This window comes from Xenopus tropicalis, chromosome 3 (genome assembly GCF_000004195.4).
Source record: "Xenopus tropicalis strain Nigerian chromosome 3, UCB_Xtro_10.0, whole genome shotgun sequence".
Classification (NCBI taxonomy): Eukaryota; Metazoa; Chordata; class Amphibia; order Anura; family Pipidae; genus Xenopus; species Xenopus tropicalis.
Window position 1 is genome coordinate 110,213,810 of NC_030679.2, and position 72,089 is coordinate 110,285,898.

The following is a 72,089-nucleotide window of genomic DNA, read 5'->3' on the forward strand; positions in this document are numbered from 1 at the left end:
GGCAACTGACTGCACTCAGACCAAAGGGGGCTGAATAATTACGCACACCCCACTTTGCAGTTATTTATTTGTAAAAAATGTTTGGAATCATGTATGATTTTCCTTCCACTTCTCACGTGTACACCACTTTGTATTGGTCTTTCACGTGGAATTCCAATAAAATTGATTCATGTTTGTGGCTGTAATGTGACAAAATGTGGAAAAGTTCAAGGGGGCCGAATACTTTTGCAAGCCACTGTATGAGGATATTAAAAGTAGGAATGCACCAAATCCACTATTTTTGGATTCAGACAAACCCCGAATCCTTCGTAAATAATACCGAATCCTAATTGACAAAAATTTTCAACTTCTGTGTTTATGTGACCAAAAGTCACGTGATTTTAAGAAATTGGATTTGATTCGGCCAGGAACATGGATTTGGCCAAATTCAAATCCTGCTGAAAAGGCTGAATCCCGAACCGAATCCTGGATTCGGTGCCTTCCTAATTAGAAGTCATCTCAGAGTTCTATGACCTGTATAAAATTGAACTCCTCATTTAGGAGCTATCTAATGTATCAGCCAGTACGACTGATTCAGGGAGGGAATTCCATAACTTCTTAGCTTTCACAATAAAAACTCTTTCCCAATATTCACACAAAACCGCTTTTCTTCTAATCAGAATGGGTGCCCTTGTGTCTTCTGGAAGGATCTTCTGGTAAATAAAGTATTAGAGAAATTATTAAATGACCCCCTTGTATATTGTATACATAGTTATCCTATCTGTGGCATCTAGGGACCCGAACAGCTGCAACACACTGCCTGCGTGTGGTAAAAGCCTATATTGGCAGGTTGACCACCCCTGAATTTTTGGAACGTACCCATTCTGTATCAAAAAGAATCTTTAAGAAACAGGTAAGTATGTATCTCTACTTCAAACTATAATACTAAACTACAATTCTTTGCAAAAGTTCTTTGTTTTTATAAAATGTCATGAAAAGTATGAATTATGAAATATTATTTGATGAATGATGAAACAGGGTTTATGCGCTTTTTTATGCAGTATATTTTTATAGAGCCCTACATTGTTCAGGGGTTTAGTTTTCCATTAATGCCTGCAAAAGTGACAGAAAGTTGCCTCCCTCAATTTTTTTTTTTTTTGTGAAAGTACATATTATTCTAAAATCAGATAGTAAAAGATGTATTTTTAGAGTGCCTTGTGAAATGCATACTCATGCATTTTGTCACTCTATGGCAGTTAAGCAGTTAAGGCTGAAGACACACGGAACTACTTAGTAGCAGCTACTTGTCACAGCTACTAAACTCCAGAGAAGACCCTGCCATAGATAATACTGAGAATTGTCTCTGCTAAAATGAATAGCATCATGCCATAATTTCAACTTCTTTCAACATATCAATTTACTTGTTTAATCATACTTTTTTTTTTTTTTTTTAAAGATATGGTATGTATCTTAAAACCGCTGAGGTTTTGTTCTCTTCTTAGCCTTTTATCTCAGCATCTCAACAATTAAGAGCTCTAAGGACTGCAGTGCTACAAACAATGGGTTCTGGAAAGGATTCACTGCCACTGTGACAGGCATTTCAGAACAAAGGAAGATGATGCAGCCACATGAGTTAAGAAAACTGCCAGATTCCAGCAAAAACTTTACGTATTTAAGCTAATCACTTTCTCCCCCACTTTCAGCATTGCTATATTTTGTTGCTTGTGCCCCTTGAATATGTAAATATGTCATATGTAAAACTTTAAATGGAAGAATAGGGGGTAAAATCTGCCAAACAAGGATTCATTTATTTTAGAAAAACTTTTCCCCCCGAACAATGTAGATTTCTATAAAAATATATAGCATAAAATGGCTCAAATGTAAAACCCTGCTTCATCTGGATAAACCATTTTCTAGTAGTATGTGCCTCTGTATAGAGATGTAGCGAACCTGACAAAAAAAGTTCGCGAACCCGTTTGCGAACTTCTGCCAAAAAGTGCGAACTTTGCGAACCCCATAGACTTCAATGAGAAGGCGAACTTTAAAACCTAGAAAAGCCATTTCTGGCCAGAAAACTGATTTTAAAGTTGTTTAAAGGGTGCCACGACCTGGACAGTGACATGCAGGAGGGGGATCAAGGGCAAAAACTTCTCTGAAAAATATGTTGTTGACACAGCGTTGCGTTTTGTGCTGTAAAGGGCAGAAATCTCACTACATTTCTAAACTTGTGTAATAAACTGCTTTAAAACGTCCGGTGTCTACATGCCAATCAAGTCGTGTAAAGGTTACAGCCGGTTCACACGCAAAGACAAAACGCCGCAGTAGTGGATACGGAATATATTATTGCTGGTAGAAAAACATCGCTCAGGTGATTTTATTGCAATGCAATGTCACTACTATGTGTAACGTGTTTGGCAGAATGTAAAATGGCTGCTGGGCTTCAGTTTATATATGGAAGGGAGTGGTCCGGGGGTGGTCCAGGAGGGAGAGCTGCCTGATTGGCTGCCATGTATCTGCTGGCTCTGGGGTGAGAGGTCAAAATTTGGCTCCATCTAAGGCGAACCCAAAATTGCGAACATCGATAAAAGTTCGCGAACTTGCGAACACCCGATTTTCGTGCGAATTAGTTCGCCGGCGAACAGTTCGCTACATCTCTACCTCTGTATAATCCTAAATAGAAAATTGCCATTTTACATTCTAAGTGCACACAAACAAACCAAGGGCACATACATGTTAGGGCACATCAGCCATTATTGGAAAAAGTTCTGTCTTAACACTACTTCCTGTTAGAGCTGCATTATTTCCTGTCAGGTGATCTCTGAGGGAGCACACAGACAATAACAAAATGGTGGCTTAAGGTTATAGATATAAAAGGGCATTATTTAGTTGGTTAAGTATATATACTGTATATCCTTGTACTATCCTTGAAAAAGGTCCTGTTGAGGACCGAAACATTGGACTACTTTTGTGCAATATGTTTGCAATATAGTTGTGATTTTTTACTTAGGGTATGCCGGTCGTGAAATAATATTTGGTATACATGCAATTTGACTGTGCACCCCGCCATATGATGTTTTTTGGCACAGACATTCCAAGAACAGATTATATATATATATATATATATATACATATACACAGCGTCACTGTTCCAGATGTGTTTAATCATTATCTGCCAAGAGATGAGCCGTAGTGAGCATAAGCATGTATGTAGAAAAAGCAACGTGCGGTATAGTATGATGCGACTCATGAGATAACCCTACAGATTCACATTACTGCTGTATAGTTCTTGCGTTGGGCTCAGAAGACAAAAGAAATGTCTGTGATACTGTGTGGTGCAGTTCGGTAAGGATGTGCCCCGATGGAAATTGGGTAATTGTATCCTTGGCAATCAAGTTGCACATGATTGCTAAGTGCCATTATTAGTCTGAATTAGAGATGTAACATAATGTTATCCTGATCAGTTTCTGTCATGTGCAGCAGCGGCGGAAGCGGAGGCCTCTAATGGGCACAAAATTTAGCAGGATGCCTCGGCAAAATTGGGAAAAGTGGAGATATTATGCTTGCATTCTTATCTGATGAAGACAATTAAAGATACTACATTTTAGAAGGGCTGATTTTAAGGTCCAGAAAAAGGCACTTACAGAAAATAGGGGCTTGATATTCAAGGGAACTAAGCATGTAGTAGGGGTACTTCAAGCAGATAGCCTGTTAAATTAGCCCTTAGATTAAACCCTTCATATGGAGTAAAATGGTAGTGAAATGATTTTAGAGCCAGAGCAGAGTTGAATAAAAACTTGAAGTCTAAAGTAAAATTATGCAACAGAAGAAGCCACGCTTTGTACCCCAGGGCTGGGAAACCAATGCACGGATGTCATGTTCTTTGGGCTAATTATAACCTATTGCAAAATGGCAGAAATTCTGGATAACGTGTCACTCCCACATTTTAATTTCAATGCAGTACCCTATAGGGTGAAGGCTCGCCGATTCCCAACTATAGACTGGATTAACCCTACATGTGGTTCATCAGTGTAGGGCAAGGTTTTCTACACAGCTTGGGAAGTGCTTCTACATGAACAGAACAGTGCATTTAGCTGTGCATCAGAGAACCTTAAACATGACGATCCCCCAGAATACAGTGACATGAGTTCACAACTGGTTCTACACCGATGCTTGGGTCACAAAGCAAATTCCCCAGGTTCATTTGGTCCCTTGAGAAAGAGAGTAAAGAAACTCTGCTGAATGTTTGTGTGACCCAGGATAATGATAGTTACGTAGGCACTGAGAGTATCTGAATCCTGATAAAAAGATGATGAATTATATTTTTTAGAATGTGTATGAATTGGTAGACTGGAGTCACCTATTGATTGTCACATTTGTTTTATATTGAATAAACAGTATTTTAATTCTACACAATCTATTTAAAGAAGAAAAAAAACAATCTTTATAACTTTCTCCCTAAATGATCATTATGTGCCCCCTCCCTGAAATGCCAGATCTGGAAATCGTTTTTCATTGTACAGGTATGGGATCCCTTATCCAGAAACCTGTTATCCAGAAAGTTCCAAATTATGGAAAGACCATCTCCCATAGATTCCATTATAAGCAAATTATTCTAATTTTTAAAAATGATTTCCAATTTTTGGCCAGATATTGGTTGGGTAGACTGATACACAGATAAGCTGCTGAATCTGTTCGAAGGACTCAAATCGGTAGCTTAAATCTGCTCGTGTATAGTTCCCTTTACTGTCCCTCTGTAACAGATAAGACAGTTGCCTTCATATGTAATAAAAGGCAATAAGTTTGCCCAGCAGCAGTAACCCATAGCAACCAATAAGATGTTTGCTTTTAAACATGTGACCAGTAAATTCTACCTGCTGATTGGTTGCTATGGGTTATTGCTCCTGGGCAAACATAGTGACTTTTCTTACATAACCCCTTTGGTCCCTTGGCAAATTTGCAGTACTGCAGTAACCCATGGTTGCTAAACAAAGCTAATCACTGATTGGTTGCTATGGGTTACTACCCAGGTACCAATATGCCCAATATTAAAAATTTGAGGTCCCTATACATGGGATGATTCTAGCTGCCGATATCGGTCCCTTAGACCAATTCGGCAGCTAATCGGCCCGTGTATGGGCACTACCGATGGGCCTGCCTGACCGATATCTGGCCTGAAATCGGCCAGATCTCAATCGGGCAGGTTAAAAAATCTAGTCGGATCGGACCGACTTTGCCTATACCCGCCATAATAATTTGATAATTTGGCTCCAGGGCCAAATGATCGAATTAGCCTGGATTCTCCCGATATCGCCCTCCCGTAGGTGGGGGATATCGGGAGAAGATCTGCTCGCTTGGCAACATCGCCAAGCGAGCAGATCTTAAGGTGTATGGGCACCTTTACCCGAAATCCTTGTAACTTTAACATTCATTATTTTTCATTATTTAACCGAAGCTAATAATGATGATTGATTTGTTGCTATGGATAACTGCTCAGGTTCAAATATACCCAGTGTTCATATATGAGCTCCAATTGTTCCAATCAATACTATTTTTTCTAATACACATTTATACATGTGACTAGTAGATTTTAAATGCATGTATAAATTTGTTGCTTGTCTGCCCCTCACATGTAGCATGTAAACATCTGTTCACATCAACAGGGATTCACATGACAACACAGGTTCCCCATCATAGATAAGGGGCAGAAAGGGTCACAGCACACTTATTAACAAGGCAATTGATCGGGGGGAGGGGGGTATTCCCAACATATGCCTCTGTGCACTAGGTTTGTGTGATGGACTTCCACCAAACAGAAGCAACTGCTTGGGCAAGAGAAATAGTGAAGATGTTAATGGAACCTAGATACAATAAACAGGTTTATAAAGTAAAGCCAACAATCACTCTGTTTTATTATTTTTTTATCAACAAGAACAAATCTGTTGTTCTGTTGGGTATCACGATATAACCCCAGCAGGAGCAGACAGTTATCCCAAAGTGATACCACAGGCTATCTCAGATAGTAATCCCTGCAGCTGTTTATTGTTTCATTCATGTTTAAATAAAATGAGATGGCTTAAGGTAACTGGACTTTGTTGTTGTATAACATGTTGCATCTATTCATGAAATGCTGTCAACATGCTGTCAGGTTATTTAATTTCATATAGCTGCTTCTAATATTGCCAGAGTATTAAGGGTATGGGGTACAGGCATTTGTCAATGCCAGGGTGCAATCACAGAACAGAGTAGTGACCATGGGCGCTACTGATTCAATTGTATGGGAACTGTTCTGCCTATGCCAGATACATGCCGGTATGTTGAGCGATATTGCTCTACCAGTCAGAATGATCTATTCCTACGCACTACCAACCTGGCAGTGCTAGCATCACTGGTTGGTGGTGCCGTGGGTAGCACTAGTGCCTGGCATCATTGGGGCCCAAGGCTGACTCTAGCCATGGCTTTTTCTTGCCACCTTTTTTGTGAAGTAATGCCGGCCTTCATGTGAGGGAGTAGGAAGTGATGTCAAACGGGGGCAGGGAAATGGGAGGGCTGGGTGGAAAAATGGGTGGGGCAAATGCAGGACTGTCCTTATAAGCGGGAATCTAGCAGTGAAGAAGGTCAGGGAAGGGAGGGGTTTATAGAGTATTACCAATTTACTGGCAACTAAATTGCCAGTAAATTTGTAATTCCAGCCCTGTCCCTAGCTGAAAATTTACTGGCTGGGCCAGACAAATCCCGGCCGTGTGGCAACCCTAAGTGACGACAATTGCCTGTATACCACAGCCATAAAGAAGATTTATTTAGTTTAACGTCATAAATAAACTTAGAAATATGCGATCCGCAAACAAGGGATACTTTTGGCAAACTTGGATGCTCAAGGAATCCAAGAACTGGAAAGAAGAGAGGCACATATATATATGGAAAGGTATTTTTTAAAACCTGATTATATAGTAGTTCTACAGTTTGTTAAATTAAATATTGTATTCGGAACTGTCTGCCCACCCTTCCCTTACTGAAGAGGAAGGCACCCACCCCCATTACCATCAGCTCTATCAACAGATTTAGGCTTCTATATAGAAATATGGCCCTGGTTCAAATTTAGCACTTTGTATCTAATTAGAATGTTATTATTATTAAATATAGATAATTTGATATCACTCCTATGAGTTACCACTTCCATAGTAGCAGTAGCGTTTTATCCCGCTAATCAGCCCTTGTTAATAATGGTCAATAATATCAGCCTGTAGCATGTCAGAAACAGCAACATCTCTCTGGCAGCCACGGGGTCAATTTTCCTATTGTGTGACATGAAGTCATCTCAGTGACATGAAGGCACACGTACACACTGGCAGCATAAGATCCCTGCATGGAGTCCATCCTAGGAGCAGCAGATGATAAGGGCTACAGAAACAAAGGGAAGGGAAGGCTGAATAAAGAGGGGGAAAAGCCCGGCTTTTACAAAACAATCACTTGCTTAGGCTGAAAAGATCCTGAGAGCACTTTGCTCTATGGATAAATTGATGCTCAGCCCTATCTCGCATCCTGTTTTCAGCTGCATGGAGGAACTGAAGTGGTGGTGGTCAGAGAAAAGAAAAATAAAAAGGCAAAAAAAAAAAAAAAGAAAGAAAGAAAAAAAAAGTGCTCTCAGAAGTACTGTGCTAAGCAAGCCCTTGTACCTCTGCAGCCAGCTATTAGTGCGCTCAATAGGAGAGACAGCAAGCGAGTCTTCCAGCCACTGAGTGCCAATTAAGGTCTCCGAGGCATGCAGGAATGGAGAGCTTTATGCAAGAGGAAGGGGTGGCTAGAAAACAATCATATGAGTGGCCTTTACCTTACTCTGACCCTTTGGACCGTGCGTAAGTCATTTAAAGATGTTTGTATCAAAAACAAAGAATCCGGGGTCATACAGTCAAGACTCTGATTCATCCACAGAATCAGAACTGCTAAACCAATGGCAATGGAGGCACTACTTTTACATATGCATTACAGTGTTGAGATTATGGAGAGCTGTGCTTTATTCCCAACCCAATGTTCTACACAATGGCACTTAAACAAGGGGGGGGGGGGGGGGGGGCTTTTGATTCTAACAGGATAATATATGTTAGTGTTTGCATTAAGCCCAACAAATGCAGTAGGCTTCACATAGAACTACATGGGAGACTTTGGGCCGAAGGACTTATCTCTTTCACTAATCTTGTCATGCAGCTCCAGCAACATCACAAGGTCTCATCCTTCATGCTGTAATGTTAAGAGTGATCCCAAAAAGTCAGGGGTTTCTTGTTTTAATCCATCAGTATCCACCAGTATATGAATTTCAATGCAAAACAGAAGTCTACCAGCTTGTATCATTTATGAAATGAAGCACAGTGTTGCCTTCCAGCAGGCGTGACTGATGGCAAATCTTTCATGTCATTTATAGACCAGATTTAAAAGGGGTTGTTCACTTTTAAATTAACTTTTAGTATGATGCAGAGAGTACTATTCTGAAACAGTTTGCAATTGGTCTTTCCCTAGCAACCAGGCAGTGATTTGAAAAAGAGACAGGAATATGAATTGAGAAGTGGCAAAAAGTAACAATAACCATAAGGTTGTAGCCTATTGTAGAGCAATAGTTTTTTGGCTGCTGGGGTCAGGGACCACCATTTTATAGCTGGAAAGATTCAGAAAAGAAGGGAGGCAAATACTTCAAAAACAATAAATAAAGACCAATTGAAAAGTTGCATAATGAAAGTTAACCTGAAGGTGAACCTCCCCTTTAAATATCAGTCCCATTGTTTTTAGACATGTGAAACTATATCCGACTTGAATGATGAGATCTGTCAATGGGAGAACATCCAGCAAAATCTTCATAGCTCACATGGCCTTGTATTGGATGTTTCACTGCACCAGATCCATAACTAAAATGTGCTGCATGTCTATAAATATAGGAAAAATCATAAAGCCCCGACATCCTGTATGGCCAATAACTGAGTCTTATAGATATATGGGATGTGAGAGCTTCATTGTAGGTATTCATCATGTCTGATACAGGGATGTGAGTCCTGAAATATCATAGATTTTTATTAGTTGCTTTTCTACTCAATTACAGAGGGGTTTCTATATATGCAATTGGTGGTGCTGTGGCCTCCCTTTTGCTTTGTGTATACAGTATGAATGCACAAGATGTTTCGATGAGATGACTGATATCACAAAGCTGTTGGATGTCGGTCGTCTCGTCGATTAGGAGGGACAAATGATTTTCATTGGGTGCCGTTGAAGGCGTCTGAGCAAAATCTGCGTTTAGGGCTGAATCATCAGGTAGAGGTACGTATAATCCCTCTTGTTTCTACCTCCATATCTACCTCCAGATTCAACCCTGAACATTAATGGAGGGAACGAAATTGGTACATGTATGGCCACCTTAAGTGCAATTTCAGGGTCTCCATGTCTGCAATCACCAGGTGGAGATGAACCTGGAACAATTATGGCCAATGCATCAAAATCAAAGTGCTTACCCTTTGCACAAATAGGACGGAATTACGCTGAATATTTTTAAGTCTGGTTGGTGTCATTCTTGATGTGAGAGTCACGTGTGTTCCGACAGTTGGACCACTTAATTGGTCTCCCAAGGCAATCACCCACCTCCCCCCCATTCAACTTTTTCCTTGCCTTGCCCACTCTTTAACCCCTGCTCTGCTCTGTGGTAATTGACATGAGGGGCTGCTGTAAGATGCCATAGACAGTCACTATTTATTGGGCTGGGCCTCTATACTTGACATTCCAGGGACTATTTTGACTCCCAGACATAGTGGGAACTCTGGAGCTACTGCTTGGTTTGGAGGTGGCAGTAGTTATAGGATTCCCCTATGTCAATAGGTGGAACCGCAAAAAATATGGAGCAGGAGACAGGCAGTGGTGCCAAGAAAGGAGCTAAATTAATCCCACCATTTAAAAAAAAATAAAAATGTGGTAATAAATAGCAGTTCTAGGCGTGTACATAGGGGCCCATTTATCAAAGTCCGAATTTCGGACATTTAAAAGTACGATTGGAAAAATTTGTATTCAATCCGATAATTTCTGATGTGCGTTAAAAGTGCGAAAATTTAGCATTGTGGTTGTACGAAAATATTGTGGTACGGTCTAAACTTTCTGTAATTTTCATATCTGAACGATTGTAAAAAGCGCGAAAACCTTTCTGACTTTGATCCTTCTGTGCATGATTTTGGAAGCCTCCCATAGGGCTCAATGGCACTCTGCAGCTCCAACCCGGCCCAAGGAAAGTCTCCCATAGGGCTCAATGGCACTCTGCAGCTCCAACCTGGCCCAAGGAAAGTCTCCCATAGAGCTCAATGGCACTCTGCAGCTCCAACCCGGCCCAAGGAAAGTCTCCCATAGGGCTCAATGGCACTCTGCAGCTCCAACCCGGCCCAAGGAAAGTCTCCCATAGGGCTCAATGGCACTCTGCAGCTCCAACCTGGCCCAAGGAAAGTCTCCCATAGGGCTCAATGGCACTCTGCAGCTCCAACCTGGCCCAAGGAAAGTCTCCCATAGGGCTCAATGGCACTCTGCAGCTCCAACCTGGCCCAAGGAAAGTCTCCCATAGGGCTCAATGGCACTCTGCAGCTCCAACCTGACCCAAGGGAAGCCTCCCATAGGACTCAATGGCACTCTGCAGCTCCAACCTGGCCCAAGGAAAGTCTCCCATAGGGCTCAATGGCACTCTGCAGCTCCAACCTGACCCAAGGAAAGTCTCCCATAGGAATCAATGGCACTCTGCAGCTCCAACCCGGACCAAGGAATGTCTCCCATAGGGCTCAATGGCACTCTGCAGCTCCAACCTGACCCAAGGAAAGTCTCCCATAGGAATCAATGGCACTCTGCAGCTCCAACCCGGCCCAAGGAAAGTCTCCCATAGGGCTCAATGGCACTCTGCAGCTCCAACCTTGCCCAAGGAATGTCTCCCATAGGGCTCAATGGCACTCTGCAGCTCCAACCTGGCCCAAGGAAAGTCTCCCATAGGGCTCAATGGCACTCTGCAGCTCCAACCTGGCCCAAGGAAAGTCTCCCATAGGGCTCAATGGCACTCTGCAGCTCCAACCTGGCCCAAGGAAAGTCTCCCATAGGACTCAATGGCACTCTGCAGCTCCAACCTGGCCCAAGGAAAGTCTCCCATAGGGTTCAATGGCACTCTGCAGCTCCAACCCGGCCCAAGGAAAGTCTCCCATAGGGCTCAATGGCACTCTGCAGCTCCAACCTGGCCCAAGGAGAGTCTCCCATAGGGCTCAATGGCACTCTGCAGCTCCAACCTGGCCCAAGGAAAGTCTCCCATAGGGCTCAATGGCACTCTGCAGCTCCAACCTGGCCCAAGGAAAGTCTCCCATAGGGCTCAATGGCACTCTGCAGCTCCAACCCGGCCCAAGGAAAGTCTCCCATAGGGCTCAATGGCACTCTGCAGCTCCAACCCGGCCCAAGGAAAGTCTCCCATAGGGCTCAATGGCACTCTGCAGCTCCAACCCGGCCCAAGGAAAGTCTCCCATAGGGCTCAATGGCACTCTGCAGCTCCAACCTGGCCCAAGGAAAGTCTCCCATAGGGCTCAATGGCACTCTGCAGCTCCAACCCGGCCCAAGGAAAGCCTACCATAGGGCTCAATGGCACTCTGCAGCTCCAACCTGGCCCAAGGAGAGCCTCCCATAGGGCTCAATGGCACTCTGCAGCTCCAACCCGGCCCAAGGAAAGTCTACCATAGGGCTCAATGGCACTCTACACCCACCTCCCCCTCATTTAACTTTTTCCTTGCCTTGCCCACTCTTTAACCCCTACTCTGCTCTGTGGTAATTGACATGAGGGGCTGCTGTAAGATGCCATAGACAGTCACTATTTATTGGGCTGGGCCTCTATACTTGACATTCCAGGGACTATTTTGACTCCCAGACATGGTGGGAACTCTGGAGCTACTGCTTGGTTTGGAGGTGGCAGTAGTTATAGGATTCCCCTATGTCAATAGGTGGAACCGCAAAAAATATGGAGCAGGAGACAGGCAGTGGTGCCAAGAAAGGAGCTAAATTAATCCCACCATTTAAAAAAAAATAAAAATGTGGTAATAAATAGCAGTTCTAGGCGTGTACATAGGGGCCCATTTATCAAAGTCCGAATTTCGGACATTTAAAAGTACGATTGGAAAAATTTGTATTCAATCCGATAATTTCTGATGTGCGTTAAAAGTGCGAAAATTTAGCATTGTGGTTGTACGAAAATATTGTGGTACGGTCTAAACTTTCTGTAATTTTCATATCTGAACGATTGTAAAAAGCGCGAAAACCTTTCTGACTTTGATCCTTCTGTGCATGATTTTGGAAGCCTCCCATAGGACTCAATGGCACTCTGCAGCTCCAACCTGGCCCAAGGAAAGTCTCCCATAGAGCTCAATGGCACTCTGCAGCTCCAACCTGGCCCAAGGAATGTCTCCCATAGGGCTCAATGGCACTCTGCAGCTCCAACCTGGCCCAAGGAAAGTCTCCCATAGGGCTCAATGGCACTCTGCAGCTCCAACCTGGCCCAAGGAAAGTCTCCCATAGGGCTCAATGGCACTCTGCAGCTCCAACCTGGCCCAAGGAAAGTCTCCCATAGGGCTCAATGGCACTCTGCAGCTCCAACCTGGCCCAAGGAAAGTCTCCCATAGGGTTCAATGGCACTCTGCAGCTCCAACCCGGCCCAAGGAAAGTCTCCCATAGGGCTCAATGGCACTCTGCAGCTCCAACCTGGCCCAAGGAGAGTCTCCCATAGGGCTCAATGGCACTCTGCAGCTCCAACCTGGCCCAAGGAAAGTCTCCCATAGGGCTCAATGGCACTCTGCAGCTCCAACCCGGCCCAAGGAAAGTCTCCCATAGGGCTCAATGGCACTCTGCAGCTCCAACCCGGCCCAAGGAAAGTCTCCCATAGGGCTCAATGGCACTCTGCAACTCCAACCCGGCCCAAGGAAAGTCTCCCATAGGGCTCAATGGCACTCTGCAGCTCCAACCCGGCCCAAGGAAAGTCTACCATAGGGCTCAATGGCACTCTGCAGCTCCAACCTGGCCCAAGGAGAGCCTCCCATAGGGCTCAATGGCACTCTGCAGCTCCAACCCGGCCCAAGGAAAGTCTACCATAGGGCTCAATGGCACTCTGCAGCTCCAACCTGGCCCAAGGAAAGTCTCCCATAGGGCTCAATGGCACTCTGCAGCTCCAACCTGACCCAAGGGAAGCCTCCCATAGGACTCAATGGCACTCTGCAGCTCCAACCTGGCCCAAGGAAAGTCTCCCATAGGGCTCAATGGCACTCTGCAGCTCCAACCTGACCCAAGGAAAGTCTCCCATAGGAATCAATGGCACTCTGCAGCTCCAACCCGGACCAAGGAATGTCTCCCATAGGGCTCAATGGCACTCTGCAGCTCCAACCTGACCCAAGGAAAGTCTCCCATAGGAATCAATGGCACTCTGCAGCTCCAACCCGGCCCAAGGAAAGTCTCCCATAGGGCTCAATGGCACTCTGCAGCTCCAACCTTGCCCAAGGAATGTCTCCCATAGGGCTCAATGGCACTCTGCAGCTCCAACCTGGCCCAAGGAAAGTCTCCCATAGGGCTCAATGGCACTCTGCAGCTCCAACCTGGCCCAAGGAAAGTCTCCCATAGGGCTCAATGGCACTCTGCAGCTCCAACCTGGCCCAAGGAAAGTCTCCCATAGGACTCAATGGCACTCTGCAGCTCCAACCTGGCCCAAGGAAAGTCTCCCATAGGGTTCAATGGCACTCTGCAGCTCCAACCCGGCCCAAGGAAAGTCTCCCATAGGGCTCAATGGCACTCTGCAGCTCCAACCTGGCCCAAGGAGAGTCTCCCATAGGGCTCAATGGCACTCTGCAGCTCCAACCTGGCCCAAGGAAAGTCTCCCATAGGGCTCAATGGCACTCTGCAGCTCCAACCTGGCCCAAGGAAAGTCTCCCATAGGGCTCAATGGCACTCTGCAGCTCCAACCCGGCCCAAGGAAAGTCTCCCATAGGGCTCAATGGCACTCTGCAGCTCCAACCCGGCCCAAGGAAAGTCTCCCATAGGGCTCAATGGCACTCTGCAGCTCCAACCCGGCCCAAGGAAAGTCTCCCATAGGGCTCAATGGCACTCTGCAGCTCCAACCTGGCCCAAGGAAAGTCTCCCATAGGGCTCAATGGCACTCTGCAGCTCCAACCCGGCCCAAGGAAAGCCTACCATAGGGCTCAATGGCACTCTGCAGCTCCAACCTGGCCCAAGGAGAGCCTCCCATAGGGCTCAATGGCACTCTGCAGCTCCAACCCGGCCCAAGGAAAGTCTACCATAGGGCTCAATGGCACTCTGCAGCTCCAACCTGGCCCAAGGAGAGCCTCCCATAGGGCTCAATGGCACTCTGCAGCTCCAACCCGGCCCAAGGAAAGTCTACCATAGGGCTCAATGGCACTCTACACCCACCTCCCCCTCATTTAACTTTTTCCTTGCCTTGCCCACTCTTTAACCCCTACTCTGCTCTGTGGTAATTGACATGAGGGGCTGCTGTAAGATGCCATAGACAGTCACTATTTATTGGGCTGGGCCTCTATACTTGACATTCCAGGGACTATTTTGACTCCCAGACATGGTGGGAACTCTGGAGCTACTGCTTGGTTTGGAGGTGGCAGTAGTTATAGGATTCCCCTATGTCAATAGGTGGAACCGCAAAAAATATGGAGCAGGAGACAGGCAGTGGTGCCAAGAAAGGAGCTAAATTAATCCCACCATTTAAAAAAAAATAAAAATGTGGTAATAAATAGCAGTTCTAGGCGTGTACATAGGGGCCCATTTATCAAAGTCCGAATTTCGGACATTTAAAAGTACGATTGGAAAAATTTGTATTCAATCCGATAATTTCTGATGTGCGTTAAAAGTGCGAAAATTTAGCATTGTGGTTGTACGAAAATATTGTGGTACGGTCTAAACTTTCTGTAATTTTCATATCTGAACGATTGTAAAAAGCGCGAAAACCTTTCTGACTTTGATCCTTCTGTGCATGATTTTGGAAGCCTCCCATAGGACTCAATGGCACTCTGCAGCTCCAACCTGGCCCAAGGAAAGTCTCCCATAGAGCTCAATGGCACTCTGCAGCTCCAACCTGGCCCAAGGAATGTCTCCCATAGGGCTCAATGGCACTCTGCAGCTCCAACCTGGCCCAAGGAAAGTCTCCCATAGGGCTCAATGGCACTCTGCAGCTCCAACCTGGCCCAAGGAAAGTCTCCCATAGGGCTCAATGGCACTCTGCAGCTCCAACCTGGCCCAAGGAAAGTCTCCCATAGGGCTCAATGGCACTCTGCAGCTCCAACCTGGCCCAAGGAAAGTCTCCCATAGGGTTCAATGGCACTCTGCAGCTCCAACCCGGCCCAAGGAAAGTCTCCCATAGGGCTCAATGGCACTCTGCAGCTCCAACCTGGCCCAAGGAGAGTCTCCCATAGGGCTCAATGGCACTCTGCAGCTCCAACCTGGCCCAAGGAAAGTCTCCCATAGGGCTCAATGGCACTCTGCAGCTCCAACCCGGCCCAAGGAAAGTCTCCCATAGGGCTCAATGGCACTCTGCAGCTCCAACCCGGCCCAAGGAAAGTCTCCCATAGGGCTCAATGGCACTCTGCAGCTCCAACCCGGCCCAAGGAAAGTCTCCCATAGGGCTCAATGGCACTCTGCAGCTCCAACCCGGCCCAAGGAAAGTCTACCATAGGGCTCAATGGCACTCTGCAGCTCCAACCTGGCCCAAGGAGAGCCTCCCATAGGGCTCAATGGCACTCTGCAGCTCCAACCCGGCCCAAGGAAAGTCTACCATAGGGCTCAATGGCACTCTGCAGCTCCAACCTGGCCCAAGGAGAGCCTCCCATAGGGCTCAATGGCACTCTGCAGCTCCAACCCGGCCCAAGGAAAATCTACCATAGGGCTCAATGGCACTCTACAGCTCCAACCTGGCCCAAGGAAAGTCTCCCATAGGGCTCAATGGCACTCTGCAGCTCCAACCTGGCCCAAGGAAAGTCACGATACCGAAGCTTGAATGAATCCGAAACTTTTGTACTCGTTGCAATAAATACGATTTTGTTGCACAAATTATCGCAAAGTACGAAAAAGTAGTGGAAAAATATGCACAGTTCTACAATTTTTTTGTAGTTGTACTAATTCGTACATTGTTGCTTTAGCCAATGCACAAAGTGTAAACCTTCTTGCCAACTCCGAGCCATGTGCTCGCTCCCAGCCTATGGGCAGTGTATCTTTGTAAATAAACAGATGAAAAAAAAATTCCATTTCAATGCGGACTGTAATGAGGCTTTGAGTGAGTTAAACCCAAAGTGGTTTCCATGGCACCTCATCTCTCTCTCTCTCTTAAAGAGGAAAGTACCATTAGGTAATTATTAATACGAGTAAATTGGACTTAAGCTCATGACAGCTTATGTAGGTAGCTAAGAACACATGCGCCAGGGTTCTCTTGCGTAAAGCTGCTTTTATCTACGCATGGAATATAATCCATGGTACCAATAAAAATAAAATAAAACCATTCTTCATACAAAGACAAGTGTTACTTGCTTTAATAAGAAAATGCTGCCGAGCAGCCACAAATATATATTCTGCCCACAGCTGTTACATTATGGGATGTTCTTCCCCCCACGGTTGTTAATTATCCAATACATGTAGAATCCCCTTCACTGCTGAGGTTTTTGTTCATCCGAGGAAGCCTCGATCACCTGCCTTTGCTGTTAAACACAATGCTGGGTGACCTTTACCAAGAACCTTAATCTACAATCACAATATAACAGCACTTAGAGGTAAAATATCAAGGCAAAAAAAACACAATTCCAACCCAAAGGTTACTAATCTTAAGCTTCTTTATTTGCTCCTCACTGTGGGGCAAGGGAGGCAGCTGCTCTCCAGCATTTGGCTTTAGGGAGAATTGCTTTTTAATTAAAAGATCCAAAAATGACTCAGAATTATCTGCTAATAATGCTAATTGGAAAGAGTATAAAAGTATTAGATGAACAAATAGGGTATGTGCAGGTCTGTATGTGCTGATGTGCTGCATGGTCAGTAAATGCTGTGTGCGGCTCAGGCAGATTTGATGCTACATTTACTAATAGCTGGACTGGCATGGGATGGCACTGCCGATTCAAGGTTAGATCTTGTTTATCTTGTAGCTGCAGCTGTTCCCTGGGAATTAAATGTACAATACTATGAAATCACAGATCTAACCTTTGCTTGAAAGGCAACTACAGGTATGGGATCTGTTATCCAGAAACCCTTTAGAAAGTTATACATTACAAAAGGTCATCGCCCTTAGAGTCCACTTTAATCAAATAATATGATTTCCTTATTTCTGTAATAATAAAACAGTACCTTGTACTTGATCCCAAAAAAGATATAATTAATCCTTATTGGAGGCAAAAGGATCTAATTGGCTTTAATTAAGGTTGAAATGATTTTTTTAGTAAAGATCCAAATTACAGAAAGACCCCGTATCCGGAAAACCCCAGGTCCCGAGAATTATTGAAAACCTTTACTGGCAAAGGGCTATGTATCATATGAGAAAAGTGGGAAGATTGTCATGCATTCATGTGTTCCCCTTTACACACCCATACTGTGTGCCCCTACCACTCCCCTACACTACAAGGTCTCACAAACACAATCAGGGAATGGCTTGTTGGGTTTTTCTACAATTCCAGTGGTACTTACACCTATACTAAGCATGGTACCATGACTATTACAAGGTCAAGGCTCTGCTCATAACATATCTTAGAAAAAGATATATATATATATATATATATATATATATATATATAAACCCCCCCCCATATAAAAAAAATCTTCTTGCCTGAAATCTTATGGGATTCCCCTTCTTACCAATAAATGGTACCAACGTCCTTATCTTTTTCTTCTGTATTTGCAGGGATGCAAAATGGCCTTGAGCCCTGTTGTCTGTGCTATACATCTGCATTCATCTGCAACACATACTTTTGGGTCAAAACTTTATCCATGCATAGGAACTGTTATCCAAAATGCTTGGTTGGGATTAAGTACCAGGTACTGTTTTATTAAAGGAAATCATATTTAAAAATTAGAATGAATTGCCTAAAATTACGTGTTTGTTTTTAAGGTTAATTGTAAATATAACTGCAAATGAGAGCATTATTTGTGGGCCCCTTTCTGTTCTCTGGTACCACATTTGATACATTATAGCACAACTGATTCTCTTTTAGGTTAAATTATTGGCTCCTGCTATGCTGTTTCCGTAGTCAGAACCAACAAAAAGGAGACTATAAGCAGCTGGGCAGATACAGTACTACGGGCATAGGACCTCTTGTCCAGAATGCTCGGGACTGGGATTATCCGGATAAGGGATCTTTCCATGATTCGGGTCTCCATACTTTAAGCCTACTGTAACAACAGGACTGTTTTGCCTCCTATAAGGATTCATTCTAAAAAAGGAAATCATTTTTAAATATTAGAATTATTAGATTAAATTGGAGTCTATGAGAGATGGTCATTCCGTAATTTGGAGCTTTCTGGATAATGGGTTTCAGGATATCAGATCCTATACCTGTACTTCCATTAACAATTACATTTATAAATAATTTAAAACCATCAAACATTTTAATAAATGTATATTGGAAGGCTGTTTACATTCTGTCTCAACGTGCAAAATACAGTTTTAGGGTCAACATGCCCTTAAAAAAAAAAAATTAGAAAATTAGAAAAGTCGTTCTTTCTGGAATGTTAATGTCACCAGGAAGGCCATCTCCCACAAGCTCCATTATAAGCAAATAATTCTAATTTTTAATAATGATTTCATTTTTCTCTGTAATAATAAAACAGTACCTTGCACTTGGTCCCAACTAACATATACTTATTTAGGTTGAAATGATTTTTTAGTATGGCGGTCCAAATAATGGAAAGATCCATTATCGAGAAAACCCCTGGTCCCAAGCATTCTGAATAACAGGTCCCAAACCTGTACTGTATATAGAAGCAGGCAGCTCACATTAGACCGGGCCACACCAGTATTGTGATGCACAATATTCACCCTTTTTTATTAAATCCACAATTCTGATCCAAAAATAAACACCAAAAACAAAGTAGGTTATTTTTGGATTTGAGCTTAATATCAAAACTACCAATTTAAATAATGGCACAAAAATAACTGGGCCAGACTCAGTCCCCTTGTTGACCATTTTTCTTCATTATATATGAATACAACAGACCCAGGGAGTGAACGGCCCCTATGATCCTCTAGCTGGATTTTTCTTTTTTTAATTCAAGATGTAAGACTATTATGTATATCTGTATAATAACTGCACTATGCATTGGCATAAATCTGTATTATAACCATACCATTTATTTACATTTATCTGTATAATAACTGCACCACTTATTTACATAATTGCTTCAAAGGATGCAATTGTTCCTTGTCAAAAAGCTTTTAGACCCTAATTTATTAACTTTAGAATTCTTTATGGAAAGTAATAGTTATTTTCCACGGATAGTTTCATAATATTGCCCAAGAACGGGATGCGACACAATGGCACTCAATTTTCCTACAGCTTTCGCTTTGGAACTGCACATAATCAGTTTATAAAAGCAATTTGCTTGTATTATTATGGGGGACATTGGACAAACAGTTTGTACATTGGGAAATTCAGGTTGCCAATTGTCTTTAAGAAATGCTCAATTGGCAAAGCACCTAAACAAGCCCTTAGGCAAGACTTGCTGCTTGGTATTATTGCTATGCGTCCCCAGGAACATCATGTGCCCTTCAGGTCAATGGGAATCAGAGGCATTGATCAAAACTTAATCGCTATAGTATAGTTGGTCTCCATTGTTTTTCCTTGCAGTGTACAAATCACCCAGTGTGCCACTGTCTAAGGCTCATGAGATTCAACATTTTGTACTGGCCTGGTCTCTCAGCGTGGCCTGTAGCTCTGCCAAACACCATTGCCAGCACATATCCTGTTTAGACAAATGGAAAATAACTGCTAGAAGATGAGGAAGAACCATGGAAGTACACAATCTTGAGGTCCTGTGCTTCCCTATTAAAGGGCTGCCATCATCTATTACCCACAGGGTTTATTTGTGGCTGGAGAAATGTAAGGTTGTATTAAGAAATGTAACATTTATAAAGCTAAAAAAAAACTGAAACACTTCTCATCTTTTAGAAGATAAAAAAGAACCACTTCTAACTCACTTCTGCCTGCTTCCACCATCAGCAGCTCACAGGTTCCCCATCAAATGTGCTTCCATTGCAGACCAAGGGGTGGAGTTCAATCATCTTGGCCTGGGAGTGGAGCCTGCAGAGTATAGAATAGTGCTCATACTGCAGAATACAATCTGGCATCAGAATACTGTGCATTGGTGGTGGTGAATGAACATTAGGCCATAAAAATGAGTGGCTGCAGGGAGTTTGTCCACAGCTGCAATAAAGAAGCGATCTATTATGCGTTAGAAAATGTAGAGTCTATTCAAGAGGGACGGGAAACATGGACAAAATCTGGAGAAATTAGTTCACTTCTCTTTTAAATATGGTGGTGGACATTTTTCTCTTGAAGATGAGTGCTTGGATTGTGGACCACCCTTGGCACAAACTAAGGAGGAGAGCTAGACATACTAGAAGGCTACACTCCAGTACAGGTCACTGATTTTATACCTAAAAAGCCTCAATAACACTATTATATAAGAGATGTTTAGGGAGTTTCATTGCCCTGGCAACAAGCTCTCAGGATAGCCCTCTCTTATTTCTATGGCAATTGTCTGTACTCCTAGGGGCACTTATAGGGTAGGTGATTGTCGCTTTAAAATGCTAACAACTGCATCAATAATCACCTGACCTTCAACTGCACCTACAGTTCCAGGCAACTGTTGTAGAAATACAGTGGTGTGAAAAACTATTTGCCCCCTTCCTGATTTCTTATTCTTTTGCATGTTTGTCACACTTAAATGTTTCTGCTCATCAAAAACCGTTAACTATTAGTCAAAGATAACATAATTGAACACAAAATGCAGTTTTTAAATGAAGGTTTACGTTATTAAGGGAGAAAAAAAAACTCCAAATCTACATGGCCCTGTGTGAAAAAGTGATTGCCCCCCTTGTTAAAAAATAACTTAACTGTGGTTTATCAATTTAAATTTTCAATTTCAATATCAATTTCTGTAGTCACCCCCAGGCCTGATTACTGCCACACCTGTTTCAATCAAGAAATCACTTAAATAGGACACAGAGAAGTAGACCAAAAGCACCTCAAAAGCTAGACATCATGCCAAGATCCAAAGAAATTCAGGAACAAATGAGAACAAAAGTAATTGAGATCTATCAGTCTGGTAAAGGTTATAAAGCCATTTCTAAAGCTTTGGGACTCCAGCGAACCACAGTGACAGCCATTATCCACAAATGGCAAAAACATGGAACAGTGGTGAACCTTCCCAGGAGTGGCCGGCCGACCAAAATTACCCCAAGAGCGCAGAGGAACTCATCCGAGAGGCAACAAAAGACCCGAGGACAACATCTAAAGAACTGCAGACCTCACTTGCCTCAATTAAGGTCAGTGTTCACGACTCCACCATAAGAAAGAGACTGGGTAAAAACGGCCTGCATGGCAGATTTCCAAGGCGCAAACCACTTTTAAGCAAAAAGAACATTATGGCTCGTCTCAATTTTGCTAAAAAACATCTCAATGATTGCCAAGACTTTTGAGAAAATACCTTGTGGACCGACGAGACAAAAGTTGAACTTTTTGGAAGGTGCGTGTCCTGTTACATCTGGCGTAAGAGTAACACAGCATTTCAGAAATAGAACATCATACCAACAGTAAAATATGGTGGTGGTAGTGTGATGGTCTGGGGTTGTTTTGCTGCTTCAGGACCTGGAAGGCTTGCTGTGATAGATGGAACCATGAATTCTACTGTCTACCAAAAAATCCTGAAGGAGAATGTCCGGCCATCTGTTCGTCAACTCAAGCTGAAGCGATCTTGGGTGCTGCAGCAGGACAATGACCCAAAACACACCAGCAAATCCACCTGAATGGCTGAAGAAAAACAAAATGAAGACTTTGGAGTGGCCTAGTCAAAGTCCTGACCTGAATCCTATTGAGATGTTGTGGCATGACCTTAAAAAGGCGGTTCATGCTAGAAAACCCTCAAATAAAGCTGAATTACAACAATTCTGCAAAGATGAGTGGGCCAAAATTCCTCCAGAGCGCTGTAAAAGACTCGTTGCAAGTTATCGCAAACGCTTGATTGCAGTTATTGCTGCTAAGGGTGGCCCAACCAGTTATTAGGTTCAGGGGGCAATTACTTTTTCACACATGGCCATGTAGGTTTGGATTTTTTTTCTCCCTAAATAATAAAAACCCTCATTTAAAAACTGCATTTTGTGTTTACTTGTGTTATCTTTGACTAATAGTTAAATGTGTTTGATGATCAGAAACATTTTGTGTGACAAACATGCAAAAGAATAAGAAATCAGGAAGGGGGCAAATAGTTTTTCACACCACTGTAGATGAGAGGCAGTTCCGATTGCTTGCCTTAATCTCCTTAGTATATTGATTAAGGGTGAGCGAAAAGGAACTTGTATTTGTCTTGGCACTCGTTGCCCATGTTATTTTCAGCTTGGTGGCCAGGCAACAAGTGCCCTGTGTACCATTACTATTGTAGTAAGAAGAGAACAACACAAGGACAATTCCCTATTGGTCTGACTACCACAACTAAGGAATAGCTATGGATTACAAAAACAATTTCAAGCATTGACACACAAAGTAAAAGGATGAAACCTACTGCTGCACATGAAACAGACTGACAGACATAAGGTTAATTCCAAGCAAAGCAGGTAGAAACCAGTAGTATTTGATACAATGCAGCATTATATAAGGTTTGGGGGGGGGGGGGTAATTATGTGTTGATATATGAAACTGGCTATTTGCTGTATTCTAATTAGCAACAAATCTCTAAATGGAATAGAATGTTGGAGTGTGTTGCACTTTACCCGTTATATTTAGCCATTGCATGCATCCAATTACTACAAAAGCACCACAGTCAACTCATGCGCTAGGGCAGACAAAATAAACCTGTTTTTTTCATTTTTATTGAAATGCAACTGTGAAAATGTAAATAGAGGTATGGAACCTGTTACCCAGAATGCTTGGGATCTGGAGTTTTCTGGGTATAGAAAGTCATTTTGAGTTATTTGGATCTCCATACCTTAAAGAAGGAAAGGTAAAAACTAAGTAAGCTTTATCAGAAAGGTCTATGTAAATACAGCACTGCTGCACTGAGTCCTCTATCAAAAGAAACACAGGATTTCTTGTCTCCATTAATGTTCTTTGGTATCAGACTTCCTCTCTTTTAGGGCTCCTTCAGGTTTGGGGCACAAGTCTGCTCAGTTCTCTCCTCTCTCCCTCCCATAAAAATGCATAAGAACTCACTTCCGCCTCCCTAAGGAATGTGTGATCTGAGCTTCCAACGGCTATAACTGCAGCAGGAAGCTACCAAGACCAAGCTAAAGTGGTAGCTACTATTGGAGGGAGCTTCTAGGGCTCTTTACTCGGGTACAGTAAAAGCTTTCTGCTGAATAAATATAGCGTTCCAGGTGGCACTAATGTGGCGAATCTATTGGCAGTAAAATGCCAAAATGATTTCTACTTTAAGTCTACTTAAAAAATCATTTAAATTTTAATTAAACCCAATAGGATTGTTTTGCCTCCAATAAGGATTAATGAAATCTTAGCTGGGATCAAGTACAAGGTACTGTTTTATTACTGTTTTGCAATTTTGAATTAAAATGGAGTCTGTGGGAGATGACCGTCCTGTTATTTGGAGCTTTCTTGAAGGTTTCCAGATAACAGATCCCATACCTGCATTAAAAAAATCCTAAAAAATAAATTTTACAATTACTAAATATCTCTAAATCCTTTGCAAAAAATTTTTGCAGTGCAATAAAATGTTTTGCAAATCATTAAGCTGACAGAATGCACATTTTTTTTCTCTAAGTATATTTACAATGATCTCTCTATAGTACATTTTGCCAGAAATAACCTATTGTTTGGAAAAGCAATTTGCTGTACAGTGATTTTTATTACCTGTAATTTTTGAAGAGAATAAAATTCTCATGTAATTTTCAAGGACATTGAAGGAAAGGAGAAATGTGTGAGGCGTGAACTACACAAAAGGTGAGCTCAAACATTTTCTGACATTTTCATTTTATTAGAGGCATCGTAAAAAGCAAGGGGAAAAAAACTGTCTTGGCAAAATTCTTCCTTTCATTTTTCTTTTCCTGGTGCCCCAGTTAACCCTTCCAACCCAGGTTTCCAGCCTGAGCAAGCCGACGTAGCCGTAACATTGAGCTGAGGTGCCGGAGGATAACTGTGAGGGGAGTGTGGGTCCCAGCGATACATCCGACAGCAGAATATCTGTCCCTCTCGACCAATAAAGACTTGCTATAAATGCCACAAGTTATACATTCGGATGATACGTCTAGTCCATTCTCTGGTTCTCGTCACATACGGCGTGCTTTGCGTGGGCGACAGCCATTGTGGGGAATGGGGGTGTTGTCTGTTATTGAAATCACTTCTAGTCCTCCCATTGTCAAACCTTTAATGGCAGACTAAAAGGTGGAAAAAATGTTTTAATACACATTGCCTTCTTGGCTTTATACTTTTAAATATCGCATTAGAAGACCTTCATCATTCCCTTTACCTTGGTTGGTACATTTCCATGCTGCACAGGATTTCCCATTAACATTTTTTTTTTCAAAATGCTTTGAATGAACATACAGTTAGGCAGACTTTTGCATTCTAAAACTGCGTAAGATATAACAATTTAAATGTTAAATGTTCCTAGTCTGTAAATTATACAGTATGTGAAAAGGCCAACAGTATCGGTTCCATTTACCCTTATATGTACAGTAACAACGAAGGAACCTGTTGTGCATACAGATTGTTTTTTTCTTTTCTTCATATTTACTTGAAGGGGGGATTCACCTTTACATGAACTTTGTTATAGAAGAGTAGATTCTAAGCAACCTTTCGATTGGTCTTCATTTTTACTCCTTATAGTTCTAAATTATTTGCTGCCTTCTTCCAGCTTTCAAATTGGGCCTCTGATCCCAGCCACCAAAAAAACTATTGCTCTGTGAGCTTTCAATTTTATTGTTATTCTTACTTTTTATGACTTAACTTTCTATCCCATTTCCCTCCTATCTATATTCCAGTCTATTATTTAAACCGCTGCCTGGTTGCTAGGGCAGTTTGGACACTAGCAACCAGATAGCTGCTAAAATTCCAAACTGGAGAGCTGCTGAACAAAAAGCTAAATAATGCAAATAAAAAGAGAAAACCAATTGCAAATTGCCTCACAATATCAATCTCTACATCATACTTAAAGTTAATTTTAAGCTGAACAACCCCCTATAAGGGAGAATGTGTGAGTATCAATTAATGTAATGAGCTTGAAATCTATCCTACATATTGGTATATTTGAACACAAATACCCAGAGACAATATGAGAGAAGTGGGCCAAGTGAGGCCCATTATTTTTCTAAGTAAACAAGTAAATGTCTGCTTCCTTTACTGTGACTAAGCCTAATTATACATAGAAATATTTCTTTATCCATAGTTGCTGGCTATCACCATTAAGTTAAATGGATATGATCACATACTGACTGGTAGCCCTTCAGCAATACACTTTATTAAAAAAGCTGTGCATAATGTTTTTCCTAGCTTTCACTAACATAGCTAGTTCATTTCGTACTTAGATCAGCTGTCAGTTTAATTCATCTGCCCCATGCTGGCTATGTCTTTAACTGGGTTTTGTAAAAGGTGCAAAAAAAGTGTGCTGCAGGTCTAGTCACCAACAGAAACCAATCAGCAGCAAGCATTTATTTAAAGCAAACATTAAATTGGTTGCTATGGATAATTTCTCATGCTCACATGGTGTGTGCCTTTTTACAAATGAAGGTGGGCTGTTTATTACTATTCATTTTATCTTCTGGAGAACTGTTCACTTTTTTCTGCCCTTCTATTTGGGGGACATTTGTTTGCTACACTCTTCCCAGCCTTATTTGTAGCAAAGCTGAACAATGAGAAGCCTATATGTGGGAGAGGGTTTCTCCTCTAATCACTATACACATTTCAGCTCCAATCTTGTTCTCCCACTTCATGCCCTTTCCTATTATCTTTCTTTCATCTCTAAACCTGTTGCTTCTTCTTTGCAAATTAAAATTTGTAAAATACTAAATAGAACTGCTGTTTTTCTTAATACAGCAGCCCTAAGCAAGAAAAATATCTCTTTTCACCTCCCTTGACTCTATTCTGCATAAGTAGTCCTGCATCTACTCTGGCATTATACACAGGATTGAGTTCTTTCTCTGATATGCCCACCTTGAAGTGGGCGATATCAGATTCATCTGATCATTTGGATCACATTGATGGGATGTGGTCATCAGGGCAAGGACTGCATCAACAAGCCGATGCAGCTCCACTTCATTGGCTGCTTTTATTGGCCCATGGAAGGCCACCTTTACATGTCAAATGTCATATGGGGATTGGCCTATGGGCAATGTTATAGAAATTGTCCAGTTTGTGGCCTTTACAAGTAAACGTTTCCTGTTGGAAATGACCCACCAAAGTGAAGGAGACTAGTGAACGGTCAGTAAGGTGGGGCCTGAATGCAGATGCACAGTAGGTGGCATGGGGTAAAATTATAAAATAACCGATTAAAAAATTAGTTAAAGATGGATATTTACTCTTCAGACTATTTTATGAAGTTTCACCTGCATTCTTTACATGCTCCTAGTTGTGGGCCCATTACACATGGGTGCTGTTCTGTGCAATGGAGATGCACGTTTGAGTGCACATTAATGTATCCACTAATTGATTCCATTATATTCCTCCTGTTTGTATTCCAGGCCTTAGAGAATTGTGTTTTAATCACAGTTTAGTGTAACTGTGTTTTAATGCAACATGATGTGTCTACAGTAAGAGAGAGCTGTGTTTTAAACTCACATAAAACAGCATGTATTTTTAATTGTGCAAAAAACATCCGCATGTAAGAGCCCTTAACTGTAATTTACTAAGTGTACAAGACAGAAATAAGTCAAGTTAGACAATGAGAAGAGAAAAGCCAACTTACCAATCGGCCAGGTCCCAGTCCTTTCAAAACCACGCGCACATGGGAAACACCTTTACCAATAGCTTTCTGGAAAGAAATATTTGGCCATGTGTTATACTAACAAGAAAAGTAGCAATAAGGGTTTGTTTATTGTTGCATAAGATGCCCAATTCCCTGCACTTTATTGTAACATTTCAAATATAAGAATGTATTACTCTGTCAGAAGGGAATAAACACACAGCAACAAATGAGAAGGAGAAAAAGAAGGGAAAAAATGAGATGCAAGACAATTTGACTGGCAATTTGTCCAAGAGTACGGAGGAACCACCCATCCTGATCTGCCCAGCAATAAACAATTATACAACAAATACAGAGTGGCAAGCAGAGAGAAAATTGCCAAGAGAAAATCGTGGCTTATGAATTAAACCACAGGGGTATCAGCTTGAATAAATGGAACAGCCAGCGCCTAATCTATAAGCAGAAAATGCTTTTTAAACTCCTAATGACCCACAACCTGAGAGATGCATTCTTGTGGAAAGGTTTAACTTCTTCCTCTCTGGGCCCCCAGCAAAGTCATTTCTCTGCCATATGTGCTAAAGCCTTTCTATTCTATTCCTTATAATCTGTACATTTGCGTCATGTAATTATATGTTTAAGAAGTTACTTTTTGAACCCGTTGCTTTAAAAAAAAAAAAAAAAAAAAAAAAAAGAAATGATAATTTCTGCTAATCCTATTATATAAGAGGGGAGTAGCTCACCTCACAGCTAGAAAGGACTACACCAGGGAGATCAGCACCAGTAAATAGGCTAGAATTACACACACAATTACACACACTGGAAAGTCTCCATTTACTCATTACCTTCTATGGGTCAACTACTTACTAAAAAGGGTAGTTAGTCTTAAAATTAGCTTTAAGGGTTTGATTGATCAAATTTCTGTAAATGTTACAAACAGTAAGAATAGTTACCACTCAGCAAAACATTACTGATGCTTTAACAATTCATTTTCTGCCATGCAACAAAAAGAATAATTCTGAATCCATGCAAGCATTTTGTATTGCTGAGCACTACCACTACATGGGGCAGAATGGGAATCAGCTGATTAGAGCAGTACAGCACAATCTTATGAGCCTTTAAAGGCTTCAAGAAATGCCTCATTTCATGAAAATATTGCTTAGGAAAGTTTTGATGAAATGTAAAATAGATTGAACTACTGGGCATCCTTCTGGAATTTGCCCAGCAAAATATATTGATATTCTAAAACCAGCTTGGCTGAATGGGACCAAAACAAAATGGCATGAATTCTGGGAAAATGTAGAGTCTGGGTAGATAAAATCAGGGGTCCTAATCTATTCACATCACTCATTAAAAGATACCTAGACCTAAATATGCTCATTTCACTTCTGTATAATCCTGCTAAGCACCTTGTGCCTGTCTAGCCAATTTTGATGAATCCTGTGCAAGTGTGCCTATTGATTCAGGGGAACCCAAGAGCTACTGACACCCAAAAGGTGCCATAAATCCAGGGTTTCCAATGTGGACTGTGTCAACAGGCGCAGCAGACTTGAGTGTAAAACAATTATGTATCAATGTCATTTACACATAAAGCACCTTGCTAAAAATTAATTCAATTACATTGTCTATTGTGTCCCTATTTTTTTTCCATTATAAAGCAGTAATTTGAAAGTTGGCAATATGCATAATGATTTCCTTGATAATGGGGGCATTGATTAATGTATTTGTGTAGAAGGAAAATAAAGTAAAGTTACCCTCCCCAAAAAAGAGAGCAATTGATATATATTTATATATAATTATAAGTTATGTAATGTAAAGCCTTCTAATTGTAGCCTCCCTATACATAAAGGTGACCTTCCTGTTCCTGCTGTATTGTGGTGGATGAGGCCTTGGTAAACATGTATTTTCCCTATAAAAAATGAAGACATGTATTTAATGTTGCATCACATATGCACTGGGGTGTAAATGGGTCCTTTTCTAACATCTCTGCATCTGCCCAAGGCCAATCAGCACACTCATACATGGAGAAGGAAGGATAGAAGCTTTTCTTTCAGTAATTGATGTATGGTACAAGGTGCAGGACAATCATTCATCTAAAAGACAAAATTTAAAAGGTATTCTTGGTTTCCTTTTTAAACAGGGAAAACACTATTTATATTGCTAGCATCACAGAAAGCCTCAGCTCAAAAATGAATGTGCAAATATTTAAAAAAGAAATGAGGACTTGACTGGATAGGTGCTGCCACCTTGTGGGTCATGTTAGCACTGCTGTACGGACACAAAGCATCACACATGAATAGAGACTCTCTGAAGTGTTAGAAATTCATCAATTAATATTCATATATATGAAATTAACTTCAGCTCTACTGGGCATGCCCCCTGAGCTGCTTTACTAACATCAGCTCTCACAGCTAATACATTCCTTGCCAATATTTCTCAGATTAAAAAAAAAAAAAAAAGTAATTGTTTTTGGTTTACTAATTTGAAAACAATTGAACTAAAGAACTGTCATTATACTACTACTACTACTACTAATAATAATAATAATAATAATAAAACCAACTGGATTGTGCAAAACAAACCTTTTTCATGAATAGCATTTGTTATTTCTTCTTGTGGCTCTTTATATATGTAAATGTTTTGTAAGTTCTACTACTGGACGATCTCTTGTTTGAGTCAGATATGCACAATGCAGAGCTGCAACATACCATGGCCAAGACATTTCCAGAAAAAAAAAATGGTTTGGTCCAGAAAGAACACTCAACTCATTTGATTTTAATGAATGAAAAAACAAAAAAAAAACTAATTTATATATATATATATATCAATCCAAATGGTGTCAGCACTCTAAGGCTCAATATTCTGCGGGGTGCTTAGCCAAAATTATGTATGTATAGAAAATAATCATCTGTGGCCAGCACACCCTTCAATGTTTTATCAAAAAAATTTTTATTGAATGAACAAAATATCTTAGTATCCTATACATACAGTGGAGGAAATAATTATTTGACCCCTCACTGATTTTGTAAGTTTGTCCAATGACAAAGAAATGAAAAGTCTCAGAACAGTATCATTTCAATGGTAGGTTTATTTTAACAGTGGCAGATAGCACATCAAAAGGAAAATCGAAAAAATAACTTTAAATAAAAGATAGCAACTGATTTGCATTTCATTGAGTGAAATAAGTTTTTGAACCCTCTAACAAAAAAAGACTTAATACTTAGTGGAAAAACCCTTGTTTGCAAGCACAGAGGTCAAACGTTTCTTGTAATTGATGACCAAGTTTGCGCACATTTTAGGAGGAATGTTGGTCCACTCCTCTTTGCAGATCATCTCTAAATCGAGGCTGTCTCTGTGCAACTCTGAGCTTGAGCTCCCTCCATAGGTTTTCTATTGGATTAAGGTCCGGAGACTGACTAGGCCACTCCATGACCTTAATGTGCTTCTTCTTGAGCCACTCCTTTGTTGCCTTTGCTGTATGTTTTGGGTCATTGTCGTGCTGGAACACCCATCCACAACCCATTTTCAGTTTCCTGGCAGAGGGAAGGAGGTTGTCGTTCAGGATTTCACGATACATGGCTCCGTCCATTTTCCCGTTAATGCGAATAAGTTGTCCTGTGCCCTTAGCAGAAAAACACCCCCAAAGCAAAATGTTTCCACCCCCATGCTTGACGGTGGGGACGGTGTTTTGGGGGTCATAGGCAGCATTTTTCTTCCTCCAAACACAGCGAGTTGAGTTAATGCCAAAGAGCTCTATTTTGGTCTCATCAGACCACAGCACCTTCTCCCAGTCACTCACAGAATCATTCAGGTGTTCATTGGCAAACTTCAGACGGGCCTGCACATGTGCCTTCTTGAGCAGGGGGACCTTGCGAGCCCTGCAGGATTTTAATCCATTGCGGTGTAATGTGTTTCCAATGGTTTTCTTGTTGACTGTGGTCCCTGCTAATTTGAGGTCATTAACTAACTCCTCCCGTGTAGTTCTAGGATGCTTTTTCACCTTTCTCAGAATCATTGACACCCCACGAGGTGAGATCTTGCGTGGAGCCCCAGAGCGAGGTCGATTGATGGTCATTTTGTGCTCCTTCCATTTTCGAACAATCGCACCAACAGTTGTCACCTTCTCTCCCAGCTTCTTGCTAATGGTTCTGTAGCCCATTCCAGCCTTGTGCAGGTCTACAATTTTGTCTCTGACATCCTTGGACAGCTCTTTGGTCTTTCCCATGTTGGAGAGTTTGGAGTCTGCTTGATTGATTGATTCTGTGGACAGGTGTCTTTTATACAGGTGACTAGTTAAGACAGGTGTCCTTAATGAGGTTGACTAATTAAGTAGAAGTGTCTAACCACTCTGTGGGAGCCAGAACTCTTAATGGTTGGTAGGGGTTCAAAAACTTATTTCACTCAATGAAATGCAAATCAGTTGCTATCTTTTATTTAAAGTTATTTTTTCGATTTTCCTTTTGATGTGCTATCTGCCACTGTTAAAATAAACCTACCATTGAAATGATACTGTTCTGAGACTTTTCATTTCTTTGTCATTGGACAAACTTACAAAATCAGTGAGGGGTCAAATAATTATTTCCTCCACTGTATATATATATATATATATATATATATATATATATATATATATATATATATATATATATATTGATAATGGGTGAGTGCAGAGGATAATATATTGAAATCCAAAAGTTTTGGTCATCACTTCTGACCTTCCACAAGGGAGACAAACAGAAAAGTACACAGTACAGTCCCTCCCCTTTTTTAAATGATAAGAGCCCCCAAAACCCCAGTGTGTAACCAGTGTCATTCTGTGGCTACTAAAGCAAATAAAGTGCTGTCTTGTATAAAAAAGGGCATTGACTTAAGGGATGAGAACATAATTTTGCCCCTTTATAGGTCCCTGGTAAGGCCTCACCTTGAGTATGCAGTGCAGTTTTGGGCTCCAGTCCTTAAGAAGGATATTAATGAGCTGGAGAGAGTGCAGAGACGTGCAACTAAACTGGTTAAGGGGATGGAAGATTTAAACTATGAAGTTAGACTGTCGAGGTTGGGGTTGTTTTCTCAGGAAAAGAGGCGCTTGCGAGGGAACATGATTACTCTGTACAGGTACATTAGAGGGGATTATAGGCAGATGGGGGATGTTCTTTTTTCCCATAAAAACAATCAACACACCAGAGGTCACCCCTTTAGATTAGAGTAACGGAGCTTCCATTTGAAGCAGCGTAGGTGGTTTTTCACGGTGAGGGCAGTGAGGTTGGGGAATGCCCTTCCTAGAGATGTGGTAATGGCAGATTCTGTTAATGCCTTTAAGAGGGGCCTGGATGAGTTCTTGAACAATCAGAATATCCAAGGCTATTGTGATACTAATATCTACAGTTAGTATTAGTGGTTGTATATATAGTTTATGTGAGTGTATAGATTGGTAGGTGTGGGTTGTGTGTGCTGGGTTTACTTGGATGGGTTGAACTTGATGGACTCTGGTCTTTTTTCAACCCTATGTAACTATGTAACTAACTATGTAACTATGTAACCTGCAAACAAAGTGTGCTATAGTGTAAGAAAGAAAAGCAAATAAATGTGCTGTAAAAAAACAAAGATACTAATGTTGCCATTCATTTATATATTGCTACATCAAGTTCACTAACAGCTCATCAGGAATGTTGCAATTCACATGTAAACAATAACACTTGCATTTGCATACCAATTTATATTCTGTGCAGAATTCACACAGAGAAGATATTACACACTGCCAAGCTTCAGGTACCAATTGCAGGTATAAAGCAAAGACACGGTTATGGGCTGAGTGTGTACCGGCGCAGCATAACAAATAGAACCATCATAAAGTCTTTTTGCTGCACATCTCCTGACACTTAGGATAGGCTGGACCTCTGAGTGTTCCTACTCTACAGACCAGGGGAAGTGATAATTATCCAGAGGGTCACAGTGACGGGGGTATCAGGGGTAGCAGTGATACATGTGATGCTCTGGGTAAGTAGTTATACCCTCACTGTCCAGGGGTATTTGGATACATGGGGTACCCACACACACATTTTGGCCTTGAAACAGCTAAACCCTCAAAGCAACTTGTCCGGTATCTTATGGAGTTGTCACTGGGGATAAAAACAGGGTCTCTAGATAGGGATTCAGTGTCAGAGCTAGAAGAGGTAACTAGGCAAACTATAAAGGGCATATTTTAAAAATACGTTTATAACATATGAACAGTGTTGAACCGATAATTCTGGGTTTTGCTCTGCCACTTAAAAAACAAAAATATACATTTATAAATTATGCAACCAGATCTAATCAACTAATATAATGGATGAGTAAAGGTAAATATAATACATGGTGTTATTTCGTGAACAATGCAGCCTTACCAATGCACCATTTATTGAATACCACTTTTGATGCTTATTTTGGCATAATATATGTTACACGCCTTTATAAATAAGACCCTTAGCCTTGAAAAATGTGAGCCAATAAACAAGCTTGAATCCAGAGTTCTTCTGTTCTGCAGAATGTCCCATTTTTTTTTCCACTTCACACTAAGTTGAATTATTTTACAACCTGTTACATATGCATTGGGTATATAAGAATGTTAAGGCAAGACTTACTGCTGCAGCAGAAATGCCAGCGGTCTGAGCAGCCACTGCAGTGCTCTTCTTGGCATTTTTGAAGCCTTCTGTACCACAGGACGTGCGCACTAGAGACTGGCTCTCATGACTTGTTACTTGTATATGAGTACTGGGGATAAAAAAAAAACATACAGAGGGCTGAAAATATACAGTTGCAAACTCTTACTCCCACTCTTACTCCCACAGTTCTAATATGCATCTTGGGCATAGAACTGCCTCACCAGCAGTGACAGGCAGTTCCCACTAAAATGAATGAATGATAGCATGGTATATTGCATTTGCATTTAACAAGTTCAGATTGAATACACAAAGGTGCAAAGCTTCCACAGGTAAATGTTATATGAAATACTAACTTACAATTACATATACTCCCAACTCCTTTACTCTGTATAAAAGCTGTGACCATGGTTGACATATGGAATATGGGATAACACTACAGAACCTCATTTGTCACAGGTTGCAAATGGGCACAACTGTCACAGCCAAGGTAATGATATAAAAATGTTGTGATTTTGACATGTTAAATGTTGGGATGCCTCTCCTTTATGAAGCAAGGGCAATCTGCCTTATTTTTTACTCACAATGCAGGGTTATTTCTGTAAATTCCATTCTGCCCCACCTCCTGTTGTGAATTGTGCACAAGTTTGCCTACTGATGTTGGGGAACCCATGGGGTACCACTGTAGCTCTAGGATCCATACAGTGAATAAAAAACAAGATTTACTACCAAATAAAGCCCCCTGTAAGCTGATTGTGTGCATAGTCTACCTAAAAGCCAATCTTAGACCTTATTTGGCACCTCCATTAACTTTTATGATGTTTGTGTTGCTCTCCAAGTCTTTTTACATTTGACTGTGTAGAGTGAGAAAAGGTTGGGGATCCCTGTTTTAGTGTATAGACTCACTGGTGTTTTAGTAGTGCTGTCTTTTGTGTGTTAAGTATTCTGAGATTGCATGCCTATTTACTTTGGAAGACTGAGCAGATGATAACATGTTTCATTATCTTATTACCCTCTATGGCAACCCCTTATAATAAAAGGGCAACATTACACAACAGTTTCTGAGAAGACAGATTTAGTACAGCCATTTGCATTTCCTACGGTATTGATTGGCCTTCATTAGGCCCCTTTCACTTAACTGCAGCTCAATGGTTTGCACAATCACAAAGCCAAGTTCTCAGCATGAGGCTGATAACTGCTGCAAAACTGTGTGCATAATATAGGCTTTTCTTTTTTTCATGGAAAACAGTAACTCGGCCTGGTTTTATATAAGCGAAGATCGTTTTTTCAGTACATTCCATACACAACATGATTTGCTCTTTCTTAAAATATTCATTATCCCAAATGGAAAAAGTAGCAAATGGAAGCATCAGCATTTTGGATTTCAGAAGTAAAAGGCATTATTGTTGCTTCTTGGTGTAGAGATTTGGCACTACACATTACTCTTTAACATACATAAGATAAAAGGGTTTGTTGTTTTTCCTTCCAATACAATTATATTAGTCCTGAAGTTTCAGATATAAACTTTCAGATGGCAAGGTGGCAGAAAAAAAAGCAGTTACAGAATACTAAAACAACCAGTGTAGACAGATTTCATTTTGCAGAGGCAAGCCATACTAGAGTATACTCATGTATTAAAAGGGCAGTATCCATCTAGTATATTAAATAAGTGCCAAATGAACTTACAGCAGTCAAGAAGTTCTTTGTATCAATGTATTAGAAAGCACTAACCCATCACTGCTTTGTTTTTATCTTTACCCTATGTTTCTCCTGCCTTCAGGAATTAGAAGAGTTAAAGGGATACTGCCATGATTTTAATGGTATACTTTTCATTTCTAAATTACACTGTTTACATAGCAAATAATTCACACTGCCATTTAAAATGTTATTCTTGAACCATCAAATGTATTTTTATTTAGCTGTAATATTGGTGTGTAGGCGCTATCTCAGTGCATTGTGCCTGAGTCTGAGCTTTCAGAAGGAGCCAGCGCTACACATTAGAACTGCTTTCAGGTAACCTATTGTTTCTCCTACTCCCATGTAACTGGAGGAGTCCCAAGCCAGATTTGGATTTCTTACTACTGAGTGCTATTCTGATATCTACTGGGAGCTGCTATCTTACTACCTTCCCGTTTTTTTGTTGATTGGCTGCTGATTGGCTGCTGGGGGGAGGGAGTGGGGTGATATCACTCCAATTTACAGCGCAGCAGTAAAGTGTGACTGAAGTTTATCAGAGCACAGGTCACATGGCTATGGTACCCTGGGAAATGAATATGGCTAGCCCCATATGAAATTTAATAATTACAGTTAAAAACAAATCTGAATGGGCTGCCGATTTAGCCCATTCAGACAAAAGCCCTACGACAGGCCTGCAAAACCCATATATGCCCAAAAATTATCCAGATGTCGATCTGGCAGGTTTAAAATTCCCGGATGGTGCATTTTTCAGTGAAGAGATTCACTTGCCCAGGGTCCAAAGTTACCGATTATATTCACTGGGTGGTAGCTAACAATTGCCAGGGGTTTAAAAGTGACTAGAAATTTGCTTGCATTTCACCCTTCCCTTAATTATTTTCAAGTAGGATCAAGTGTAAAAGTATTTTAGTTTCCTACATCTGCACTGGTACAGGAAATAATAAAGCCCATAGTCACCAATACAGCTTGCTTTGGTCAGACTTGGAGAATATCCCAGGGACTATAATAGGTGTGTGTCTGCATACAACATTAGCCTCAGTGATACTCACTTGTTGTAAGTTGCTTTTACATGAGCAATAGGTATTTCTTCAAACTTTTTACCTCCCCACCTTAATTGGCTATTTTGTCCTGGAAGAGGTGGAACTGGACTGCAAATAATCAGAAAGTGAAATAAGATTTAGTAGACAATATTAAATTAACCATCAAAAAATGGTCTGTAGACATGTACAATGCTATCAGCACACCCTGGCCTCTCCAAATCCTTCTGCCAAATGCCCAATGAAGCTTGCATAAAAAGGAAAACCAGCACATGGAGCTTGTGCAGGGCAGGGGCACCCCTGTGTGTTTATTATGTCATATTGCAACATATGTTCTTGACAGCATAAAGAAAGGCACATTTTAAGCATTAAAGTGATTGTACCACTTAACACAGTAAATTATTCCCAGCTAACAACATATCAAACCTGCACACTCCCTGCCTATGTTTGCCATTATTCTGGTCTCCAGTATTACCTAAATGTAAGTGTAAAATATATACAAAAGGCAGCCAGTTTAAATCTTCCACTGCTTCTAGTGTGACTATTTAGCATGCAGTATGCTAACTCTCACATTAATGTAGAAAATGTGTAGGATAGGGGAAACACTTTAATGGAATTGATGGGTGAGCTACAATAGGGATGGTGCCAAAGGCCTTCTAGGTAAACAGCACTAATTAAAAAAAATGTGAAGAATTTTGAAAGCTGCTTTATTTACTTCTGCATACAACTTTTTCACAAGCATGTATTTCAATGAAATCCAACACATAAAAGTTGCGAGAAGGACTGGATAACAACATCTTCATAAGCAAGTCAGATATAATGGCGTTATCACATGCAATGAAAAGGTAAGACTTTTTTTATCATGAAGAAAAAAAACCCCCACCTTCTAATATACCTGTATCTGCAATATACTCACAGGGAATGATGGTTATTTGAATATCCCTTTTTTCATGCAATCTACTGTGCAGTTAATTAATACAATGAAACAAGTATGAGTGTATTACACACCATTATAGGGTTTTTTTGTAATGAAGTCAAGAATCCATAGAGTTCTCACTTCACAATTCTTTGCTTTGTTAGCCCAATCCTAAAAGGTATTGTTGGCAGGACACAAACTTTTACCATTTAACTCACAAGTGCTACATTCTTGTCAAGGTCCTACACTTTATCACGGTTTGTTTGAAGAGCAGGCACTCACTGAGCAAATCTTCAGGCAGAATTCTTGATTAAAAAGTAGATTTATTAGAGTACCGCCTTACACGTTTTGTGTTCACAGACACTTAATCATAGGCCTAGAAGCCTATGATTAACTATTTGTGAAATGCGTAAGGCGGTACTCCAGTAAAGTTACTTTTTTAGTTAAGAATTTTGCCTGAAGATTTGCTCAGTGAGTGCCTGCTCTTCAAACAAATGGTGACCTCCACTCCCCTAGATGAAGTCTCAGGGCAGTGCACCTGAGCCTCTTTCTCCCTGTGGTGAGTTGTGTGTGGAAAAGCAGTCCTACATGTGGGATGTGTGCATTACCTCATTATATGCACTGTTACATTTTCAGTGATAAAGTCATAAACACAATTGTGTTATAATGTTTTACAAAAACAATGTTAAATAAGAAATTCATAATTCACCTAAAATCTTTTGAACTTTGACTCTCAGTTTCTACTTTCAGGCCGCTAACATTCTCACTGGCTTCTTGACTCCTTTGAACACCAACATGTAGTGTACGATGGCTTGATATCTGCAAGGCTCTAAGCCAAAAGACAGAAAATAAAATGAGTTATAAAGTGACTGGAGAGTTTAAATACTACATACAGTAGGAGGAAAAGGAATTCCACAGTGGAGTGGTACAGCCCAAGAGAGGGAATAATACTGAAACAAAAAGGTAGTGGTCAGGGTTATGGCTCATACATAAGCAATGAGTTTCCTAACTGCTGATGGTATAAACATGGAGCCAGATTTCATTTTGATGAATATCATTTGATGTAAGTAAACAACTGAAAGTAAATTAAGTATGATGTAGACCAGTGATCCCCAGCCAGTGGCTCATGAGCAACGTGTTGCTCACCAACCCTTTGGATGTTGCTCCCAGTGGCCTCAAAGTGGGTGCCCATTTTTTAATTTCTGGTTAGGAGGCAAGTTTTGGTTGCATAAAAACCCAGTGTAAAGCTAAACAGAGTCTTCTATAGGCTGTCAGTCCACATAGAGGCTATCAAATAGTCAATTATAGCTTTTATTTGCACCCCCAGGAACTTTTTCTTGCTTGTGTGCTGCCCAACTCTTTTTTCATTTGAATGTGGCCCACGGGTATAAAAGGTTGGGGATCCCTGATGTAGACAGTGGTATTTAAGACATTATGCAATTGGTCTTCATACCTATTTTTACTTTTTGTGCAGCTATGAAACCTGTCATATTATATTTGCTATGCAGCATTCTATATGTTCACAAATGCGCTGGTCAATTAGCAGGGGAGCAGGCACAATATGGGCTCTGTAAGGTGGCACCACACTCAGTTTATTGCAGAGAGAATTTTAAAGGAGACATATTGGAAAAATGGGAAAAACACTCATTTTGTAGGCAATTATGAATAATATATGGTGCTGGTTTTACTTTGTGCTAAAAATTAATCATATCTGTAAAAATGGCCCATTTTTTGAAGCTCCCTTTAGATCCTATCAGTTCTTTGTCCCTGTTTGAAATGAAGGGTGGGCATGTCCTAACGGTCCCTGCCAGAAGCACAGTAGGAGGGGGATAGCCAATCACAACCCTTCAGTCACACATGCAAAGACAGGCTTCAGTTCCCTATCAGGTCAGCCTAGCTGCTGATTGGTTCCTATCCTACAGTGCCTTGTACTGAGATTTGCTGGCTCCCCTGCACATCCAGAGAATTCAGGCAGCAGGAAGTAAAACAGATGGGCGGGACTACTGGGGTTTTGGTGGTCTGAAACACAACTTTTTTTAAGCACAATGCTTCTATATCTAGAGGCATATAATTCACTGGTACATTCATAATTTTTATGATATGTCTCCTTTAAAAAGTAGATATGTGTGAGTGACAGCAACTTGATCAAATAGATCCAAAGAAGCACCCATGATTCAATAGTGCTGAGAAGACTTTATCAGATCACACAGATTTGTGAAACTGAAATATATATTACTTTGCCTACAGTGCAGAGTGCTATCTTGGTTGTTACATTTTTCTAAATGATTGTGACGCTTAACTGTGGCAATGTATTCACTATATGGTTGCTAGGGTCACCGACTACCAAGCAGGCAGTGGTCCCCCCAATGGAACATGGGACAGTATGTATGTATGTATGTATGTATGTATAACTTGATTTATAAAGCGCCACAAGGGTACGCAGCGCTGTACAATCTTACAGAATACAAAATTACACACAGGGAGGACTAGTGATATAATAAATAAATACAATAAATATATATATATAATTGCCATGTGGTATGAGACACAGTAGGAAGGGGGTCCCTGTCCCCTAGAGCTTACAATCTAAGTAGCGAAGAGTCAAAGACAGGCAGTAACAGCCTTATAAATCATCTGCTTACACTTCATTTACACCTATTGCAGATGTAATGCTGTGACGCTAACCTGCTAATTAAAGGGCAGTGACAGAGGCATGTGCAAGCTAATTAGCCATGGGACATCAGAGGGGAGTATGTGCGTATAGGGGAGTATGCATGTGCGTATAGGGGAGTATGCATGTGCGTATAGGGGAGTATGCATGTGCGTATAGGGGAGTATGCATGTGGGTATAGGGGAGTATGCATGTGGGTATAGGGGAGTATGCATGTGCGTATAGGGGAGTATGCATGTGCGTATAGGGGAGTATGCATGTGCGTATAGGGGAGTATGCATGTGGGTATAGGGGAGTATGCATGTGGATATAGGGGAGTATGCATGTGGATATAGGGGAGTATGCATGTGGATATAGGGGAGTATGCATGTGGATATAGGGGAGTATGCATGTGGATATAGGGGAGTATGCATGTGGATATAGGGGAGTATGCATGTGGATATAGGGGAGTATGCATGTGGGTATAGGGGAGTATGCATGTGGGTATAGGGGAGTATGCATGTGGGTATAGGGGAGTATGCATGTGGGTATAGGGGAGTATGCATGTGCGTATAGGGGAGTATGCATGTGCGTATAGGGGAGTATGCATGTGGGTATAGGGGAGTATGCATGTGCGTATAGGGGAGTATGCATGTGGGTATAGGGGAGTATGCATGTGCGTATAGGGGAGTATGCATGTGCATATAGGGGAGTATGCATGTGCGTATAGGGGAGTATGCATGTGCGTATAGGGGAGTATGCATGTGCGTATAGGGGAGTATGCATGTGCATATAGGGGAGTATGCATGTGGGTATAGGGGAGTATGCATGTGGGTATAGGGGAGTATGCATGTGCGTATAGGGGAGTATGCATGTGGGTATAGGGGAGTATGCATGTGCGTATAGGGGAGTATGCATGTGCATATAGGGGAGTATGCATGTGCGTATAGGGGAGTATGCATGTGCGTATAGGGGAGTATGTGCGTATAGGGGAGTATGTGCGTATAGGGGAGTATGTATGTGCGTATAGGGGAGTATGCATGTGCGTATAGGGGAGTATGCATGTGCGTATAGGGGAGTATGCATGTGGGTATAGGGGAGTATGCATGTGGGTATAGGGGAGTATGCATGTGCGTATAGGGGAGTATGTGCGTATAGGGGAGTATGTGCGTATAGGGGAGTATGTATGTGCGTATAGGGGAGTATGTATGTGCGTATAGGGGAGTATGTATGTGCGTATAGGGGAGTATGTATGTGCGTATAGGGGAGTATGTGCGTATAGGGGAGTATGTATGTGCGTATAGGGGAGTATGTATGTGCGTATAGGGGAGTATGTATGTGCGTATAGGGGACGGCAATGCTTAGCTACAGCCACAATGACAGGGTTAAAGAGCAAGTTACTGGCGACCTGACACCAAGGCCAACTTTAACCCACCCCCGCCAGGCTCCTTACCCCGGGGTTTGTAGCCTCCCCACAGAGAGCACACACTTCCACGTTCTCCACAGCGCCGGGTTCATTTCTCCCGGTGTTTCTCCAACACTCTGACAGCAAGGTCACGCCGCCCAAACCATCTACACACGGGTGGTGGGGGGAGAAAGGGACTATAGTTAGCTGTATGCCCCTGCTCCAGATTGCACTAATTCACTGTAATAAATGCAACAAAGCTGGTCATTTAAGTGATCGTAAAACGTGTCGGCTAGTATACAATAAGGCAAAGGACACTGACTGCAGAGTTTACTGGAAAACTAACTGGAAAACATTTTATCCTTTACGATATGTTCCATAGTTACATTAAAATGTGTAATCCAAATAACTGCCATTAATAAATAAACTTTACTAAGCTTATACTGCTAAAATAATAAGGGGCAACTGATATTCGTTCGTGTATTTTATGACACTCTGTATACGCCCACCCCTTTGTGAGATGGTACAGTCCGTCGCTCTGTCAGTGTGAAGTGACGCTTTTCCTGGCAGTAATGGCGGCGCCGGTACGGAGGTTGGTCGGCGGCGCATATTCTTATGGACTGCTTGTGTTTCGGTGCCCGAACTTTTTAGTTTCTCGCGGTTTAGTATCTTCGACTAAAGGAGTGGTGTCGCCATGGCGGCTGCACGGAGCCGTGTGCTTGAAAAGGCCGACGGTAGTTTCGCAGCTAAAGAGTCCCCAGCAGCAGGAAGTGGAAGACATGCTGCAGCAGGTAGGGTGACCTAGGAGGCGGATACTTATGTATTTAGCAGTAGGAGTAAAGGCACGAATGGATGTAGAACTAACACAGCAGGTATCTGAAGGGTTTGCTACAACTGGTCTGCACACAACTTAATGGGAATTACTGGGTTTGTAATGTCTGCTGCATAGAGTAAACAGCCCACCCCCACTACTACCTAGTATATGCATAATATGAATATGTAGGTATACAGGTATTGGACCCATTACCCAGAATGCTCAGGACCTGGGCTTTTCCGGATAAGGGGTCTTAACATAGTTTGGATCTCCACACCTTAAGTCTACTGAAAGATTATTTTAAACATTAAATAAACCCAATAGAATTGTTTTGCCTCCAATAAGGATTAATTATATCTTAGTTGGGATCAAGTACAAGGCACGGTTTTATTATTACAGAGAAAAAGGAAATCATTTTTAAAAATTAGAATTATTTGCTTATAATGGAGTTTATGGGAGATAGCCTTCCCGTAATTCGCAACTTTATGGATAATGGGTTTCCGGATAATGGATCCCGTACCTGTACTGCAGCGGAATTAAGGATGGCATAATTGTTCGTTTGTACCTAAGGACCCTACTCTGTGGCGTGATGTTAGTCCAGATGTACCCAATTGGTCACTTTTTTTTCAAACAAAATCAGCATCAATGACCCTTAAAATATTAGATCATCTATAAGAAGTGCATGCTGCTGTATTGTGCTTCATTTAATGTATTTACTTAGGGCACAGTTGAAATATTTAGTTTAACTCGCCGGCTTTTTGTTTAGCAGCTTTCCAGTTTGGTATGTGAAAAGTGTGAGGTTGCTAGTGTTCCTAAGTACCCTAACAACCAGACAGTGGTTTAAATGAGAGACGTGAATATGAATGAGAGAGGGGCTGAATACAAAGATAAGTAATAAAAAGTCCAATAAGAATACTATTTTTGCCTCAAAGAGCAATAGTTTTTTGGCTGCCTGGGTCAGTGCCCCCATTTGAAAGCTGAAAAGAGTCAGAAGAGCAAATTGATCAAAAACTATAAAATTATGAAGATGAATTGCAGAGTTACTAAGAATTGGCCATTCTATACCATACCAAAAGTTAACTTAAAGGTGAACCACCAATGTAGGCCTGTTTTGCACCCTTCTTTGCCAGTTTTCATCTTATTCTTTTGTCTTTCTCCCTTTAGTTTTTAGCTACTTCTTCTTCCACCTTCTTCCTCTTTTTATGCTTGTTAAACTTTTCTCTTTTCATCCCAGTTAAATCTGGTTACCTACAGAAACTGCTGCAGAAATGCCATCCCCAGAACATGATCTCCTGAAATGGCATTTTTGTCAAATTAGCTGTATTTGTGGAGCCCTGACATGGAGCACCAGAATTGCTGTTGCTTTCACAGGGAATGACATGCAGCAGTTAGACTTTTTAGTGTCCCATAAAGCGCAAAGGTATAATGCAGTCATTAAGTATTTGTAAAATATCATGATACTTAATACTTTATGTATAGATGGAGTTGGAGAGCAGCTTGTATTCAGACCATGAGATCCGACTTATGGAGGATACAGCACGTCTTCGCAGAAAGCAGTCCGATCATTATGATTCAGATGAAGAAGATGATAAAGAAATTGTATTAGCTCAAGATCTTGAGGATATGTGGGAACAAAAAAGCAGGCAGTTTAGACTTGCACCACGAATAACAGGTACTTTTAGATGGCAAAACACTTTCCACATTTACTACTGGCATAATAAAGACATTACATTTTTTTGTATCCAAATCAGCTAATTGTATATGGTATTACTACAGATATGGTCTATTTTTACCAGAATTGCCAAAAAACTTGAACATGCTACCTAAAGCAACACAGTATACAGTGATATGTCTTACATAAATAAGAATTACACATCTGTGCTAGTATATAAAATAATCAGCTATTTTATAGTTTAAAAGATATGTAACTTTTTCTTTTAAAAGAGACAAATTAGAATTGTGAAGCTCTGAAGTGTTTTAAGAATGTGTCTTGTCCCATTTGCATAGGATGTTCAGGCTATGTATTTTCTTATGTATATGTATTTCTCTTGACTTACTTATAGAAGCAGATAAAAAGAATGACAAGTCTACCATAAACAGGAAATTAGCGAATAATCTTGTGCTGTTGGTAAAAGAGAAGATTGGCAAGGAAGAAATCTGGATGTTTCCACAGATGGAATGGCAGTTTGGGGAGACAATGAGAAAAACAGCTGAGAGGGCTTTGACTTCTCTATCAGGTATTGCTTATTTTATGTATCCTTTCTTAGGTCTGTATGGCTTACCCAAATTTTCATCACTACAGCTGCTGCTTCTTATGGAAACCTATTTGCGGGTGGGTATTACTAGCTGTAGGTTTATCTTAAAGGAAACTAAAATTTCCTAGCACAGTAACCAAAGCTCCCCTTCAACAGCATCAAACTCAATGCCTAACAGTCAAAGGTTTTCCCCTACCTGCTGGTGAAGGGATTGACAACATTGCTTTCGGCCTAAGGTTCCATGCTGGTGATTGCTGACCAGGAGCATACACACTGGAAGCCTCCCCTGTAAAAATAGTTGACATATGATGGCAATTTGCTGCCAAACTGTCTTGAAGCAAACGTATTATTAGGTGGCTATGTTATTTTAGAAAATTTACATTAAGAATAATTTCCATTTCAAGAATACAAAAAATAGATGACAAATTCTGTAATAAAATCTTCATACATTGACTTTAATTGCATTTATTTGTTTTGCAACCAGTGTTTTTAGCATATATTCTTTCAAAACAAATAGGATATTGCAAATTGGTCTGAAATGTGTACATTTATTTATTTTTTTACAGATAATCATATTCCAGCCCATTTTCTTGGAAATGCTCCATGTGGCTTTTACAAGTACAAATTCCCCAAGCTTTTGAGAGCAGAGGATGTGGTGGGAGCCAAAGTGTTTTTCTTCAAAGCTTTGCTTAAAAGTGGTGACTTTACCTTCAACAAGAAACAAGGAGAGTATGTCTGGGTTGCTAAGGAAGAGCTCAAGGACTATTTAAAACCAGCATATCTCTCACAAGTGAACAGATTTGTGATAGAACTGTGACAATTCTGTAAATATAGTTAATAAATGTTTGAATTCTGTTTGCCTCCTTTGGACTTATAATTTTGCATTGGTTGCCTCGTAGAGTCTGCACAGTTAGCAATCTAGAGTTTCTTATCTAAAGTGTTACAAAGATAAACCTTGTTAGTTGTCTATAGAATATGGACATTTGGTATATGCTTTAGCACCAAAATACAACATAGTAAAATGGTGCAAATGTGACTTAAGTAGAATCCCTCATGAAATTGCTGTTTACCATATTTAAGATTCCAATACTGTTCAATGTCATCTTTATAGACACATGGAGGCAGATTTATTAAAAATTTAATTTTTATTTATTTTTTTTTAATTCGAATAAACTCATTTCCACTGACATTTAACAAAAAATTGTAACTAAAAAAGATGTGGAAAAGCTGACAGAACTTCAATTTGTTTTACATGGCGCACGATAACTGCATCGTTTTCATATTGTCGCACAAAGGCAGCATCAAAAATCCGAAAAACTCTAAAGTTTCGTAGCAAAGAAAGGTCTTCCAGGGAAAGGGACCTCTGCCATTGCCATCTACATCTAAGTCTCATCTGTACTCTGTATAACTCAGCCTGTATAATCTTCTCAGGTGTAAAAGCAAATGCCAGTCCTTCTGCTATACCTATATTGTAACAGATTTGCTTCTCTTAGAACGAGACGTACACAAGTTCAGCCAGATACATGGCAATACCACATCCTGTAACTTGGCATAGCAATGAGTTATGTTTTTAGCTTTCACCAGCCACAAATTATATTTTTATACAAAAATATTAATTTAATACAAAAATATTCATGCCCTAAACCCAAGAAACACCCTCTTGCCTACGTGGCCACTTCATCTATAATAGAAGGCTTTCTGCATGCTACTTGGGACATGCACAGCTGTATAGTGCATTAGATTGTGTTTATGATTACTTCAATCTTAGTAAGTAGACAGAAATTGATTCATGCCCAGTCTAACATGACCACACAACAGGTAGATGTATTAATGGGAAAATAAACCACAATGTAAAATTCCTGAAAGTTCTCTTCTGAGCCTTTTTTTAAAATGTATTTTCACTGCCGATATCATGATCTCCAGCCCTGCAGCTGCTATTACCAGCTGGCAGCCAGAGGGTTAAGTGACTGATGAAATAGGAATTTTGTTATGCTTTTTTGCACATTTCTCTTTAGAGAGAAGTACAGTGGTGCTTGAAAGTTTGTGAGCCCTTTAACATTTTCTATATTTTTATATGTCCTAAAAGTAGATGAAGAAAACCTAGTGAAACAAATGAAACAAAAATTATTATATTTAGTCATTTATTTATGGGAAAAAAAGATCCTTAGGATTATCTTATAATTTGAAGGTGAAAACAGAGTCTGATGTCACTGACAATCAGTGAGAGACCCTGTTTTATTTAGTTGCTCGTGATAGATCCCTGCCCATAAAGTTGGAAAAGGTTACAAGATTATCTCCAAAGAGTTCAGATGCCACCAATCAACAGTCAGACAGACAGTTTAAAAATGGAGGAAATTCAAGACCGCTGTTACACTACCCAGAAGTGGCTGACCATCAAAGAAAACTCCAACTACAATATTCTAATAGTCAAAGGTTACAAAGGAACCCAGGGTATTACATTACATTACATTACATTACATTAAATTAACATTTATTTATAAAGCGCCAACATATTCTGCAGCGCTGTACAATAAGTGGGTTACATACATTGGGCATACAGAGTAACATATAAAGCAATCAATAACCGATACAAGAGGTGAAGAGGGCCCTGCCCAAAAGAGCTTACAATCTACAAGAGTAACTTCTAAGTACCTGAAGGCCTGTCTTACATTGGTGGAAACTGGAAGAATGTTTTATGGATGGATGAATCCAAAATAGAACATTTTGGCTTCAATGAGGAGTGTTACATTTGGAGAAAGGAAAACACTGCATTCCTGCATAAGAACCTTATCCCATCTGGCAAACATGGTGGTGGGAGTGTCCAGGTTTGCGCTTGTTTTGCTGCATCTGGGCCTGGATGGCTTGCCATCATTGATCATCGTGAATTCTGAAGTATACCAGAAAATACTATACATCTGTCTGGGAACTGAATCTCAAGAGACAGTGGGTCATGCAGCAAGACAACAATCCTAAACACACAAGTCGTTCTACCAAAGAATGGTTAAAGGAGAATAAAGTGAATGTTCTGGAATGACCAAGTCAAAGTCCTGGCCTCAATCAAGTGTTTAATCCAATGTTGTGGAAAGGCCTAAAGTTAGCAGTTCATGTTCAGAAACCCACCAACATCCAAGAGCTGAAGCTGTTCTGTATGGAGGGGCTAAAATTTGATGTACAGCGTTTTAGTTATTGCTGGACTTGTTTAAAAATCAGATGATGTTTTAGGTCACATTCATATAAAAATATAGAACATTTTTAAGGGTTCACAAACTTTCTAGCACCACTATATGCAGAAAACTGTCCAGTAATTTACTGTTGACTTAGACATTTGCAGTGTAATCCTACTAATATAGAAGTACAAAAACTATAAAAATTATGAAGAAAAATCATTAAAATCCATTTTCCTAAAATAAAAACGCTGGTAAATGTAAATCTAAATGTTAGAAATGAAAAAGCATACTGTCCTGCTGTATAAATATACTGAGCAATGTGCACTGTTGGTGTTTGCCAGTGACAGGCTTAATAACCTTAAGGAAGGGGGCCCCCAGCCTATTTTATCCTTGAGCCACATTCAAATGTAAAAAAGTTGGAGAACAATTTAAGCATTCAAAAAGAACCTTGGGGTACCACAAATGGACTATAATTAACTTTTTTTTTAGCTAATATGTGGGCTTACAACCTACAACTAAACTTTGACATCATACCAGGAATTTAAAAATAAGTATCTGCTTTGGGGCCACTCGGAGCAACAACCAAGGGATTGGTGAGTAAGATGTTGCTCACATGCCACTGGTTGGGGATCACTGCTTTAAGGCATTGGCAGTACTAAAAGTTTTGTCCTCATAGTGATCACCCCCTGCAAAGTAAGAAATGGATATGGGGGCTGATTTCCAAACAGTACATATACTGGATGCAAATTACTATGTTTACCCCTGATTCAGCATTTTCCCACGGAATTTCATCATTGCTAAATTGTATCCATATCCATTGCAATTTGAGTGCAATGCACCTGTATAAGTGAAAATTAGTGTTCATTTTGGTAAATTGCACACATGTTGAGACAAACTCTTTTCCCCTTCATTTGTATTAGGTTTTATTAACAGCGGTAGTATTCAATTCACCTGTGTACAAGTGAGTTAGTGCTGACACAACCTGCTAAGGGAAGCCTGGATTTACCTCTAGTTTCACAGCAATTCTCTTGCTCATAATTCATCAGAGCAGTGCACATGGGTGCTCACCACAAGTTGCATATATGGGAGAATTGACATTATTGAACAGCATCAATATGTGCTTGATTTAGGGGGACATTAACGTTCACAATTTTTTAATGATTTGTCTTTTTTGTTCTAAAACTTGATTTTCTTGCCATTTATTATGTGCTGAAACCAGGCAAAGCACAATTATAAAAATATACAATCTAAAAGCTGTCAAAGTGTCCTAGGCAAATTGTAACAATCTTTTTTTAATTTGTGGTTTTAGAGGTTTCAGTCCACAAAGATTGGTAGGACAAATTTGTGGTTTTCGTGTTTGTTTTTTTTCTATTTTCATTTATTTGTGCTTTTTTTCAGTTCGGATCTTTAAATAAATGACTAGTCATTTGTGGATTTTGTGGAAATTAGTTTATTTGTGGTTTTAAAATATTTCTAGAACCACTAAAATCAGAATGTTGATTAATCTGCCCCTTAGTATCGATGTTGTAGCACTTTGCTTTTGCTATTGTGTTTCTAAATGGGCCCTATGGTGCTGGGGGAAAGCCTTCAGTATGGATCAGAAGGAGTGCACCTGGAAGTATGTGGAAAATGGGCGCATTACATCAATTTGCAACAAATGTATTTTTAATCGTTCACATCAGCTTTTAATAGGCACCATATATTTTATTAATACTTAATATAGTAACACTTCCTGCAGCCTGAATAAGAAGCCAGAATTCTTTCTTTTTTTATCAGCTGCAGCTGTGCTTTTACAACTGTATTGCACTCATCCTGCCGAGAACATATTGTGCCCTATCCTACTGCACCAGTCGGGTGAAATGTCACGTGTATGCGCTGCTTAGAATGTGTGCCGTGTATTTGATCTGGATGTAAATTAGAAGGGCACGTGGAATGAGAAATGCCTATCCAGCTAGACAAATTAAAAGTAATGTTCCTTCTGCAATATGCACTATTACACTCTGTATAAGAGGTTCAGATATTGGTTGAACACTACATAAAAAACAGTAAATTGTTACTCCCATGCCTGTACTGTATTTCTCTTTAATACCATCCATTTCCTTTTAAAGCTCATCTTGGGGATCTGGCAATTTTAACATGCATAAATAAAGCATACTGTGGGGTTAGTAGAGTAAGCTGTGCTTTACACATAAAGAGGCAACTTTGAAATTTTAATTTCACATAAATTGTACATTATTGTATATTCATGGTTTAAATAGGCACAGGTTTTTTTTTCACTTGTGGGTAAAGCTCCGACAGAAACCGTTTCAATAATGCATCAAATGTAATTGGTATTTAGCAGAAAAATCAGTTGTGCTCTATTCTTATATGGATTAAAATTAGAACTATTTACAGTCAATTCCCTAATACTTAGGGACAGATGGGGCGGGATATGTACTCAGTGGAGGAATGGACTGTAGCCACTCATTTCTATACCATTTTATGTGTAGCATGATGTAGTTCCATGGTACAAAGCTTGAAATTGTTTAAAGTGGATGGCCAGTAACACCAAAATGAAAAATGCTTTAAATATTTATACTATAGGCATGTACAGAGTCACTAGCATGTGGGTGGAAAAAAGTTATAGACTATATTTTATTCTACCCCATATTAGGATTCTAAGGAGCACAAAATTGGGTGTTCAAAGATAAATACTCACTGCTTAAGGGGAACTCTAATCAAAAGGTTCGACCTATAAGGGGGTCTTAAACTGAGAAAGCCTGGTTACCACTGGTCTATTATTCATGTAACCAGGTTTTTTGGAAGTGGGGTGTCCAAGATCCCAACTACCCCTAATAGATTATCTCAGACCTGGTCAGATTGGTCTTAAAGGAGAAGGAGAGGCTAAGTCACTTGGGGGTGCCAAAACTGCGTAACATATGTCCAATAAAGAATGTTGTTTCTTTTTAAAAAAACCACTGGCACCCAAGTTATTTGAAACATCTGCATTTTGGTGGGATACAGTGTGATTAACCCTTCCTTCAGTGGTAAAGAGAATACCCACGTGAGAGAGGAGCTGGGTGTAAAAAAAAGTGCCCTACCTGGAGTTAAATTAGAAGGAAAGGCTAAGTCACTTGGTGCCAAAATGTTAGGCACCCCCAAGTGACTTTAATCGCTTACCTTGTACCCCGGGCTGGTGCCCCTGTTCGGAGAAAACTGCACCAGCCCGGGGTACCTGCGAGCGTCTCCTCTTCCAGCTTGCGCATGCGCAGTAGAGTGAAAAGCTGAACTTTAACAAAGAAGTCTGCTTTTCATTTTGCTGCACATGCGCTGGCCCAGGGATTTTGCCAGCAGAAGAAACACGGAAGAAGAAAGCGCTCCGCTACAGGTACCCCGGGCTGGTGCGGTTTTCTCCGAAGAGGGGCACTAGCCCAGGGTAGAAGGTAAGCGATTAAAGTCACTTGGGGTTTCCTAACATTTTGGCACCCCCAAGTGACTTAGCCTTTCCTTCTCCTTTAACTCCAGGTAGGGCACTTTTTTTTACACCCAGCTCCTCCCTCAGGTGGGCATTCTCTTTACCACTGAAGGAAGGGTTAATCACACTGTATCCCACCAAAATTCAGATGTTTCAAATAACTTGGGTGCCAGTGGTTTTTTAAAAAGAAACAACATTCTTTATTGGACAGATGTTACGCAATTTCTCTTTGTGGGTGCTGATTCAGACATACAAGATCACAAATTAATAAATGCTTTCTCAGTTTAGTTGTTATTTAACTGGCCAAAGCCTTCTTGAATATACAGGTCCTTCTCAAAAAATTAGCATATTGTGATAAAGTTCATTATTTTCTGTAATGTACTGATAAACATTAGACTTTCATATATTTTAGATTCATTACACACAACTGAAGTAGTTCAAGCCTTTTATTGTTTTAATATTGATGATTGTGGCATACAGCTCATGAAAACCCAAAATTCCTATCTCAAAAAATTAGCATATCATGAAAAGGTTCTCTAAACGAGCTATTAACCTAATCATCTGAATCAACTAATTAACTCTAAACACCTGCAAAAGATTCCTGAGGCTTTTAGGGCTCTGGCACACGGGGGAGATTAGTCGCCCGCGATTAACTCCCTGTTCGCGGGCGACTAATCTCCCCCGTGTGCCAGAGCCCTTAAAAACTCCCAGCCTGGTTCATTACTCAAAACCGCAATCATGGGTAAGACTGGCGACCTGACTGCTGTCCAGAAGGCCATGATTGACACCCTCAAGCAAGAGGGTAAGACACAGAAAGAAATTTCTGAACGAATAGACTGTTTCCAGAGTGCTGTATCAAGGCACCTCAGTGGGAAGTCTGTGGGAAGGAAAAAGTGTGGCAGAAAACGCTGCGCAACGAGAAGAGGTGACCGGGCCCTGAGGAAGATTGTGGAGAAGGACTGATTCCAGACCTTGGGGGACCTGCGGAAGCAGTGGACTGAAATGGCGTGTGCAGGAAATGGGCTACAGGTGCCGCATTCCCCAGGTCAAGCCACTTTTGAACCAGAAACAGTGGCAGAAGCGCCTGACCTGGGCTACAGAGAAGCAGCACTGGACTGTTGCTCAAAGTACTTTTTTCGGATGAAAGCAAATTTTGCATGTCATTCGGAAATCAAGGTGCCAGAGTCTGGAGGAAGACTGGGGAGAGGGAAATGCCAAAATGGCTGCAGTCCAGTGTCAAGTACCCACAGTCAGTGATGGTCCGGGGTGCCATGTCAGCTGCTGGTGTTGGTCCACTGTGTTTTATCAAGGGCAGGGTCAATGCAGCTAGCTATCAGGAGATTTTGGAGCACTTCATGCTTCCATCTGCTGAAAAGCTTTATGGAGATGAAGATTTCATTTTTCAGCACGACCTGGCACCTGCTCACAGTGCCAAAACCACTGGTAAATGGTTTACTGACCATGGTATTACTGTGCTCAATTGGCCTGCCAACTCTCCTGACCTGAACCCCATAGAGAATCTGTGGGATATTGTGAAGAGAAAGTTGAGAGACACAAGACCCAACACTCTGGATGAGCTTAAGGCCGCTATTGAAGCATCCTGGGCCTCCATAACACCTGAGCAGTGCCACAGGCTGATTGCCTCCATGCCACGCCGCATTGAAGCAGTCATTTCAGCAAAAGGATTCCCGACCAAGTATTGAGTGCATAACTGAACATAATTATTTGAAGGTTGACTTTTTTTGTATTAAAAACACTTTTTTTTTATTGGTCGGATGAAATATGCGAATTTTTTGGAATTTTGGGTTTCCATGAGCTGTATGCCACAATCATCAATATTAAAACAATAAAAGGCTTGAACTACTTCAGTTGTGTGTAATGAATCTAAAATATATGAAAGTCTAATGTTTATCAGTACATTACAGAAAATAATAAACTTTATCACAATATGCTAATTTTTTGAGAAGGACCTGTATACCTGGATAAGATTGACAAAACTGTACCCCCCCAACCCCCCAACATTAATATGCAGCGAGGCCATGGGCAGTGCATGAGCACTTTAGTGTTTTTGCACTTCTGCAGTAGCTCCTTATAGTTTTGTTAACAAGAGACAATTTATACACACTGTTAATAGATTATAGTTAATAGATATATATTTGTTGCTATTCAGTTTAGTACACTTTGCCAAGTCCATTGCAGTCTAGCATATGCAATTTTATTTCTAGGGTTTTATATAAAAATTTTATGCCAGTTTTGCACTTCTCGACTTAAAGCTAAATTTACATTTTTAGAAATATGCGCTGCAACAAATTCCTTTTTTCTGTCTTTCTTATATAGTTACATAGTGAGTTAGGTTGAAAAAAGACATACATCCATCACATTCAACCATATTTCCTATATATCTATATATAACCTGCCTAACTTCTAGTTGATCCAGAGGAAGGCAAGAAACCCCATCTGAAGCCTCTCTAATTTGCCGCAGAGGGGAAAAAAATCCTTCCTGACTCCAAGATGGCAATTGTACCAGTCCCTGGATCAACTTGTACTAAGAGCTATCTCCCATAACCCTGTATTCCCTGTATCAGCCAGCACAACTGATACGGGGAGGGAATTTTCTATCCATGTGCAAACGACTTCACTAAGACCAATAGTTTAGAAAGCAGTCGTTTGTGGGGAAAGGTATCAAATGCTTTGGCAAAATCCAAATAGATTATATCTACTGCATCCCCACTGTCCAGCTTCTTACTTACCTCATCATAAAAAGCAATTAAATTGGTCTGACATGACCTGTCCTTCATAAAGCCATGCTGATTACTGCTCATAATGGCATTCTTCACTACATAATTTTGTATGTGATCCCTTAACAAGCCTTCAAATAACTTGCCCACCACGGATGTCAAACTTACAGGCCTATAATTGCCAGGCTGAGATCTTACTCTTTTTTTAAATATAGGAATGACATTAGCCTTCTCCCAATCCCAGGTGAAAGAGAGTCTGAGAATATCAGAAACAAGGGCCACTGTAATTCTGCCCCTAGCTCTCTCAGTACCCGAGGGTGTATTCCATCTGGGCTAGGTGCCTTGTTTACATTTATCTTGTGTAACCCTTTAAGCACCATATCCTGTGTCAACCACTGTGTAGTTGGAGCTGAGGCAACAGTGCCGCTATTGGGTGGGACTTGGCACTCTGGCTCCTCCACTTTATACACAGAAGAGAAGAACTGGTTTAGCACATCTGTCTTTTCTGTATCCGCTGTAACCATATTGTTACTATAACTCAATGGGGCCACACCCTCAACCTGCATCTTTTTACTATTAATATACTTTTTGGGGTTAGTTTTGGCCTCTGCCGCAGTGAGCTCCTCATTTTCTATCTTTGCCTTCCGGATTGCTGTTTTACAACACTTGTTATAGTGTTTATATTCATTAAACGCAGCTACTGTCCCCTCTGACTTATATTTCTTAAAAGCTTTCCTTTTTTTCCCTATTAACTTCTTTACCTCAGGTTTCACACTTTAAACTTCATAGCACAAAGCAAGCTGTGGCTTCTGTGATGGAGATCCTATTTGTCTGTGATGGAACCTATTTGTCCTCCATGCTCAAATGTCCATTTAAGCAGATGATAGATAAGGTATAGGATTAAATACATACAATAGGGCAATAGGGGTAATTGCCCTATTTGTCCAAAATATGAGTGGTGATTTCCTTTTGCAAAGGGATGGTGTGATCAACCAAAGCAGTTTGTCATGGATGGGTAGGTTGAGGGCAAGTACAATGGACCCCTCTGGATAAGCAGTCTCTTCCTTTATATCTACATATATATACTTTATAAAATTATAGACAAAGTATAGGATTAAATAAATATGATGGGGTGAGAGAGGTAAGTGCTTGATTTGGGGTAAAGGTTGAGGGTGGCTCTGATACTTATTTTATTAACAAGATACGTGTGTGTGTGTGTGTGTATATATATATATATATATGTATGTATGCAGTGTATATATAGTATATATATATAGAGAGAGAGACCAATACAGTTGGCATTTGATGTGCATTTGCAGTAAAAGCAGAACAGATCTGTATAGACATAAGAGCTCAATGCACAGGATTCCACTGTTTTAGTGGGTAATGATGACACCCTACTCCCACTGGCTGCTGAGTTGTAGATTTTTTTCTACAGGGATGCAGTTCCATAAATTGTCCATTCCATACAATATAACATACATTATCTTTTGGGACAGCACTCCTGCATGTAGTTTTGTTTCCGTAGCAACAGTGACGTTTTAAGTGGCACCACATCATTCTTCATTATGCTTGATAAAGAGTGGAGTGCCACTAAAAATCTGGCTGTTAAGCACTTATGTTGTTATGGAAAAATAAAGGCTCGGTGCTGTATGGAAGTGTTGTCTTAAAGGGTAATATTGCAAATAAAAAGGATTTTGACCCCCACCCCCATTCTCACTATCCTTAAAGGACAAGGTAAATGTAATTCATGGGGGAGGGGGGTGCCAGTCAGTTTTCTAGTTATTTTCCAGGGTTACTATACTGCATATTCAGGACTTTCTGGGAAATTCAAGATGGTCAGGCTCTGCTTAGAGGGAAAGTACTCCAAAACCAGTGTGTTTCTCATCGAAAAGAAGTGCCAACCCAGGGTTCAACTTAACATTTAAGTAAAATTTTCACTTTTACAAGTAAATAGAGAGCAGCTGCTTGTTTCATCGACTTGTATTACTGTACCCTAGCACAGTGTGCCTCTGGGGCTGAAAAAAGATTTTTCCACTGTGTAGCATATTATACTTACTGGGGCGTACCTAACAATCTGCTACCCCTCCATAAGCTACAGCCTGGGACCAGCAGAAAAGGTGGCAGTGCCCTATATGTTAATATATAAAGGATTATTAAAAATGTATTCATGGTATATAATGAGCATTTATGGAAGCAATATTCAAATGCACTGAATTGTTTTGGTTTTTACCACTTCTTAATTAGGATTTCTTTTTGTAGGCCAGAACCTGACTCATGGAATAGATACTGTATATACTCGAGTATAAGCCTAGTTTTTCAGCACCCAAAATGTGCTGAAAAAGTCACCCTCGGCTTATACTCGAGTCGGGTGCCATGGGTCCCTCCAGACTAGCACCCTCTCTCCTTTGTGTGCAAATTAGCCCCCCCCCGCAACCAGACCCTCCAGTGCCTGCTGTTTTTGTTGACCCTCTTCTCCGCTTACAGAGCTAGTTTACTGTTTTTCTTTGAAATAAATATTTAAAAACATATACCCCACAGATGCCTCATTTAATGTACTGTATATACTCGAGTATAAGCCTAGTTTTTCAGCACCCAAAATGTGCTGAAAAAGTCACCCTCGGCTTATACTCGAGTCGGGTGCCATGGGTCCCTCCAGACTAGCACCCTCTCTCCTTTGTGTGCAAATTAGCCCCCCCCCGCAACCAGACCCTCCAGTGCCTGCTGTTTTTGTTGACCCTCTTCTCCGCTTACAGAGCTAGTTTACTGTTTTTCTTTGAAATAAATATTTAAAAACATATACCCCACAGATGCCTCATTTAATGTAATTTTATTGGTATTTATTTTGATTATTGAAACTTAGCAGTAGCTGCTGCATTTCCCACCCTAGGCTTATACTTGAGTCAATACGTTTTTCCAGTTTTCTTAGGTAAAATGAGGTACCTCGGCTTATATTCGGATCGGCTTATACTCGAGTATATACAGTACTATCTACTAGTGGTTAAAGGAATACTGTCATGGTAAAACATATTTTTTTCAAAACTCATCAGTTAATAGAGCTTCTTCTGTAGAATCCTGCATTGAAATCCGTTTTTCAAAAACAAATAGGTTGTTTTATATTTAATTTAGAATTTTCACATGGGGCTAGTAAGAAATCCAAGTCTGGCTTGGGACTCCTCCAGTTACATGGGAGTAGGAGAAACAATAGGTTATCGGAAAGCAGTTCTAATGTGTAGCGCTGGCTTTTTCTGAAAGCTCAGACTCAGGCAAAATGCACTGAGATGACTGCCTATACACTAAAAATACATTTGTTGGTTCAAGAATAACATTTTAAATGAGTTAATTAGTTCCTATGTGAACAGTGTAATTTAGAAATAAAATGTACACCATAAGAATCATGAGAGAATCTCTTGGTGGAAGCTCAGTGAAAGGAAAGGTAACTCAGCAAGTCCAGTTTCTTTAGAGTTACAGCTACTAATTCTATATATCATTGCCTGAAATGATTAAAAACTTCTTAGACGTTTAACAAATGGTGTTCTTTTAGTGCTGTGAAATGTGCCCTGTTCTTTTTATTATATTTATTTCTGATATTACATTTGATATGCTGGGTAAGAGGACTATCTTACTCTGATCTGCAACATAACTGCTACTCCAGGAGGGGATAAGCCAAATGCAAATCAATTTAAGGAAATTAGAGAAATGGATAAATACTTGGACTCCTGCATTTAATGAGACATAATGTAAAATAATGCATAGAGGGCACACAAATCCTTAAGCTAGATACAGAATGAATGCTAATTTACTGTTGCTGACAGCAGAAAAAAGGAATCTCAAAATTCTAATTTAAGATGATTTTAAAAAAAGCAAGCAATGCAATAAAGCAGCGAGAAAGGGAAATGAATAGTAGGCTGTATAGGAACAGGTATTAGCCTTAAAAAGTGGGATGTTTCATTGATACTTTATGGGTCACTGGTGAACACTTACTTTAAATATAGACTGGAGGGTCAATCTCTAGAAACATTATAATAAAATAGAAAAATGCAGAAAAGGTCAACTAAAAATACTCAAAAAGGCATTACATTTTTAAAGGAATAGCTAACCATTAAATAAATATTAATATGCTGTTGAAAAATTTACAATTGATCTTCATTTGTATCTTTGTAACTTTGTGCTTTTCATTTCTCTCCAGTTTAGAATTTCAGCACTTATCTGGTTGCTGGGGACCAATTTACCCTAACAACCAGGCAGTGGTTTCAGTAAAAAGACTGGCAGTTGAACAGGAGAGGACCTGAATAGAAAGATGAGTAATAAAGCGTAACAATAACAATAGAATTGTTGCCTTACAGAGCAATAGTTCTGTAGCTGTTGGGGTCAGTGACCCCTTGTCTGAAACCTGGAAAAATGCTTTTAGACAATAGGGCTTCTAGTACTTAACTAAATTAGTGTATTATAGAAAGAATATGTGTAGTTTACCACTGAAAGCACAAAATTCCTTCCCTAAATTCCAGAATGATCTGTCAACAATTAAACCCAATATTTTTTACGCTACTATAGGTAAAAGTACAGAAATACACAATTGGAGGTTACAGGAGCACTCCAAGTCTAAGTAAAATACGGAACAATGTTAGTGTAACTGATCTGGCAAAATTAGCTACAAGCATACAAAAGAGAGGTGATGGATCACTGCACATTACCTGCTCCCCTGTTTAATTAGTAATTTAGTATCTGTGCAAGACTGTACTAAATTATAATCATAATGTTGTCAAGGCCACGTCAGGGCAGGTATAAGGTACATGGCTCACACGCACTGGAGGGCATTCTTTGTGTGCTTCAGGAACCCAAAATAGGTGCAAAAGGTAAACTGCTAGAAGGCACTAGTGTAGAGAATTTATATGCTCTTAATGTATGTCAGGTATTTTAAAGGCCAACATGCAACGAAAGCCTGGGAAAACGTCAGATCTAGCTACACTCAACTCAGTTTCACCCACACCAACTAGCCAGTCTTCATTGTTACTACTTTAATCTGTTTTCTTGCAAGTCAAACTGCCAGTTGTATCTGCAAGCTGCAGGTATTACAACTGCGTAAAGTGACTCCGCTCTGAAGCAGCAGCAGCTCTATTTACATATATAACTGAGGAACAAGTTGTTCATAAAGGCACCATTGAAGACATAAACTGTACTTTAATGAAGCTACGCTGTTTTAATAGGAATAGAAGCACAATAAACACAAACAATAATTAAACTGGCACCAGACGCTTCTAGAGATCTAAGACCTTCAGCCTGTGCATCAATCTTACAATAATTCTTGAAGTTCCTGAAGGTAGCAGCTAAATACAGCTTGTATTAATCAATAATTTAATTGCTTTGTATCTAATATTTTCTGTCAAGCATCATTGCATAAACAGAGCTCAGAGAGCAGCCAAAGGGAGCTCTGAGTGATTACCATAATTTTTGGAGGCAGCAGTTTGGCGCACTGAGCAAACTGAGACTCATCATCCCACTAACAAATGTGAACATTCTGTTGTCTGACTACTGAAAGGCCAAAATGGTTTGCTTGAGCAAGGTCTCTGTACAAATGGTTCATGACATGGCAGTCAAAAATTATTTTCCTTTCTGTATTGCGTGTAGAAAGCTGAAAATCCTCTGCAGCTAACAATTGTAGCTTATAGGTTACCGCTAATGGCACAACCTGCTCAATGTGTGTTTTAAGGTCTGTGAATGAAACATGTCTTTCTCAACGTTGTCAGTAGAAAATTCATAGGGTGGTGAATATTTCAGTGTACTATAGCTTTGTAGATCTTCCATTTAGAATGCTTGGCTCCTGTTCTCATAAGGGTTCTGCAGTACAATCCAGTACTATATTATTATTTTTAGAAAAAAGCAAAACTGTGTCACAAAACAAAGAATTGTTTTTTTTTTTCCTTTTTTTAACAGGACACTATGGTGCCTTTTACGATAATGGGGATCATTCATGACTCAAGGAGGCACAAGTGCAAGAGCTCTAAGGAACACAAAAGCGCACTTAGTGCAAGGCACTCTACACTGAGCACTGGATGAAATATCTGGCACTCAGTGACAAGGGCAGCATCAGGTGGTACTGCTAGCCTTGTCCTCACTGTCTGCCTTTGGGGTGTGGAATGCCTATTGGGGGTACACTACATGCCCCACTGCCCCTCTTGAATGAAGCAATGTTTAACGCAGGCAGCATTCCATTCATGGTGCAGTTCTCAGGACACTGTGCTCCAAAATAGAACAAAGAGGCCTGCAATTACGTATTTGCACAATGCCTCACACAGTGGGCACAGCGATAAAAATTAGCCAATTGTGGCCTTTTTTTTTGTACATTGCCCACTGCGTGGGGCCTTGTTAATGAGGACTAATGAGTTTCTCCTCTAAAGAAGTGTAAAATAAATGTTATATTTCTAAAGTTGTGTTTTTCTCCCTACAGGATTTTACCTGTGCATCTTGATCTATAAAAGGGTCAACAGACTATGGTCTGTTTAACCAGGAGAAAACGCTAAAGGGGTAATGTAATGAAAAAAAAGTCTTATGTTTTCCCACATCTAGTAACCCATAGAAACCAATCAGATGTTATGTTTTCAAACAGGCTAACTGATAAATGCTACCTGCTGTTTGGTTACTATGGCTTACTAGACAATAGCAGTCTTAATTATTTTTATAGCCCCCTGTAATCCTGTATAATTAAAAAGAGCTGATAGAGAGACATAACTATAGAGGATGCAGACCTTGCAGGTGTGCCTAGTAGTCCGCAGTCAGATAATTTAATTTGTTAATCTCCTCCCAAAATTGTTCTGAAGAATCAAGAAGTTGAATAATGTAAGTTCTTTCATTTTCACTTGTTTAGGGCAAGAAGTAACAAAAACCACAGACAATACAAAGGTAAGCAGAAGTCCTTATACAAAAGGAAACTGCTTTCTGCAATGCAACGTATAGAACAAACCATGGCCTAGCTATTAGGGTCAAGGGAACCTATTAACCATTGTTCAGTTTTAAAGTGATACTGACACAAAAACCTACTTTTTAAAATATGAATCTACATAAAAAGTTCCCTATAGGTCATGTTGATAATTTTTTTGCTAATAGGGCTGCTTTTGTAAGTAATTGTTACTTGCAATTCCCAAACCTGACTGTTTTGCCAACCTGACTGTCCCTTCTCAGCCTGTCAGTTATAGCTTCTAATGCTAACAGACTCCTGCTGCACAAATATGGCAGCTCCCTTATAAAGGAACATGGGGGATCAGATAGGTCATGTAAAAGCACTGGGCAAATAAGTTTATGGCAAAATTATAAATAGCATGCAAAGACAATGTTATAGATGTAAAAAAGGTTTCAGTTCTGGTGTCAGTATCTCTTTAAGGTGAAATTCCCTTTATTACAGTGGCCTGTACTTAGAAGTTCAGTGCTCTGCAGAAATGTCTGTACCATGAAAATCTGTTTCCTTGAAACTGGTTAGATATCTTTAGATGACCTTATGTTTGACTGGTGCCACTTTTGCTTTGCAACCAAGCTGCAATAAATTGACTCTCCCCAAATATGCCGCTTCCTCCCCACCCACACATATAAGATTGGATTCAGGCTGAGGAGAAATACCCCGGTGTACCCAGCTCTCTGGTGTAAGTCAGGTACATCAGTGACCTAAGAAAAAATCAGATTATAAAAACCATTAATAGGGACTGTGCCATAAAAGCTCTTTGCAGTGTTTAATACCATTGCTAACTCTAGATACGTTGCATTAAACATATTGCAATATATGACATTGATACTGAGTTGCCCCTTTTTCTTTTCAATAATGGCCACTAGATGTCACAATTTGATCTGAGCATGAACAGAAACAATAAGAAATACGTGGGATGAATCTGTACCATTCAAATGATATAATCACGTAACATAGATCTGTCTTTAAGGTATAATACTGAGTGCACTGTACTTTTAAATGAAATATATAGCACAGACAGCAAAAAGGCAGGATAAAAGGTTATTTTACATTTCAGCTTTTGCTTTTCCTGCATTGGATAGCATTGGCACTTTGAATTACATTGAAAGTTCAGACCTTTGAAAATGTTTGCAGTGAAACCAAAGCGCTGACCAATGGCAAGCAAGAAAATCCAGTCTGCTATAGAAAGCTAAGGCAAAGGGTACACTGGACATTGCATCTGTTTGGATGTTTTAACCGATTCCAATGAATGACAACCTACACTACATCCATATTTTGCAGAAATGTAACTATGGCATTAATATTTAATTCATAGAACCTACCATTACTAACTGATACAGTTGATTACTGCCATCTATTCTGTTGCAGGTTTATTGCTGCACTGGCAGTCTTTTAGCCAGAATCCTATAGAAGTATGGGATTAGTTATACAGGAACCTGTTATCAAGAAATCTAAGAATTATGGGAAAGCCCATTCACTCCATATCATATAATAAACATTTTTTAAAATGATTTCCTTTATTTCTGTAATAATAAACCAGTACCTTGTACCTGATCCCAGCTAAGCCTCATGAATCTATACTGAAGGCAAAACAATCCTATTGTGTTTAATTAATGTTTCAATTATTTTTAGTAGACTTGAGGTAGGGGAAACTTAATTACAGAAATATTCCTTATTTAGAAAACCCCAGTTCCTAAGCATTCTGGATAACAGGTCCCATACCTGTACTGGTATCTCTGCTTACACTGTCAGACCTGCTGCTATGTTATTTGTATGTATGAACTTAATCACAACAAATCCTGTCATTTCATGTATACAAAGGCCCAAAGAGCCCATACAAGCCCAGTACAAAGCAGCAGTCTATGGCAGCTTACCCCAGCCTTCTGTGCTAGATAGGGTCATTTCTGCTAGTGCCCCTCTCATTTTCACTTGGAGAGGGCCATATCTTTAGCAATTTGCTTTCATAACTTAATGACTACTCAAAACAAATTGATTATTGGTTCTAAGAGTTACTGCTTTGCTGTCCTAGGCCCTAACCCAGGGGTGGGCAAACTACGGCCCGCGGGCCACATCCGGCCCCTTTGCCTTTTTAAACCGGCCCGCCGACGACGCCAAGTCTCATCACGCGAGACTTGGTGTCATTGGCGTGCCGGAATTAAAGAGAGAAGGGGGCCCGCCCTGGCCCGGTCCGGCCCAGGGGTGAGTAAATGTGGCCCGTGAGCCAAAAAGTTTGCCCACCCCTGCCTAACCTGTGTCTCTTGCTGTGCCTGCTTCCGTGTCCATTGCTTTTTTCTATTTTGTCCTTATTAACATATGTTCCTGTAGTCATATTCTCATACAGAGCAGACCTGCTGGCAGCCTGCTTATTAAACATAATTCTAGTTTAACTCTCTTGCTGGTAGAACTTTGAGCCTTTGAAACATTTGAAGCTGAACTGATTTAGATGTTTTCAAACAAGATTTTGATCCAACCAACACAGCTTATCTGTATCTGTCTCTTCCTTCAGTACCTTCTTCCATGTTATACAACATACGGATATTCCTTCTTTCTAGCCAGCTTTCTAAATGTCTCTGAAATTGTATTTATTTTTTGCATTCTCTTAAAGTCAACTTCCAATTACTGTGTAAATAAATAAGAAGCCTGTGTAGTGCTTTTATATAGTTTTTTCCATCTTCACTCAAATCTGACACTGCCATCTGATATGGTGCTTTGAATGTTCTCCACCCCACCTGTGCTTTTGCTTTTACATCTGTTATTGCTATTCTTTTGGTAAAGATGTTTAAGCTTTATCTCCTCAGCCATTGTCCTGGAAATACTCAAAATCTTCCATATTCTTTCTCAGAATTCATTTTAAGCTGCTTTGCTTTTAACTTTAATATCAAGAGCCTGGAGCTCTCGTTTTATCTGCGATATCCTACTAGGAAAACGACATATTATGCAAATATATTTATCCCATTTAGAATAAAGCATTTTTAGTGCAGCCTTCTGTGCCAAAGACTTATTTACTCTCATTTTTCATCCAAGACCCACCATTTTATTTATTTTTCAATGGAATGAAGATGCTTCTAGAAAAGTTATATATTTTGTATCTGGAACTGTATGCCTTCTGCTTTACTACATGGTGAGAGTTTGGTTTAAACTGGGTAGTCATAATATCTTTATATTAATTATAACCGTCTTTAATACATACACAACCTTCTGTCTTCCCAGCATTTCTGCAAATCTAAGAGAACAAAAGCATAACATTTCTGCTGTTAGGTTTTCATTTCAGGGTTACAATGGCTAAAGTTCACACATATGGCATCAAAGGGATGTTGTGCTTAGGGTTGCACCTGGCAGGTGTTTTTGAGTCAGTACAAATAACATCTGATGCCTCTCCGATTAAAGCAACTTACTACAAACCTGTCTCCCATACTCCCGACTGATCTACCTTTAGCCAGTATAAAACTCCTAGGGTAATTGCACACGGGTTGTTTTCTCTGCTGCTGTATATGTGCAAGCCAAGAAAAGCTGATCTGCCGCCTTATACACCCAGAGATCACCTCGCCATCACACAAAATGGATTTAATCACAAAAACACGTACTTCACAGTTTCTTCACTGAATCTGCTCTGTGTGCTTGCTGATGGCAGAAAGCATTAATACCTAAAACTGCCTTCCTGATGCCACCCTTTGTTTTTGGTGAAGGGGTCCACATTGCTAGTACACTAGTGTTCTCTGCACTAGAGGAGCTCAATTTTCGTTTTAAAAACATAATTTTGGGGTGACTTTTTCTACCCATCCTAAGCTGCCTCGCACTACTAGATTTTCATTCATCCAGGTCATGGTATATCTAGTACAAATAATCTAAAGCAACTGGACTTGTTAAGCAATCATTGAAGATGTTTCACTACTCATCCGAGCAGCTTCTTCAGTTCAACTGTGTCTCTGTACTTCCAAAACTCATCTTCAAACCAGAGATTTCTAAATGGGAACCTACTTTGAGGCCACTGAGAGCAACATCAAAGGGGGAGGTGAGTAACATGTTGCTCATGAGCCATTGGTTGGGGATCACTTCTCTATACCAATGCTATTCACAAAAAAGAAACATAATAGATATGAAAAAGCCAGTATCTTTTTCTAGAACAGAGAGCAACCTTAGTCACAAACTGTAGAATAAAGGTAGTTTATTTTTTACACATACATTTGAAAGTTCATCACTGTATTTTTTTTATTAAGCATTAAAAAGTCCACCCATGGCTACCAAATGGAGCATGGATTTCATGAGATCTTTGAGAGGTAAGAGGCAATAATACTTATATGCTGAAATTAGTGAGTGGGGAGAGGAATCCGACAAATTCCATTTTATGCATTCAGCATATGCCATCATCACTAATTCATGTCTAATGCATGTAGCATGACCCTGGGAGGAATGGAGATGATAGGTATGTAATATGGATTAACACTGTATGCACCATCATTCACATACTGACATCAGAATAAATGTATGTGTTAGTGAATTACATCTTCCATGTCTTTCCTGCTATTTGACAGATCTCTATTGTATTTAAGTAATAACCTATTACCTACGGATTGCTACACCTGCAAACCAATCAGCCTTCAACTAGAGACTCACATGCTGCATGGCTAACATTCAGTCTTGGCCCTGGCTGTACTTTCTGCTATAAATTAATGTAGTATGATACAAAATAAATTGCTAATTACCAGCATTGGCCATAGACCTTATACATAGCCAGTTTTATATGGAGGAGATGGCAACTCTAATTGCAAAAAGACAAAACAATCTTTTATAAAACCCCCTAGAAGACATAATTTTTAAGGCAATGTAGCCAGCCCCTCTACACGGGTATCTCTCTAAATGTACTTCCTTCCATGAGCTGCTTCTTTTGACTGCACTCTTCTAGCATGCCTGTAACATTAGGCCACATGTCTAGAATGACAAGAGTCAAGGCAAAAGTCCATAGAGACCATAACACCTACAGTATATCGAAACTAGGGTAAGCCTTCTAGATACATAATTATACAAGTCAAAAGTAGTATGAAATGACATTTGACTGCAAACTATCAGAAGTTTGGTGTGTTTTAAAGGGGTAGTTCATCTTTAAATGAACTTTTCGTTCAATGTAGACCATGATGTTTTGAGAATTTTTTAGTTTTAAGTTATTTAGATTTTTGTTGAGCAACTGTACAGCAGCTATCTGGTTATTAAGGTATTATTTACCCTAGCAACCAGGAAGCAGTTTGAATGAGAGGTTGGAAGAAAGGTAATAAAAGATTATAATAACAATAAAGCTGTAGCCTCACAGGGCAGTATCTTTTGGCTGCTGGGGTCAGAGTCCCCCATTTGAAAGCTAGAAGGAGGCAGAAGAGGAAGGCAAATATTTTAAAAACTATAAAAAATAAATCATAAAAACCAAGGTCCCTAGGAATTCTATAACATAATGAAAGTTAACTTAAAGGTGAACTGCCCCTTTAATCAGGAGACAACAGTAAACCACTAAATATCATTTATACCCTTCCCCAGAATTCTAGGTTTTGTTGAATTTGGCTTTCATTGCAGGCAGTAAAGTTTGCCATCAGTTAATTGACAACACAACCTAATAGTTCACCCACATTTTCACCATTTTAAAGGAACAGTAACACCAAAAAATGAAAGTGTATCAAAATAATGTATATATTTAATACTATTGCCCTGCACAGGTAAAAGTTTTGTGTTTGCTTCAGATTCCCTACTATAGTTTGTATAAACAAAGCTGCTCTGTAGCCATGGGGGCAGCCATTCAAATTGAAAAAAGGAGAAAAGGCACAGGTTACACAGCAGATAATAGAATAGCTGTGTAGATTCCCATTGTACTCTACAGTGCTTATCTATTTTTTGTTATGTAACCGTTTCTATTTCTCCTTTTTCCAGCTTGAATGGATGCCCCTGTGGCTACAGAGCAGCTTTGTTTATATAAACTATATTAGCAAAAACTTTAACCAGCGCAGAGCCACGTCATAATTGAATTATTTTAAAACGTTTTAATTTTTTGGTGTTACTGTTCCTTTAAATTAACCCAGAATTGCTGGCTGTGCTTATAATGTACTGTATACCTATTTCTCACTAAAAGATGGAGGAATAATGGAAGCATCAGTATCAGTGTTTCTGCAGGCACTTGGATAATAGACAAATTTTAGATTTCTTAATAAATATTGTTTTGCAGATGTTTCTGTTTTTTGAACTTGATGTAAACCCTGTGGAACATCATAGCCATGACATTTAATTTCAACTGCACAGCAACTGGGACTTACAGTTCTTCAATATAATTACAGTTAACTCAACTGCAGTTGTATGGTTTCTTGTTTGTCCTTGGCTTTGTGTGATCTATCAAAAATCTATGTTATCTGCCTGATGTCTATTTTGAGAGGGAGCAAGGTATTATTGGGTTGATCTGCGCTATTTCCTTTTATCCTCTCTGGAGCACCTCTTGTGTTTCTCCCTTCAGATTCCACATTATCTTTTTTCTGAGATTGTGTGGGTGCTGAGTGTGTCTCATAATGAGGATTAAATCAAGGACATGGGAGTGGTAGTCACCTTCATGGCTTTCAAAGAAAAGATGCTGAGATCTGCCTTGGCGAAGTACCTATAATATGCCACCTTCCATCAGATAACCTCAATCCATCTGGACCAGCACCATAGCTCTATCTGTAGAAGAAACTAAAAGGATAGATAGGAAATTATCAACATATGCATTTTTGAATCCCATATTTAAATAAGGAAAAAAGGACTCAAACTGTTTTAATGTTTTTAACTTTTGTTTGTTTGGTTTAGTAAAGATCTAGCAAAGGTTAAACCTTAATGGACCTATGTCTCTATTCAGCCTCACCCAACCATATAATGGCAGCATCTGTTAAACCTGTTTCACAGATGTATACCAATTAGTGTTTAATTGATTTCTTCAAACACCATGGTAACTGCTATGTGCACAGCCTAACAACATTGGTGAGAGCACACAAAATACAAGGCCTGGCTATAATAAGAACAAACATTAATGTACTGCAGAGCTGCTTTAGCCTGTATGCATTATTAATAACCACCGTAGATTAGAAAGAGGTACATTTTGTTACTGTAGGTAATACAGTTTAATTAAGGACTTTAATTGCTAATTAAATGGATTTATTATTATTGACATTTTATAAATTATCACATGTAACATTAAAAAAATGGAAATATGGTTAAAGGTTTTAACAAGTTACACAATGACATATACAAGCCTATGTGCTGATTCAGCCAGTAAGAGTCCATTATTTCACACATGTATGGGCCATGAAAAGATCAGCAATAGATGCAGAGCTGTCACCTTGTAAAGAAGCTGTCCAGGGGATGATGCTGAAATGCGCCGCTGAAGCCAAAATGTGCTAACTGCGCGTCTGCAATTGCTTGAGATGATGTCACTGCGAACTTCGTGCAAAATTGTGAGAATGCTATGGGGGAGAATGGGGAGAAATGTGCCAAAATCAGGTAACTCCTGAAAATATATGGGGGGGGTGACAGCTCTGTAGATCTGCAGGTCATGAAATGGTTTTCAAGAGTTCAGAAGCTTGTGATCAAAAGATATTTGATTTTATCTTAAGAGATGCCTGTAATATATAAGGAATAAAGTTATGAAATAGATACACACAAAGGATGTCATTGTGGACAGGTCAGTAGATGTATGGGCTGGGTTTTTAATGCTCTGCTAAATGCCTAGCTCTATAATTATGTGATTATACCAGTTTTTTTAACAGTGAACTTATAAGTATTTTTATGAACGCCACCAAATATTAAGAATAAAGATTGGTCGAATGTGACTATTGTTGTACAACCTATATTTAAATAATTTGTCATTATTCATCCTACATGTTTATATGGTAGCATGGAAGACTTATTAAGCATTTTATTCTATCTCCTTAATGGCAAAACCAAATCTTCTAATTTAATATTTTTTGTTCCACTCACCTTGACTTCTGTTTGGGGAATGTATCTCTTAAAGGAGACTTGTCACTCTGAGAAATAGTTTCAAATTCTTTTCTATTGTGTCAAGCAAAATGAACTTCACTTTGCCTGAGAAACAGGTAGTAGTGCTGAGAGTGCAGATGCTGGACTAGGCCTCACTTTCTGGATTAAACTGGGATACCAGGATCCATGAATGAGGATTAGTTATTGATAGTCAGACCCTGTTATAGTGCCCCCCAGGGGTGTAAGGTGGCCAAGGTTTGTGAGCTAGGGCAGCTCAGTGCCCAATTTAGGAGTGGGGGGGGGGGGGGTCAGTGGGGTTAGTATCCTCTAGGCAATAATGGCCTAGAATAGGGAGTGGATACCTAGGATATACATACTCCTATGCAGTTGAATGTTATTTCTGCGATTGTTGTCATCGTCTGGCAGTATTACAAGTAACTTCACCTTTAATTTAAGGGTATCTTGACTTCACTGTCCTAATTTTGGATTAGAAAATTAATGTTATTATGTAAGAACTACTGGCATTCAATTGAGGGCTATAATCCAAGGACTCCCTTCCTCCCCCAACTTTGGGGTGGCCCATTCCAGACATCGAGTTGCATGTAAGTGGTATGCAGGGAGTTGCTACACTACACTAAAAGCTCACACAAGTACATTACAAGACATTGTAGACAAACAGCAGAGGATCTTTTTTTCCCCATGAAAAAGGTCAAAAAACAGAGCTTAGTTTAAATTTGAAGCAGCGTAGGTGGTTCTTCACAGTGAGGTTGGGGAATGCCATGCCGGGTGATGTTGTGATGGCAGATTCTATTAATGCCTTTTTGATTGGCTTGGGTGATATCCAAGGTTATTGTAATCTTAAAATACACGCTATATATATATATATATATATATATATATATATATATATAAACAGGGGTTATTTGGAGGTGTTGGAAGATGGACTTTTGTCTTTTTTCAAATTAACAATGTGATTATTTCCTAAATATTTAATATATTCCCCAATATATAAAGATGTTCACTCAAACTGCTTACAATTAAGTAATATGTACAGTATGTCACGGAGCACTACATAGCGTATTGCTGGATTAAAAATTCATACTTTGAAAGTTTACCTTTCAGCGACAGAACTTCACATTGTAGCACAAAAGAGTTGTGCCTGAATTGGCCATAACAAGTTTCATGATCTCTGCTTACAATAAAGGGTCAGGGCTACTTGGGTAAATATTGATAAAAGTCTCTGCCCTTGTGTCAAGGGCAAACAAATTCTTCTTTGACATAGATTTTTTTCCTCTAAATAATTCTGTTTCAGTTAAATAGCAAGAATCTTTTACAACATTCTAAATAAGCTGTCTACTCAGTAGATTTCATTTCATTGTGGCATATTGTTTGTGGGTCTACATTGTGACAGTTTGTACAAATGGTATTTTTGGCAGATTAGCCTGATGCCCCCATGGCAGCTGTTACAGAGATATTTTACATTTTTAAATGAAATCTGTGGATTTTAACATTATACATAGAGAAACAACATAATACTTGGATTTAAAAATGTAATGTTTGAGCACTTTAAGTTGGGCATTATTTTAGTGAAACTGTTAACTAACATATTTTGTGAGAATATTTCATAGAGTTCTAACAATACTCAAGTAACATTTTTTCAACACTTTTTCACAGGATTTAACATTTTATGTGGAAGATAAAGTGATTTGCATCAGGAAGCAAGGATTCAGGCAGGTGATAGTGCTCAGCACTACTGCCGATCAGCACCAAGCACAATCACCCAACAGATGCACAAAGCAGATAAATGTCCCAGTTTGTAGAAAAAAAAATATTCCAACCAATCAGAAAAGTTTCAATAAACAGGGGAAATAGCTGAAACTGCCTGGAATCCTTAATTATTCCCCAGTTCAGCGTCTGATAAATAAGTCCATTCAACTTGTTAAATACATTTATACAAATACATTTACAAGTTTATCAGACAAATGGGATTAATTGAGAGCTTGACAAATAATATACTACTTCTATACAGGGGCAAGGAGCGAAAATAATGGTAATAAAATGCACTCAATACAATAAATTCTACATGTTAGAGACAAACAGGAGACATGTTTTCATGATAAACTCTTTTTGTTAAGCTCTTGTTGATCATATATTTATTTTGCCTTTTTTTTAGCTATGTTGTACTTAGTATATAATATGGCTTATTTACAAATGCATGTGCAAAGTGCAATTCGGAGGCAGCTGCTTTATACCTACAAAGCTTTTATTTTTACCATAGTTTTTGTGATACAGTCTGTAAAAGGAACCCTGGAAATAGTGCTAGTTTAAAGATGTAGATTCAAGGTCTATTGTCAGTAGAGGCAATAGTTTGCAATTTTTCAGAGGAGGTGGGATAGATGCAGTGGTGCAGAGTACAACTATAGGGAAGTGCAAGGGGTGGAAACACAAGTACCTTTAATGAATGGCATCAGGGTGTGAAGCAAGTGCATCCAGTTTTGTGTCGTTGCTGCCATGGTCATAAACTAATCTGTAGTAGCGGCATTGATCAGTTTTTAGCTGAATTTCAGAACTTGTTTTTAATATCTAATGGCTGTGAGAAGGACTTTAGAGAAGCCTTGTTGCAGCTTTTTATTCTAAAGGATCCACTGTGCAAAATACTGTTATTTTTGGGAAATTTACAGCTCAGTAACTTTCCATATACATTGCTCCTATATCACCCAGTGTGTCTTAGATAACATTTAGACAAAATGGAACTGACATTCCCACCACAAACACAATCCTGTACCATTTATTACTATAACAGTAAAAGGCATGGTCATAAACTCTGTTGAATGCACAAGGCTGGAAAGTCACTTATAGTGAAAAGTACAAATTTTCAATGTGAATCTCTATCAGTGGCAGTTACTGATGCAGCCAACTAAGGGAAACCTGAAATTGCCATAACCAGACTAACAGTAATTCTAGGGTCCTCTTGCAGAAGTGCTTGTAATTATGTGTAATTCATCAGAGTGGGCAGAGGGTGGCGTGTTGGTGCAGCTGCAAGTTTAAAGGAGTGTGTGTAGGCACAATTAGCTTCACAAGTTGCTCAATGCATGCTCCATTTTGTGTCCATTTCTTTGCACATTATAAATAAATATAACATTGTGAATCTAAATTTTAAATAAGATGCTTTATTTCTTCCTACTCAGTGTAACACGTTTTTCCCCTCCATCACAAAACTACTAAAACATAATAAATATTGGCCTTCTCATCTCATTATCGCTCTCCCTTA

The 72,089-nt window shown here is 40.0% G+C and overlaps 2 protein-coding genes across 2 annotated transcripts; one reads left to right on the forward strand and one right to left on the reverse strand.

The window, feature by feature from the left end:
* Window positions 1-24,266: 24,266 nt before the first annotated feature.
* On the reverse strand, window positions 24,267-41,598 carry mrps11 (mitochondrial ribosomal protein S11). The gene is given in 6 exon segments (NM_001142250.1): window positions 24,267-24,601; window positions 27,127-27,192; window positions 33,738-33,867; window positions 36,500-36,598; window positions 38,113-38,232; window positions 41,507-41,598. Coding segments are annotated over 6 exon segments (588 nt in total). The 5' UTR covers window positions 41,572-41,598; the 3' UTR covers window positions 24,267-24,493.
* Window positions 41,599-42,014: 416 nt separating this feature from the next.
* Window positions 42,015-45,711, forward strand: mrpl46 (mitochondrial ribosomal protein L46). Its single transcript, NM_001103031.1, is given in 4 exon segments — window positions 42,015-42,249; window positions 43,752-43,944; window positions 44,336-44,509; window positions 45,094-45,711. Coding segments are annotated over 4 exon segments (837 nt in total). The 5' UTR covers window positions 42,015-42,030; the 3' UTR covers window positions 45,345-45,711.
* The last annotated feature ends 26,378 nt before the right edge of the window (window positions 45,712-72,089 follow it).